Raw genomic sequence first — 71,701 nt, 5'->3', positions numbered from 1 at the left:
TTATATTTCAGCCATTTTAAGAACTGTGCATGTATGAATTAGCATAATGTATGAGGTGTTCAAAGAGAATATGATCACAGTCATATTTTTCCAATGAGAGAAATTAAAGCAAATGCCATTTAAAGCACAAATTAACCGTGTTAGGCAGGTTTCTGACCAAGGAGAAGTCCTCAGAGATGCATGTCCCAAGGAATTTGAAATGGGATACTCTCACCATAGCCTCATCATGAATGTGCATCCTGGATGAAAGTTAGTTCTTTTTGTCTTCCTGAAGTCCACTATAATCTCTTTTTTTCTTGTTGTTGAGAATGAGATTGTTGGTGGAACACCAGGCTGTCAGATTATCCACCTCCTCCCGACATGCTGATTGATTATTGTTGGTGATCAAATCCACAACTGTCGTATCACTAAACTTGATGATGGTGATTGTTGCATGAGTGGGAACAGTGGGTGTAAAGAGCATACAGGAGGGGGCTCAGCACACACCCCTTAGAACCCCAGACTCTGGCTGGTTGAGTTGAGGCCCAGGCTGTGGAGTTTGGAAACCAGTCTGCTAGGAGGGATGGTACTGAATGCCAAACTGAAATCCAGGAATAGGAACAAATGCCCTATAGCGTTCTTCCAGCTTGGTAGTAGCATTGCAACGTGCTGCCGTCTAAAGACAATAATTTGGGATGGGGGACAGCGTGACGCCAGCCGTGGAGGATATCAGGAGGATGCTGATGGCCGATAGTGTTTCGCTCTCTCGCTTTCTCTCTCTCACACCCACACACATACACACACACACACACACACACACACACTCTCCCCCTCTCTCTCTCTCTTGTGAGGCAGATTCTCTCTCCCCCAAAGGCCCTTGTCAGATCCTCCACGGCTGTGCTGCTTCGCCTCTGCTCTCTGTTTGTGCACCTGTCACCCCGCCACCACACCCCCCTTGTTGTCCTGATATGTCACCGGGTGTCTTCCCTTCTCCACTGAGCTGTCCCATGTTCATGAATAAAATGTTCCCCTTGGTGCTTGTAGCCCAGACTGACACCACTGACTGCCTAGATAGAGGCTAGCACCAGAGCAGACACCACCTCAGATCAGGGCGTCCAACGTGTTCCAGTCTTCTGAATGTCACTATTACCATTTAAGGGATAGATCTTCCTCTCAAACACTGTATGAATTTGTTCCTTCCCAACTGAAATGTGTGAATATAAATGGGAGCACTGCAATAACCAGGAAGACTCTAAAACTACACACGTATTCATCAATTACACTCAACCAATCACAGGCCTACACCTGTCGTTAAAACGACTCCTCCTTCATACTTTCAGGTGCTTTTAGACATTCTGACATTCTGCACTTTGCCCCACATTGAAATTAGGGGCCCTAGACCAAGGACAGGGCCTATGAAAAATACTTTTAAATTGTTTTCTGTATCCTTTATTATATTCTATTCAGGATTAAAATAGCTAACTTTCATTTGGTAGAACTAATTATTTGGCCATGACTATCAGAATGGTTAGAAAAAGCTTGTACAGAACGCCATCCCCATAGTTTATATCTATCTCGCATTCATTTTTTTTTTTTTTATATCAGCGTTTGTGAAATCCAAAGTGACAGCATGACCAATTTGCATATCTGATGTGGAATTACAGAAATTAATAATTAAAACCAAGACGGAAGGGAGGTGAAGCATCCACCTGCCACGTCTGCTCTCCTGCTGACCCTGCGCTAGCCTGAAAAGGACAAAATGAAAACGCCCCAACAGAGCCCCCGCAAGAGAACGATGAAAAACAAAAACGATGGGTGGCCATGTACACACTGCCTTATGCAACACGAAAATAAACATGGTGATATTCATACCAGGAAATGTCACTGTAGCGCTCGATAAATAAATCAGATTCATCATGACATGTGGTTGCCTTAGTTACACTTCCCTGCCATAAATCAATGCCCTTATCTGCATCCAACTCCACAAAATGAAAATGTATTTTTGTTTAGGTTGCAGGCAAGACAGTTGCATAGGATAGGATGACCAAATGGATACGAAAATAATGTTATATTATTGTGATATTTTATCATACCACTCTTTTACGTTTGTTGTCCATGCTAAGGTTGTAGTGCAGAACATTGCCATGTGTAATGCTTTAGGCTATTACATTGCTGAAATTATGTTTGTTTGTTTTTTCAATGCTTGTTGTATGTATGAAATGTGCTATATAACATCCCTTACTAAGTTAGCTATAGCTTGTTTGTCACCAACTTGTTTGTTTGTCTAAGCTGTCTCTGTCCCATCCGTCCTGGCTGTTTCCCTGCCTTAACAATGGCCAACAAATGATTATGTCCATCCACAGGGGTCAACAATCAAAATAAGGTCATCTTTATCATCATTTTAAAACTTACTTTACTTCCCTTCTTTTGTCATTCCTCAAACCTGCTTTTGCAGCTTGTAACCCCAGTTATAAGCCTCAATTATTTTATCAGTTGTGCCAAACACATATAACCTCAAAATACAGGTAAAACATTTGGCGGTATGAAAGTTTCATCAGTAGAGTACAAAATTACAGAGCAATCAACCATATCATCCCCTCTGGTGTTTGTGTCACTGTGTGCACCACTAGGGGGGCAAAAATATACTGTTTACTTCTGTGAATTCACTACCACCTAGTAGAGTTCAGTTCGGTTCTCAGAAGTCATGCTAGAAGTAGTGATTTAGCATTCTTTCTCTCTCCCAGAGGAAAGGGAATTGAAAGCAAGACTGAATCATAGAGGGAGAGAGACCCTACAGGTCTCATTTGGGATGATCACAGATGCTTTAGCCCTTTAAGCTCTTCCACGTGGATCAACAGTGATCACAGATGCTTTCTAATTGAATACCAAACTCTAAGTAGTGGGTATGAAAAATTGAATAAGTCTCTTTCTCTCTGTGTCTCTGCTGTGCTCTTTGAAGAGTGAGCGTGTGGGTGTTTCACACAGACTACGCAAGAGGGTTTGCTGAAGGTGCCGGTGTGTCTTAAACAGACAGCACTGAGGATGGATGGAGAGAGCCCCACACAGCTGATTCAGTCTCAGAAGCCAATAACTAGGTTTGGGTGGGTCCCGGGGGAGCAGCACAATGACAGTAGAACATATGAACAGCATTGTTCTGTAACAGTAATGTTCTGAAAAAATGAAGCCAATATTTGATTGACTATACTGGCAGTATTGGGCCAGAAACTGCATAGTACATGCTATTTGAAGCCAGTAAGCAAACAACAGTTTTAGTAAACAACACAAAATGACCTGGGGCCTCATGTACAAAGCTTGCGTACGCACAAAAATGCTGCGTACGCCACTTCTCACGCTCACGTCCGGATGTACGAAGACTGAGGCCTAGTCCACACGTACCAAACCGATCTTTTTTTCCTCCGTCTTCCCTGGAACCGTATCAAGAATATTTGCGTCTAAACGGATCCATCTCAACACGACTCAACACATTACTTCATATCACAGGCCTATAGGTGGCACTGTTTCAGATTTTTCCACTCTGGGACCAGGTTTCAAAAAAGTGCGGTTTCTGGCAGTGCGTTTACAGGATTCGTTTGGACGCTCGGCCAAGACGAAGCAAAACCTCTGCGTTTAACCCAAAAAGTGTCTACGTGTGGACGGGCCCTGACTTAAACGTGAGAATGTGCGGTTCTCCATAAATGGACATGCAACATGCTCAAATTCTACTAAGTTATGCAACAACCTATCTATAATGACAACTGTAGACTTATTAGAGGATAGCATACAAATTAAAAGGGAATGTGAAACCTATAGCCTATATAGATAGAATAGATAGGCTGACTAATAAGCGCGGATATAAGCTATAAATTTCCCTTAGTGTGAACTGCATAGGATACTTTGACTTTCCTCGAGCATTCGCATTATTGTTGTCACACTTGTGTGCAAATATAGGGATATGATCCAGAAATCGTAATGTTGTGGCGATGTGGCCTGGATCAACTTTGTTTATTCCACCTCGAGTGTGCAATGCGTGGTAGCCTTCTTGGACACGATTGATTTAATGTTTTTTTAATTAATGCAGTTGTGTTGTAATGGTTCAAATGCATCAAACCCAGTTATGCGAATCCTTAGAGGCAGAAGCATCCCCAAGCACCATCCCATAGTCTTCACCCTCTGCTTTCATCCAACTGTGCTACACCACCCAGTGCAGCCTCCATACTGAAGAGAGTGCTCATCCCAGTTCTCTAACTGTCACATGCTATGAACCTTTCACTGCATGGCTTGCATAAGCAAGCACTTTGCAGTCAGCACTCTTTCCCGAAATACCACATCCATGCTTTTTTCAACACCATATGGAACGGCCTCCTATTTTTCCATATAGAGTGATGATTTTTCAGGCTCTGCAATGAATATTTCATCTCAGTTGTTACATGCCCATCAGCAGTCTTGCATCCATCCATCCATCCCACCCATGCTCTCTGCTCTCCTGACCCACCAGACAGCTGTCTACATGACCTCCTGATCGCTCGCGTTCTGCTGGACAGCTAAAATATATACTCATAGTGTAGGAGATCTAATCAAAGGCTATGCTGCAGTATTCAAGTGCCCACGGAGACCCAGGTTTGAATCTGACCAGCGGTCATTTCTCGATCCCACCCCATCACTCTTTCACCTCTCACTTCCTGTCGATGTCCTATCTAAATAAAAAGGACCAAAATATAAACAACTATGCTGTGGTATAATGTAGATTTACTCATAGAGTATACTGTGGACATGTTTGTTCCACTTTCTGCTTTAAAATGTAGTCTGTTTTTTTTGTCAGTCAGTATTTTTGTGAGTGTTTTTTTTCACTCAGTGTTGCATTGGATTTAATTGGGCAAGTCATCGTTTGATCAATCTATTCTGGTTGTGCTTGTATTGGTGCTTTGGCAGTTAATTTGACACACAAAGCAAACAGAACAACTCTCTCTCTCTCTCTCTCTGACACACACACATACACTGTCTTTCTCCCTCCCTCTATCTCACACACATACATACAAACACACTCACATACTTATGGTATTGCTTACAGTACATTATGGGAGGATGCTTTAGCCTGTATTATTACCCAAAGTAGTAGTTCTCCACAGGGAGGCCCATTAGCAGCAGGCATTGACCTTCCATGAGCAGAGTGCTGATGCCAGTGGGAGGGCTGGGGAGGATCAAGCCAGTGTGTGTCCAAGTCATACAAGGCCGCCAGCCAGGCTCGGGAGTGAGGAAAGGGAATTAAATACTGTGGTGTGTGTTTCTTGTGCTTTTCTCTCTCCTCACAACGTCGGCACAGGCACGAAAACACACATGCATATATACACACAAACACACACATACACACACTCAGACACACACACTCAAACACACAGGGACATACACAAAAAACACACATGCACATTGGAGCTGAGTTGTATCTATGTTATGCTTGGAGTATTGAACATGCACAGAGCATCAGTGGTTACACAGTACATTCCAATTAATAAAGGTGTTTAAATATATCTTTAAATATCTGGATAGTGACATGGGAAATCAATACTCAGTGTTGAACCATTTACATCAGCTGAAAGGTTGCTCTGTAGAACCGGTACTAGCCCCATTATTTTTTAGAGTGTATGTTTTCAACCTCAATGAATGTGTCTGAATTCTGTAGCACAACATATTCAGCATGTTTTATTTTAAGACCTCATCTTAAAGTCTTAAGTTATATCAAAGTTAGGTTCCTTTAACATTGATGTTGCAATACTAAGTAGCCTACATAATGTCTACTAAGCAGTATTAAGTACTGAATGTATTAAGTACTGAATTGGGTTATCACAGCTTAAATCAATTTAGACATAAGACATTTCATTAATGTGCAACCACTGTACATAATAAAATCAAGTAAATCAAGCTATTCTTTTTTTCAGTGTACATTCAGTGTTGGGAAAGTTACTTTGGCAATGCAATTGGTTACTGTTATAAGTTGTGTGTTTGGTGCAATAATATCTGACATACTATGACGCTTCATTGTTAAACACTACTCTTAAATTATGTACATGAATTTCTTCGAATTGCATTGAATTTAAATTCTACTTCTTTTAATTGGGGGCCTAGCAGCGAAGTCACCCATTGAGTTAATAGCTTTTCCTATTATTGTTCCTCTGCCATTGGAGTCTATGGCAGCCCATAGAACGCCTGGCTAAAAAGTGCTGAAATTTGACAGAAAGTTTCGGGACACTCCACTGACCACTCACACGAATTTACAGATCTCTAAACCCAGCCGTCTAGCGCCACCAACGGGTCAACATTTGGGCCGAAAATTGAACCGCTGGGTCTAAAGTTATGAAATTCAGCGCACTGATTCAGGACCGTCCCATGATCACTCTCACCAATTTACAGAACTCTGCCCAACACTCTAGTGCCACCAATGGGTCAAAACTGGATTGCATTCACGCATGTGACCATTGAACGGTGCGCCCGATTTTCACACATTAGGCACTGTTGGAATCCCTGGACCGACCGAGTTCAATGATTCCTATTACGTCACTTTCCGCCATATTGGACCTCCGCCATATTGGATTAAATCCAAACTCTACGAAAAGTTTCAGCGGTCACAAATTTCATCCGATTTTCACAGAACTTGGCGGAGATGATCTTCTGCCCGAGCCGCACAAATGATATTTGTCAGATTTTTCAAATTCCATTTTATTGGCCCATGACAACCAATCAAATATGGCGATGAAGCCGCAAAACAGGAAGTGGGCTAACATCTCGGCTACGCTTTAAAGGTGCCATGTGTAAGAATTGAGGTAAAAATATCCAAAAAATGAGCTACACGCATCAAAAGAATGAGAAGAAATAAGGGCAATGATGTCATTAAAAAAATTACAAGGTATAGTGCTGCAGAGATATCAACCTGAATTAGCATGCTAAATTACTAGCCACAGCCCGACAGGTGTCATACCAGTTTCGGCCATGGGAGGCGGTATGCGGGCAACATAACCGCCAGCCAAACTGCAATACACGTTTCTCGGTTGTTACTCTAGGGTAGACCAACTCACTTTCTGGAGATATACTGCCCCCATCTTTTATGGAATGTGGAGTATGAATTGATTTTTTGGCGGACATTACACATGGCACCTTTAATGTATGAAGTCTAAACTGGGTACAGGGACTTGGTATCTGATTTTGAGGACGCACTAGGAAATTGGCATCATTTGGCCTTTATAGGGGGCGCTGCAATACAGGAAGTGAACTCGTATCTCAGCAACACCTTGATGTATGAAGTCCAAACTTGATACAGGGACATATTAGCTGATTGTGAGGACATGCAAGGAAAGTGGTCTCATTTGGCCTCTAGGGGTGCTGCAATAAAGAAAGTGAGCTCACATCTCAGCAACACTTTGGTGTATGAAGTCCAAACTTGGTAGAGGGACATAGTAGCTGATTGTGAGAATGCACAAGGACATTGGTGTAATTTGGCATCTTGCTGTGAGTGCTTGCTCATGCCATGGCAACGCCATTCCTGCTATAGCGCACTGCTAGGCAGTGCTATATTTCAAATTCAAATTGTAATTCTAGATCCTGTTTTTGACCTCAATTCAAATTCAATTTAAATTCAAAAATTGAATTGGAATTTGAGTGTCTTTCTCAATTCAATTCTGAATTTTGCACAAGCCTGATGGACACACACACATTTTATGTCTCTGTTGTTGTGTCGTGTCATATGAAAGTGTTGTCACACTTTCACAAATACACTCCCTTCCTTCCTCTCTCTCTCTCTCTCTCTCTCTCTCTCTCTCTCTCCTTAGATGATCCGCAAACCCCTAACCCCTCCAACTCCCAGGCTGCTGAATGCCCACATCATCATAGTGAGCAATAGGCTTTGTCATAATGACCGATAACCAGGTTCCCTGTTTCCACTTCATTTAATGGCCTCTGTTTATTCATCATTGCGTCTGGCATGGCCCCCGTCTGGCTGTATACCCACACCTCCATTTTCTGTTACATTTCTCTCTCTCTCTCTCTCCTCTCCCTCTTTCTCTTCTCAGCTCACACACTTGCATCGAATCAAGCAATCCATTATTGTCGCCTTGACTGCTGATCAATACAGGTGTGGTGCACACACAACTCCTGAAGCCATTTACTGCATCGGAACGGAACATTGCATAGCAGAGAGGGTATGTATACTGTAGATGGATGGATGTACACGGTATGTATGCATGTACGTATAGGTACATATGTAGCTTACTGCGTGTGTGGAGGTATGTACACACAACAGCACATGCTCACAGTACGAGTGCAGGTTTTCCAGCTCTGACGTGACTCTGTTACACATGATAAAAGCCTTACCGAGTTACTGAGGGAGGGAGAGAGGGAGAAGGAAGTAAAGAGAGAGAGAGAGAGTGAACAAATAGGGTGTGTTTGTGAGAGAGAGAGAGAGTGACAGAGAGAGAGAGAGGGAAGAAGGAGCAGCAAGAGCCAGGTCCAGCCACTGTGTTTGTGTGTGTGTGTGTGTGTGTGTGTGTGCGCTCAGTGCAGGAGGGAGGAGAGGAAGAACAGCACTGCCATCTACTGAGTTAAGCGCAGCGGGCAGTACTGCTGAGGAGCCCCCGTCCTGTCCCTCTGGGCCCTATTAACAACCCATGTTTTATTTCCAACCAGAAGATGGAGATGAGCTGCTCTGCTCTGCTCTAGACCTCAGCTTCCCACTTAATTATGCTTCTGCTGATTCTCCACAAAAAGAAAGAGCGAGAGAAAGAAAGACAGAAAGAGAAAGAAAAAGGGAGGCGACTTCAAACTTTTCCCTCAGTGGTTTTGCTGTATCGATTAAGCTGACGGCAAGACCTTTAAATTGACTGTGCGTTGTGGTGGGATCTTAAGGGGTCTCAATTGAGACGGCAGTGTGCACTTCTGTGTTAACTCTTGCAGATAACGGCTTAATGAATATAATGGTTGGGAGGGTTTGGGAGTGTGGCTTGGGGAGATGAATGTGTGTGTGTGTGTGTGTGTGTGCGTGTGTGTTTGAAGAAACAGACAGGATCAAAAGCCATGGCAATTCGTTGACAAAGAGATTCACAGTGTGTGTGTTAGTGTGTGTGTATATAATTATATATATATATATATATATATATATATATATATACACACACACATATATATGTGTGTGTGTGTGTGTATGTATATATATACGTATATATGTATGTATTTTAAGGAGATGCTCTTGAGCATTTCCCATGTCACCCGTCACTGAGATAAGACACTTCATCTCATAACCAGTGGGAGATGGAGCATGACAGGCGCGATAAAGACTTCATTCCAGCCCATAATTAGTGGCATGGTGGTTTCTCACTGTGGCGCCATTGATTTAAGACAAGCTTCTCCATTGTGCTGCGCGAATCACTTTCCATGAGGCCCAGCAGGAAGTGATTAAATGTGTGTATTGCAGTATTTTTAACTGGCTATTTCCTCCACCAGCCCTGATGGCTCTTATGCTGAAGCTTAACATGATAACAAAAGAAACAGAGATAAACAGCTGGCCTCTTCATTTATCATGGTTGTCCAGTAAGGAACACATAGGTTGACACATAGACAGACAGTTTATCCACTGTAAAATATAGACAAGGCCATACCTCGCTCTGGACTGTGATCCTCACACTGGTCGACGTAAAAACTCCTACACGTGACGCTAAATGTTTGATGACTTAGGCAGCCAGCTAAAGTACACAACACGACTGACTGCACAATCGTCATGGTTGAATACTGACTACATTCGCCATCCATTTTGCATTTATTCAAACTGGACAAAAAGAAAATTCGACGGGAGGGAGTCCAGAGGGCAGACAAAAAAGGCGACACGTGTTAGGAATAGCAACACCACATCTTTATTTGTGTGCATATTCGTTGTAATTGAATGGATTCAGCTAATTAAACACTGTGAAATCAGATCACTGAGAAATTTCTCCCCAAAATTTTCTGCATACTATTTGTAGGCTGTCTGACAACAGCACTGGTCACAACTAACTTGCTTTCTTTAAGATGATAGTGATGGTGGAAGTGAAGGTCCCCCACATCTTAGAGACACTCATGGGTTAAATACCCTGAAAATAACACTGAGCCCTAAACACATTCTAAATGAGTTTCAACACTGCATGCAAAATCAGAACAAATGTGTTGTTATCCTGACAGCAACAATAGGCATATCCTATCAAAACATTCTAGACTGCAGCAGTGCTGATAGTGTGTGTGTGTGTGTGTGTGTGTGTGTGTGTGTGTGTGTGTGTGCGTGCGTGTGTTAGTGCGAGTGTTAGTCCATGTAATAAATGACTGTTTATGCATAATGGGTCAGTTAACAAGATACTTAATTTTTAAAATTCAATGAAATAGTAATGTCTCAGTGGAAGGCTGTCTATGACTGTCAGTGTGGCAGCAGCACTTAATATGTGCATGAATCCAAATGATTATTTTTTTTAAAACTCATACACAGTAAAAAATGGGGTGTTAATATTTCAGAGTAAAGTTATTTAAACCCAGATGGAGTATTTCCAACATTTTGGACGGTAAAGTTGCTCTATCAGTGGAATTAAAAGTGAGAGTAAAATTCTGCAGACAAGCAGTGAACAATTCAACTCTACAGCATGATGAATAGGTTACCCGCCAATCTGCTGCTGTACTACAGAGGCTTGGTACGTTGGTGGAGGACAACTCCGAAGGAGTAGCCTACTGATATTCTCAGGTAAGTAGGCTAATGTTAACATTTCTGTGTTGTGAACAACAAACCGTGAACAAACAATTGTTTTCAAATTTACATCATTTTGTGATGTGTTGAGGTCGTATTAATTACAAGCACCCTTCTCTATCGTTATGTCGCCGATTTCCATATAGCGTTAATGGTAACGTCCCTGTCTCCACAGCTTATTTGATGTGTTTTAATGCAGAAAAAGACCCTGGGGTCAATTTTCTCTGGAGTTACACTTTAACCTGACTCCGCCAGATGGCTGCTTCGTATTTTCTCCGCATATCCATCTGGGAACTTTCCGTTGGAGAACGTTTGGGAACGTTTGCGAAAATACTGGTTAGCTGATTGGATAAACCATCTGTCTATCATCACCTATGTTGGTGATAGACGGGCCAAATCAACCAATCAGATCAATAAAGCGTTCTTCTAATGCCATCTTTTAACATACAAGTTTGGTAAGTAACGTTAACATTTTTAAACTTACCATTTGTATGTGACATGAACCTCATCAACGACAATCCCCACCAAGTTTTCATGGTACCCTTCTGAAGAAAGCATATTCCTTCTCGTTAAGTAACTAAGATTCAGGGCTACCAAACACTAACTGGACGTGGAGGATGTCTGTGTCGTTCATTCCTCCCAGCTACATTGCAGAGACTCCTAGCTTCCCCAGGAATACTCGAATATTCGGATAAAACTGCCGCGATAGCTATGCTCATCTCATCCATGGAAGTCGCCATGTTGTTTAGATTGAACAGTAGCTTCTCGTTGCGTCACACCTAAACCCGCCTCAAAACCAACGCTGATTGGACGTTCGTTTGGCGACCTGCTCCAAATTTTCTCTATCGGAGAGATGCCAGACTGATCTGCGAGTGGAAATCTGAAGCTCGCAAGATCAGGATGGTCTCACGAGGCTAAGAACTGCTTGAGGTTATTTTATATTCTTATCAAAGGCCGTCTTTTATATTTCAGAGTCATTAGTAATATTATAATATTAATATACTGACGTATTGTAATAGGGGCTATAATAGTAGAATTCCTAGTAGCAGTGGAAAATGGTAAACCTGTTTTACAGAGGAACAGCCATCTGAATCAAAATACGACAATAGAGCAATTAGGATAGGTATTTTAAAAACTGGAGAGTCATCAAGACTTACAGGCAGCATGTTATGAGGACTTGCAGGTGCATATATGAGCATGTGCACACGCACACACACACACACACCAAGCTGCTTCCCTCCATCCCCTGACTTTCTGTGGTGTCACACACTGCCACTTTTCCAGCCAGGATGTGTATGCGGTTGTGTTTTTTCTATATTTTTGACGAGGGGTAAGTGGAGACTTGCCCCGGGGGAGAGTAACAGAATTAGTTTCCGCTTGTCTGTATTTAGCCTGCACTGCCCCTCCACCCCCCACCTCCCTTGACTTTGAATCGGGCCATTGGCACATGGGGTTTTCAGCTTTCATTTTCTGGAAGCTTCGGTCAGTGTTAGGTGACCTGAATGAAATATTCATGACGGAAAAGAAACAAAAAACACGTCGGCCCAACTATGTTCCCTCCAAGAGTACCTTGTAAAGCCAAGCGTGCACTCATCTGAAAGACAAACACGGCACATGTGAGCAAAAATATACATAAAAAAGAGACAAAAAATAAACAAGATGTAGCAGAGTAGCATCACTCAAAGTTTACATCTTCATCTCGCATGGTCCCTGAAGTTACAACTTTGACCTAACTGGCACAGTTGCATACAGATACAATGCATAAACATATTTTGTCGTGTCAACATAGCATTAGCATGATAAAGCCGTTAGTATGACTTATGACTCATGGTCAGTCATGGAGACAAAGCAACATAACACATTTGCTACATGGTTAGCCTGATGATTAGCACTTCACATTAGATTAAAGCACCCCCTTTCTGCATTTTCACAGATTAGATGTCAGAAGCCCCATACAGCTGAAAACTAGATGTACCGCATAGCGGTACAAAATATGACCGCCGCTCAGTCCTGTACATCCGTTCCGCGAAAATAAATCACACTTCAATTTGTCTCCATCTTTTACTCCATCCCCCACTCTTGAAACTTTTGTGTATGCTTGTTTGGCATGTCTGAGTGTGTGTGTGTGCGGCTGCACAGAAAGTAGCCTACTGGTGCTGAAAAGGTGAATAGATTGTAGAATAGCCAAACAAGATGTAGCATTGTTATAAAACCTTTAAAATCTCTAAACAATCACAACTAGGGCAGTTCATCACAGTTCATCCATTGCAACTGGATTGATGAAAGGTCACTTACACCTGTAGGCTACATTGTATTTGGGAAAAGCAAAAGGTATCAGCATAATGTTATTTATTATGACCGCCGCTAGCGAAGCGGTCATATAGGGATTGTCAAAGTTTTTTTTTTTTTTTTTCCCCCGTCATCTACTTTTTGGTCAATGATACCCGGGACACCGAACCACCGGGGCACATGAAATTTGGTGGGTATGTAGCCCCACTAGACTTTTACGGAAAAATGTTGTTTCGTCCCTGGGGGCCACTCCCCACCGTGCTGGGCCCCCCGAACCGCAAAAAAAGCAGTTTTTCCTAAATAACTACCTGAACCGTGGCACCGAGGATGAAGAATCTTTTATGGTATGTTGGTCTCAAGGGCCCACATCAACCTGGCCCATAATCACTCATTTGTGATTTGCACCCCCCCCCCCCCCCAGGTAAAAAATGAAAATGCAATATTATTCTGCTTTAATCGCCCCTATCTTCTGTTAAGATGTTCAGAACTGCACCAAATTGTATGTGTATGATTGACCTGGCATTCTCTGGGCGTATGCCAAGTTTCGTAGAATTTCATCCATGGGGGGATCTAAAAAAAATTAGGTTATGTGTACATATAGTGACTGTACACTCATTGGCCTGTAGATGGCGGTGCACACATATACACATGCACACACACACACAGGCACCCACATATTATCAGTATTAGAACGGCCGATACATAATTACAAATTCAGTAGGATTAAAAGAAAGCCAAAATAAATATTCATCATCATCAGCATGGCTGCATTTCCAGTATTGGCGATTTGTCGAGAGACTCAGGCCTACCTTATAAGCCTTATTCATGTTCCCTTGCATTGTGTAACTGAGGTCCATGGCTAGTCTGGCTTTCACCAGACCAAGCTCAATCTTTTAAGAAATCAAAAAAAAAAATAGCAGGCAGATCAGGCTGGGTTCACCCAGCCTAGTCCATAGGCACCCGATATTGTTTAATTTTCCAATTGAGATATCCACGCTCTGGCTAGGCCTATTCTTAATGCAAAAATCCATCAGGGAGTTATGACAAAACTGTAACTAACAAACTAGATCCTAATAGAAAGCCGTTAGCTTCCCTAAGCTACAGGTAGGCTTATAAGGTAGGCCTATTTACAACATAAATTGTCTAGGCAATGCTGGCGACACAAATAAAATCTCCTTTGGAAACCAATGGCTTACAGTACGCCTTACAGTATCAAGCGGACTTAAATTGCCATATCGTGGCGAAAAGTTGTAATAAAATTCACGCTGCTCCATGAGTCAAGGAAAGCGCGAATGAAGTAGCCACTTCTAAATGGGACCCACTACACAGTAGCTTAAGGTGTGTTGCTATAGCAGTCATAATGAAATGAAGGTGTCATTGTTTGGATACTTCACACACACGTGCTTTTTAATTTCACAGACTACAACTACCAAGTTGGAATCAAAGCACATGATGATTGTTGTAGCACGTGCAACAAATGACAGTCGAAAGATACAATTACAGTGCTGCTATCAATTTGCTTGGTATAACCGCATTTATAGTTTTCTACAAATGCAATCAATCAAATTGGCCTCCATCACCACTCAATCAACGCTAACGGTAACATTACCTAGGTCCTTATTGATATTATAAGATTAACGTACCTGCAGTAAAAACCAAGCATGTCCGATAAACTTCCTCAGATTTATTTCGGCTTCAAGAAGAAATGGGAATTACATTTCATGTGAACATCGTCCTATCCTTATTAGACGTTCTCTGCGGCAAACTACAGTCCTTGTAGGAAGCGGCCATTGTTTTTCCAACCCATTTTTAACTTCCAACAAAATTACATCTCACTGCAACGATTCGCCATCTAGTGGACAAACGACTACTTATCGCCAATACTGGAAATGCAGCCATGATGATGATGATGAATATTTATTTTTGGCTTTCTTTTAATCCTACTGAATTTGCAATTATGTATCGGCCGTTCTAATAACGATAGTATGTGGGTGCCTGTGTGTGTGTGTGTGCATGTGTATATCTACAGGCCAATGAGTGTACAGTCACTAAAATTTTTTAGACCCCCCATGGATGAAATTCTACGAAACTTGGCATACCCCCAGAGAATGCCAGGTCAATCATACACATAAAATTTGGTGCAGTTCTGAACATCTTAACTGAAGATAGGGGCGATTAAAGCAGAATAATATTGCATTTTAATTTTTTATGGGCCAGGTTGATGTCGGCCCTTGAGACCAACATACCATAAAAGATTCTTCATCCTCAGTGCCACGGTTCAGGTAGTTATTTAGGAAAAACTGCTTTTTTTGCGGTTCGGGGGGCCCAGCACGGGGTGGGGGAGTGGCCCCCGGGGACGAAACGAAATTTTTCCGTAAAAGTCTAGTGGGGCTATATACCCACCAAATTTCATGTGCACCGGTGTTTCGGTGTCCCGGGGATCGTTGACCAAAAATTCAGGAAGTAGATGACGGGGGAAAAAAAAGTTTGACAATCATTATATGACCGCTTCGCTAGCTTTGCTAGCAGCGGTCATAATAATTACCTCCCATAACACATTGAATTAGCCATGGGGTGTGTTTGTGTTTTTGGGGGTGGGGGGTCACACATTGTCATTAGTGTGTGTGTGTGTGTGTGTGTGTGTGGGGGGGGGGGGGGGTCCAGTCGGCAGTCACACATTGTCATTAATTTCTATACTCCACAGCAGAAATTGGACAGCGATCTTGCTGGCCGAGGCTGTCTAAAAATTGAGAGTGTAATCAAAATAATAAGACGGAGACAGCACTCCATACACACACACAAACACACACACATATACAAACACAAACACTTCTCATTAAGTTTGAGAGAGTGAGTGCGAAATGGGGTCACCTGCCACAGATGCGCCAGTCTAATGTTTACACGCCTAAATTAAAGGAAGGTAGAGGAGAACCACAGTGTTAAAAACACCCTAACCTGCACTGTTTTCCATCCAGTGCACATGTTATGGCCGCGGCAGTCACGTCTGTGGGTGTACTAAAATTGAACTCAACCCCCAAGTCTATTGTTTTCAGTTGGACTCTGTGTAGTGCAATCTACATCTTTCTGCCATATCTTGTTAAGGAGAATAAGCCTCGGAGCAAGTCTCTTAATTTCATGGCATGTTTTATTTTTTGCAGTGCTCTGCTTAACCTCGTTGATCAGTGGACTGCATAATTTTGCTGGGATGATGTTTCACTCTAATTAGAAGCAGTCTAGATCCAGGCTTGAAAGCTCTGAATGTGAGTGTGTGTGTATGTGAGTGTGAGTGTGTGTGTGTGTGTGTGTTCAGCCAGGACTCTCAATAAAGACAATGCCGCTCAGTGTTCACGTGGAACTCAGGTCTCATACGTAGGTGATGTGTATTAATAGGATGAGGCTGCCTTTGTCGGTAGAACAGCTTACAGAAATGGATTCATCACATGCATTCATCCCCCAAGGGGACCCTGTGAGAAGAGAGAATGCGGTACACAATGTAACAGCTTTCTCTGTGATTATGGAGATTACATGCCAGAGAAAGCCAATCTGGCCTAACCAGTGACCATTTCTTTCTGGTTTTTAAATATTTGACAAGGTCGGAGTAGATAGTGTTGTAGAATGATGGGGGGGGGAGTGTCAGGGGTTAATCTTCCAGCTTGAAGCGCTTTGTCAGAGGAGCTAGCAGAAACATGGTCCTACCTTTGACAAGCTGTCACATCACATCAGACCAGTGTGCCATCTCCGTGAGTCACAAGCCTAACCTGTACACAACACGGGTCATGGTGTCACTGCAACCATTTCCAAAGTTGCAAAGTGCAAAGGAGGCACATTTTGTTTCTGCTTGTTTTTTTCTGTGTCTTTTTCGAGGGGCTGGGCAAGTGCTTAGAGCTTACTGTAGCTTCTCAAAAACATCCCCCTGGGCTGGACTAATTTCAGGAAAAGTTATGTAAATGGTGGCACCTGAAATGGCGATGAAACTTTCATGAGGTACAAATGTCCCCCTTTCTGTTTATTACTGTAAGCTTCTCGTTGCTGGCAGCAGCAAAAAACAAAGCTGAAATGGCAGACTTGCCAAAAGCTTCTCTGGCCCCTCCGTACCCACCTCAAAAATATATTCATTTTCCCTGAAATTACAGAGGGGAAATTGTACACTTGAAGATTGTACACATGAAGAAGCACTGAACAATTTGTAGGCAGCTTCCAAAGTTAGTGATTGCTTTTTGTTGTGATACTCCACTGAGACAGAGAGAGAGATGGTGAAGAAGGGGGGGCTTATTTAAAGATTTTACCACTATTGATTTCTTTTTGCAGCTTGTAATTACTAACTTATCTTTTTCTTGGCTGATGCCAGCAGTCAGCACCTGTGAACAAGCACATGGGGTGTTCCACAATAACACCTTTTTACCTGTGCCCATTACACAGATAGGGATCTGCCATTCAGTTACGGTTGAGTTGGCACCCCGGCAGGAACCCAATGAGGCTTGACCATTTATTTCTTTATATGCCATCTCTGGGCACCCTGAGCCCTGAAAAAAGTAACGCCATGTGCTGGATGACATTGATCCTCTGATCCTGTTGGACAGGAGTCACTTTTTCCACTCAACACAGCGAGAAATGAGAAATGACCCAAATAGATTTCAAAGAAGTAAACAGTGCCTTGCTAGATCCTTCAATGGTCATCCTGAACTTAAAGTTTAGTTTCAATAACTACTTTTCTGAAGAACTTTCCTGAACTACTTAAAAGCTTGATTTGCACTGAATGGATTTGCATGATCCTTCTGTAGTAGCCAGCTTGTAGCTTTACGGTAACGGTAAGTATGTGAACCATCCCGACACATTAGGAGACATGCAACTGCTTGCAACAGTTGATGGCACCCATGAGTTGTAGCTTCCTTGCAACAGTTATTACAATCAACTTTGAGCACAATGAGCTATATGATGTGAGAGTAAAATGTATGAACTTATTCATTTGTGGAGTGAAACTGGAGGTGTCCCAGAGTTAGATAATATTTAGCCTACTCTTGATTATTACACATTTCTATGGCAGAAAAAGACTCCCTCAACTGTTTCTTTGCAGTCAGCAGTTTTTCAAATTGAAAAAAGTGCCTCGGCCAACCTTTTTTGTCAAAAAAGATGGCAAGTGTGAACCTTATGTGTGCATAGGAATCTATGGTTAATGCTTTCAATGTTATGTGGCAATGTTAGAATGCTAATGCAAGGTTTAACTGTGGGATGAGTCGCCACTGGCCATGGTGAAACACCCAGATAAGATGAGTTCAGCTGTTTCAGGGCATTTTTTGTAACTGAGTCAGATAATGCTATACGCTTGCAGCATTCTGATATTTGATGAATGAACATTATTTCTCAGAGGCCACATTCTTAGAAGACATAATAACTGTTTAATCATCAGGACCTAGTCTGGAGCTTCCACGGTTTCTTACACAGCATTACAAACCCTGTAAATATTCATTATGTCCAAAAAGAGGATCTTTTCATGACTCAGTGCTTACTTTTGGGAGAGTGTCATGGTGACTGACGCTGCGGTGGGTTAGTCAACTCTAGTGGCATCTGTGGCAAACCCGGAGACAGGGACAAACATGACTGACTGACGCTGATGTAACCTGACTGCGTCTGACTGAGTTGTTTGGGGGGGGGGGGGGGGGGGGGGGGCATAACGCCAGAGGTGTTGCCACACTTCAACACACCCCCCCACACATCCCGCCTGCTCATAGTTTGAACTTGTTTGTTGTTAAAAGGTTGTTAAAAATAAAGGGGAAAAGATGTTTCCAGCCATGGTTCATTTGCGTGCCGTGCATTGCAGTCACCACTGTGACCTGAGTGGTCATATAACACCCCCAACCCCCCTACCCCCAAAAGAAACAAAAGTAATAATTGGTAAACATAAATATATATAAATATATTATAAATAAAGAATTGCTGTAAATAGGTGTTGACTTCCCACTGCTGTGTGAGGTCAGGCTTGGACAGAGACATTATTTAGCTTTTCCCTTTATTTCATAATTGATGACGTGTCTCTGAAATATGTATCCAAATGCCAACTCATGTCAGCACACACATAGTGTACATGTGCAGGGTATTTTTCAGGGGGTGTAAATGGGGGTGAGAGAGCTCTTAAAATCCAGGCGACTCTTTGTGAGCATGAGATTGCAAGGCGCCCGAACCAACCAAGGGAGGGAGGTGATTTTTGTGTCTTGCTGAGTAATGGAATGGAATCAGAGTACATCTACTCACCACCTCTAATGTTAGAAAAAAAACGTTTTTCTTGGGGATGGGGGGCAGGGGGTTTACAACCGTGGGCAGTGGTGTTTGACTTTCGCAGTGCTGTCATGATTCAGCAGTTTCTGCAAGTACAGAGGGGAAACTTTTCCTTTCTCACAAATGGTCTTTTGTGATTGAGTTTGGGGTTGTAGTTTAAATGACTTGTTTCATGACAGGGTGGAAATTGCAGATAAATGAGCTCCTCCAAGTTTGAACAGTGAGGAAGAGCTTGTTACACGGGTTTATCAATGAGGATACAGTAAATGAGGTTTTAATCACCAGAACAGGGCCATTTCTGTTCGCCGATTTGCCCAACGTCTTGCCATTTGATGTTCCGAGGAGGACAAAACACGTTCTCAAAGAGCCAAGAGGGAAGGCCTTGATGGCTGGGTTGGCGTAGGGAGGAATAAAAAACAAACTCCCACTCAGCAAGTGTGCTCATTTACCACTGCTCCTCGGTACCACCTGGGCACAATGAAAGGGAGCGGGCGCCATCATTACAGGCACACAAAGGAGGCTCCGCATCACGTCGTGCCCACGTCAACACGCCCACCCGCTGACAGAGGTAGCTTTCCATGAAGCTAGGCGGGTAATTCCACAGGGCTCCCCTTTATGATGGGTTGCATGTGTCACGGGTGCATTATTGTCTCCACAGCAGACCCTCTTCTTGTGTTTTAATCACGCCTAATTATATGGTGGATAGAAAAGTGAGAGAGACTGTTTATGTGTCTGATAGAGAGAGAGAGAGCGCACATTTGTGTGTGTGTGTGTGTTGTGTGTCTGTGTGTTATTTGTGTCAAGAATTACCACATCACGCACTAACATGACCAGAGTAGGTTTTCTCTCAGCTCTTCCCAAAGGAAATAAAGCAGAAATGAAGCCCTGGTAATATTTAAACCTCTCCGGATACAAACACAGACAGCAGAGACATAGGCTCCCATAGTCCATAATTGTTTCTAATAAAGTTATGGTTCCAGTGTAATTAAACCTGCGAATGGACTTACACCAAGCAATTTTGATTCGATTCTGCATATCCGCAGAAATGTCATCGACGTGTAAATGAAGTTGCACTCTAGCAACTACCGGATTAGGATGTCTGTAACATAATGCTTAAGTTAGTCCTGCACAAGAAGATGATGAGGCATTTAGCTTTTTTACACACATGGCCTAAGTGCTTGTCTGAAGTTTGGAGCACTGACAGCAGATAATCTTTACAGTACACATCTCGAGCACTTCTTCACTAACATAACCTCCATCACGGATAACCTACCTAAGCTAACAAGTGTGCATCTGTAATTTGATGGGTGGCTGTGACTGTTACTGTTGAAATGTCGCACACGAGGAACATGGAAAATATGGCACTGCCACAGGCGGTGTAATATGACACCACGTGCAGGGCCTCACCTGTAAAGTTGCATAATTATATTATACCATTTAAATATTATGTCAAATGTAACACGGTCATTAGTATTACCTGCAATTTACCTACGATACCATTATCCATCTTCCATTTTAACCTCTATTAGTTACACAATTATATGTTGAATTATTATATATCATAAATATGAGAAACTGTATCAGTGAAACAGTACATCGAATGCATTTCCAATTGAAAGGTGTTCTTGGATTAGCCATTTCTGAATACAGCAGAAAATGTTAACAGGCTTTTTTTGTCTGGTGTTGAGTGGAGGTGAGGGGAGCCACTAACGCACGCCCTTACCATTACATCATCCCAGTGAGCAGTGCAGGCCAATCTGCAACACAGCTTCAGTGTAAGCTTGTGATTGGGTTACGTGCTTGTGATGGGGAGATGTCTGTGTGTGTGTGTGTGTGTGTATCTGCGCGGGAGGCGTAATGTGAGGTGCATGGGAATCAAGTCTGTAGGGGGGGAGGGAGCGAATGCAGCTGGGCTTGTCCACCTACGCTGCTGAAAAATAAATGGGCAACGTCTGGGAGCAGGCTTCGACATGCATGACCAGACTGCAAACCTGGGCTTTCGCTCCGTCCCTCTAGGCTCAGTGTCCTGGGAACACTCACGTGCTCCATCTCCTCCTCCAGCGCCATCTCCATGGCCCAGCCCCGATCGTTCCATCCCTGGCCTGAGTGCACGTCGGGATGGACACGAGGACAGTAGGAAGCTGCCCTGGCATGACATGACAACCACTGCGCTGGGCTGAGCATGCTGACTGGGGAACAAACGGAATTAGTCACAAATTTCGTTATCCGTCATGTGATCCCAATGCACGCTGACAGCACCAATGTGTGGCAGCCAAATGAAAAGAGAGTGGGGTGAAGGAGGTTGTGTGTGGGGGGGGGGTGTTGTGGGGAGTTCAGGGAAATGAAGAGTGAGTGGCACGTCGTCTGAAGATGAGCAATTCCACTCCGACGGACAGCACTCCGCTCTCTCTGTGTCTGTGGGAGATCGAGAGGCTAGACAAAGCTCCAATCGTGGCCACTGTTTCTTTTTTCTTGGTCCTATTAAAAGTGACACTGTTCAAGATTGATCCATCTGGCCTCAGTCTCTGTGTGCTACCGCACCATCCAACAGATTTTTGGACTGTTCTATCTTTTTATGTCTGCAGGATTTTCCTGATCAACAAAATGGTATATTCACATTTTATTTGTACACATTTCATGCAACTATTGTTCTATTCCTTATAGAGCTAAGGTGGTAAGAAAGACCAAATAAACTACACACAAAACACAAAATAAAATTAGTTTTATTGAGTGACACAAAACTGGTCGTATGCATATAAACTTCATCCAAATATTACAAGTCTATGACTATTTACTATCCTCAACTATCAATCCCATATTAGTGTCCTTGGTCTTTTTTATAGTTAGAAAGCACTGTATTCCACCAAGTTCATGACATTCTACATAAATCATTTGGTGCTATACTGAAAAGAAAATACTACTTTGTCTGCTCTATTGACGAGACATTTAGAGGAGGCATTTATGCATCTCTTCATTTGAAACTGAGGTTACTAGGATAATGTAAACGTTACTGTTAACCCCATTTTCATGACCATGCTATACAAATCACTGTACACCAAAATGTCACACTTATGAAAGAGAACCAATAAGGCTCAACAGCTTCTCTCAGGACTTAGTTTGTCTCTAGTAAGTACCTCCTGCCTTCATCTGGGAGTGCCTTAAAAAGATTAAAAATATGGGAATGTCAATCCTCTGTAATTATTTCTCTCCCCTCCACACCCTGCAGATAACACAAACATGGTTTGGTTGTGCAGCGAAGCTTCACTAGGCCTCCATGAGAGCGCTGGTCCACTCTACCATTAATTAAGCTGACTCATTATTGGTGTTTGCTGCTCTCCTCCTGATAGGCAAAAAAAGGAATGGTCCCGCCTGGGTAATTCCTTCCACCTAATGCAGGCATTCATTATTAACTTTTCAGTTCTGCTGAACTGTCCTGTTGTCTCCCTTGGGTGGATTCGTTAGACTGTTAAGAGAGAGGCAAAACAAAGTTTGGCCCAAGTCTTTTGCTATGCTATTGCTATGTGTGACATCGCATTCCATAGGCACATTCCATAGGCACTCCTTTCCTCTAGTACTAATGGCAATTCTATAGTCTCCTTTGCACTGTAGCTTAAAACTAGCCTGATGAGCCAGATCCACATCAAGATGTAGGGTCTGGGAACTCACCATTCACAGTGCTCAATCTGAGGGGTGGGATAAACGGTTGTCTTTCAAATTCCTTCTGCACGCAATAGGATAGCGCTACAACTCATGAGTCCCATGCGTTTTCCCACCAGCAGAGCTAGTTGGCTAGTTGATCAAACTTTTAAAAAAAGCTTAACTCGAGTCACGCTGTTCGCCAGCAGCAGCATCCATCTTTGTTTTCAAGTAGTAGGGAATTCATAGCCTGGGTGTTCCCATGCTGCCTTGCGCGCGATTTGATTCACGCTGCTAAGGCAGCCTGGAGACCATGGAGCAAATTTTCGCCTGAGATAGGGAACCAATCACAGAACAGGGGGGAAAGCAAGACGATGATGAGCTATGCACAGACGCATTTGATAGACATCCGTGGCACCCAATAAACGGATCTGGGCATTTTTTTCAAATACGAGAAAATGAACGTTTGGTTCCCAGACCACGTCTCATTGAGAAGTGGTGGCGGTAGCCAGGCTAGGGAATTCACACAGAACCGTCGCAACTCTGCCATCTACCAGCCTGCCCATCGACTATACACAATGTGATTGGCCTGATCGAAGTTTAATTTTTCCAGCTCGCAAGCCAACAGAGAGTTGCTAGGCTGCACATTACATTTGCTACCGCTAACTGTACGTACACACCGCCGCCGACTTGAGCTTTTAAAGATTCAGGAAGTCATTCCATTCATTCCATTTTCAATGGAAGCCGGCTTCTCTAAGATAGAACATGATCGAACGTAGAATGCTGCCACGTCAGAGCATCCAAAGCTTCACTGTACTTTTTTGACAAGCGTCCTTGACATGGCGACCCGAGCTTCTTTGGAAGCTCAAGTCGGCGGCCGCGTGTATGTACAGTATGGTGTGTGTAGATTTCTAGGCTAGCTTAAACGTTATTCTAATGCTGTAGCCGTGCCAGCCGAACTTAGCCCCGCACACAACATTTGAGGTCGGGAAGTTCGGTCTGGCATTGCTCCGTTGTGGAGCAACTATGCTCGAACAGAGATGTTTGGACCAATCAAATTGGGCTTTACGATGATGGACAGTGCAACAGTGCCTCATCTATCACGTCATCCGAGCACGCTTAGGTTGATTTTGTTTGCACCAAAAACACTCTGGCTAGAAGGAGACAGATGGCTTCTAAGAGCCCATATGGAAAAATGCATATTATTTCAATGAGGTTGTATCACTGCAAACGATTATTTCTGAAAACTTTGGCCAAAGTTGATATGTGGGAGAACTCATGGTTTCACTTTCATCAAGGGAAAACAGCGTGTTGCATTGTGACATGTTGTTCCCTTATTCGTTTGAAATCTCTGATTGGCCACCTGTTAATTTGCTCGAGGGATTTGCAACACCCTCCCCCAGCTGTTTATAACATGTTTGTAGCATCAGTGTTCAACGGAATTATTTCTAAAAACGGAGGGGAAATATCCGTTTTTCCTAATAGCCTACCCTGCTACATTGACCCTATCTCAGATTTCGCTAACGGGTGTTGTAGGAGATATTGACGGCACAATAACTTTTACAAAAGACCAGAAAACAATGTTGGCATTTGTGGAGAAGAAGAATGGTTTGTGTGTTCTTCCTACAGCTTACGGCACGCTATTTCGTTGCTCTGATTGGTTAGGTCTATCCAGATCCATATAAAGATACAGTACAGAAACAGAATTCAGTTCACCTATTATTTTATATCACTACACCCCTGTCACATTGCAGAATATACATTGGCCTGTGGTGTGGGGAATCAACTAGACCTATTCAGTGGACCATAGTATTGCTCATACAGTATGTGGAAAACCTGAAGGCCTCTACCCAGTTATCTGTGAGGATTCTACCCACAAAAAAGAGATCATTTACAAATGTCACAGGCATTGTGTACGTACGTACATCATTCGTAATAAGTGATCATGCACTCAACAGTGGATATCAGCTGCTTCGTTATTTTAGGATTCGTTTTCTTCCTCTCCTCGCTCTCGGGAAAGAGATGTAATTGTTGAATATTTAAACACATCAAATGAGGGCTACAACCTGGGCAATCAATAATTCAGGCAAATTCTACAGCAAACATTTCCACTCTTATGAGCTCCGACAAGCCTCTACAAACTGCCCTCCATTAGGCAGAGCTGGAGTGTGGCTGCCAGCAGTACCAGCTCTTCAAGGGGTCAAGCGCCAATGGAGATATGGCAAACAAGAATGGCCTGCCTGTAAGCACAGGACGGTGGACCACACGGGTATATCATGTTCCTGTACGCTTTTTAAAAAAAGCAGTGATGCAATAGCCATCACAACACACGGTTTAGGGTTGAGTTTGTAATGTAAGACACCTTTAACACATGACTTTGTAGAAAAATACCTGTGCTCTGCATTTGTCTTACGCAGCGAATAATAATTCTCCTAAATCAATATCGCCTGGCTGGCACACTAAAAGGGCTTTCTTGCCCTCCTTTGCTGTTATGCATAGCACTTTACAAAGTGGGATCGTGGAGACAAATGAACGGTAGAGTCCAGCTCAGCACATCTGAGTGGTCGGTCAACATAATGCGCCACACCCCTCTGCACTTCTCCTGCTCCATCCCTGTAAAGCTGCCGTGCAGGGCAAGGGTCTATGCGGCCCGTTCGGACGAGCGTGTTGGCAGCCCAGAAAACAGCTCTAGTTTAGACACGTGTCTCTTTTTAAATTTCACTGGCTTATTCGAGCGCAGTCATCGTGGGACAGGTCTGATGTCTGTGAAGAGGATGGATGGGGTGGGGTGAGGGAGGGAGGACAACGAAGAAGTAGGATGACAGAACTCTCACTTTTTTTCCACTTTACTCCAAAAATGTGAGCCAGGCTTTGTGCTCAAAGACGACTTCTGAGAGAAGGCATCCATAATTGAGCAACCGCAGCGGAGGAAGTGCAGGATCTTTGGGAGCGTCGGGCATCAGTGCATCATGAGGCCCCTGCATTTTTCATCACATTAAAAAAAAAGAGACACAGACAACATGATAGAGGGATGAGAGAGAGAGGGAGATGGAAAAGAAGAGAGAGTCTAAAAGGGCCTGCAGAAATGGGAACAAAACAGAAATGATGCAGCAGCACCCTGGAAAACGTGGGCGGTCGTTGACAGGCGATGGGCCGACCGACAGACCCTGCTGCACTTTGCTGTAGTTGCACCGGCTCCTCCAGCTGTGTGCTCCTGCCTGCGCCCCTGGGCTCCTGCAGCAGCCTGCGGGCCTACAAGCACCCCCACCGCACTGCCTGTTCCCAGCTCCACCAAATCCCACCCCCCACACACACATACACATACACACACACACACCCCTCTCCCACCCGCCATCCTCTCCACATGGCTGTGAAGCAGCGTGGCGCAATGAATGATTCAGACGGATTTGGGAATAAAATGCACACACTTGGTCCCTGGCCAAGAGTAAGTCAGACAGCACAAGTAATTTTTTCCCTTCCAATGGGGAAAGAATTCTGAATCGTTAAGCATATGCTAAATTGTGAATTTTAGCCGTGTAGCGTATCATTGGCTGGTGCACTACAACAATGATATGCTGAAAATATTGATTGTGGCAGTATTCAGTGGGGGGGGGGGGGGGGTGGCATCTCTTTACAACTCGAGCATATTTGAAGCAATGACAAATAACTGTCTCAATGGCCATAACCGGATTTATCTCTGAAATTGACAAAACATTAATGGGGAAGAGGCCAAACTGAAATATTGTGTTTACTACTTCATAGCTCTTGAGACCGGCTCTTGATTAAATGGAAAACATTAAAAGTCACACCACACAAAGGCAGAAGTCATATACGAAAGTCATGAGCTCACAGGGCAAAACAAAGTATGTTGAGCAAGAATCATGTTGTCAGAGTTCTTTGTCATACAATGCGAGAGTGCTGCTGTGTTTCCCCTTGCGACTACACAGTGACGTCTGTCACGTTTGTCACCGTGTAGTTGTTACAGCACAACGTCCACGCCAGGGAGCCCATTTAATTCGGGTAGAGCTGGCAATATGGCCCCTGGATGCTCAATTTTTTTGTTGCTCCGCGCTGTCCTTGCTCTGTCAGGTCCTCATTCGTAGGCTTCGTAAATAGTTTATGGTAAGAGACTGGGAAACAAAGACGGGTGTATGGCCTAACTCAGCACAGAGATGAGGCACGCAGGACAGCTCTAGGTTGGATAGTGAAGAGTATGGGATAGAACTTTGTGGAGAGAGAGCTTTTAGGGCAGCAGTAGCAGCCATGTTGGGCCTGTGATGAAGATGTTGCCAAAGGCTGAAGGCTTCGCTCTGTGTGCGTAAGTGAGAGTGAGTGAGTGTGTGTGTGTGTGCAGTCTGATACAACATCAGAGCACCTGTCCTGTGGAGACGTGGACACACACACACACACACACACACACACAAACACTCTATCACACACACACACACTCATACTATTGAAAAGATTGCAAAGAGGAGCTACAACGACACACACAGCCATCCACACAGAGGCGCACAGCACAGTGGAGGAGTGAGTGAGTCTGACACAGCCCTCGAGACCTCAGGGAGTTGCCTCAAACTTGTGTGCTCTTGAGCCGCTGCGAAGCGAAGCCAGGCGTGAACTGCTTAAGTAAACTGAACAAAACTCCAGAGTAAGCAGTCAGAGACAGAGAGAGAGCAAGAACGAGAGGTGCCGTTCTTCTCTTCTCTCTCTCTCTCTCTCTTACTCTCTCTTGTCTCTCTCTCAGCTGACTGAGCTCCATCTGAGGCTGCATCTGAAAATGGGCTCCAGAGACAGAGCTTTTCATCATTGCCTGCTTTTATGACCTTTCACTGAAGACTTCACATCAGCAAAAAGGAGAAGAAAGAAACACACACACACACACCTGCAATCAATGAATAGACACAACTGTGGTCAAGCAATTTCCCAACAACTGTTGATTAGGCTGAGATCAATGCCCCCCCCCCCCCCCCCTCACCTATACAAACACATAGGCTAACACTCAGGTAAAGGTGATAGGTGAAAGGTGAAAAGTTCAATGACACAATCATCTAGCCTAGCTTGCATAGACTTGCATAGCAGTGATGATGAACACAAGTGAAAGACACTCACATGCTCCCATACACGTGCCCCCCTGCAATGTCATTTCTCCTGACTGACGACACAGGAGCTTTTCTTGGGCCATGTTTCTTTTGTGTCCTGTAGTTTCCACATTTTTATTTTAGTAAGTCAATCATCCACCGATTGGGGCCTTGACAGAAGCAGAGGCATGGCCATGTTCCCTGTATCAGCCGGCCTGCCTATGCCACTACCCTGCTGTGTGTGTGTGTGTGTGTGTGTGTGTGTGTGTGTGTGTGTGCTCTGTCACTCCAATGCTGGGCTCATATCGCCACCTAGTGGCGAGACTGCATATGGGAACTGAAGGAGAATTCCCATTACTGGTGACGTCTCTCTCTCACTGCTGCATCCTCTGGTCAGGAGAGAGACATGACTCGATATTGAAGATGAAAAATAAGAAATACATAAGTGCAAAATTAAAAGAGTGGGTTGCCATGGCGACACCCTCATTAGCCAAACTGTAGACGTACAGATCTCGTCAAAACACTGCAGTTTGTTGATGTTGTAGGGAAGCCTTGTGTGACGCAAATACCCCTTCTCTGCTCATCCGGCTGTGTGAAGGAATGCACCAACTTCGATGGAGTCTTCACAGAGACTCCTGCGCCATTAGACGTCACTGGTTGAACACCCAGCCATTACAGCCTAATTTGCTCTCCAACCACCATGGGTTAATTTTTAGTGTATAGCATCAACATAAAAGTAAGGATTGAATAAAAGATAAAATAATAAACCCACAAATGGAAAGCAAATAAGTGGTTTAGTGTTCAGTGTTCCTGGCATAGCATTAATAGGACTAGCATTCTACGTACAAATGTCCTTGTCTTTGGCCTAATCAGATTAGCTAGACAGCTTCTTCGTGTATTACTCAAGATGTGGATATTCTCTGCCCTACATTCCATCCAATCAAATTCTGGGTTTTAAGAATCTTGGGGAGAGCTGCTGGCCAATTATTTCAGAGTAGGCCTACACGTAGGGTCAGTTTTCCGGATGCTTTGACTGAGCTCTACCCACAGCCATAGATTTGTGTTGCCAAAACAGGGCTCTTCAGTAAGGTAATCCTGTCCTCTTTTTTTGCTTCCAAATAGCATGAACACTTCAAACCCCAGAAGGGCTAGGTCTCAACGCATACAGGGCAACTGAATCATGTACAAGAGCTCTTTAAAAAAATCTTAAGTACACCAGCATGATTAAACATTTGAGTGACATATGTCGAATTCCCCGTCATTCACACCACCCCTCGCAGTGGGCACAGAAGCATTCTTATCAGCATATTAAAGCTATTACACACTCTATAGGCAGAGTCCCAATTACCTTTCATTGTTCCACAATAGCTATATTTAGGAAATCATCAAACAGGATTGTTCAGTATTTTTTGGGCAATATATTCCACTCTCTGCCAAGCACTGCTGATCAACACTTACATTTAGCTTCAAAAACTTGCTTGAGTCTGCTCCAACCTGGTACTTGACTGCCACCTTGTGGACTAGAAAAAATGTGCTCTAGTTAAAAAACAAGTGGCTGTCCCAAAGAAATGCTGTTGCATTTTTGAGATATCATGATTAATTGTAGATACAGATCATGGCAAAATCACTCTCATTTTGGCATAATTTGATTCAGAACAGTAAACTAATCCAAGAAACAAACTGATCCATTTTTCTCCGAGAAGAGTTGGCAAAAACAATAACCGCAATACATTAGAAAAGAAAGCAATTTAAATACATGCCAAAAAAATCATTACACATACATCCAACAAAAGACAATGATTTTGCATATTTGAAAAGTCTTTAATAACTTAAGCCCATACACTACTGCTTCTTTTAAAAAGGGAAACATTTTACATGGCAACATTTCGCAATATTTATTTCTCCAACACAATGCTCATCTCAACTTTTGAAAAAGACATGAACAATGTGGCAAACTGCTGTTAACTTGACTGATTTCGTCGTTGTCTCTACAATCAGTTGTTAGCCAGCCTCTATATTTGGTTGCAGTACAACCTGTTAAATGACACTGGAAAATGATTGATACATTTAAATGTCGTCTTATTTTTTTTTTTTTAAAGATTAGTTGGTGATATTCCTTGTTTATTTATTAAAATAAAAAAGCAAGCAAAAAAAAAGAGAATAAAGTGACATTTCTACATAATTGTCCCTGGGTGTCCCCCCATTGCCTATATATGACAGTAAACAGGCTGAAACAAAGTGTGCTTAGTAATGCTAACGGTGAACCTAAGATTCTCCAAGAACTGGACTCCTTGTGTGTTTTGGCATTAATATATTTGTCTTGGACAAAAGAACAGATGCCCAAGTTTAATGCCAGCTTTAGATGGTACCTATTGACAACATTTTACCACTTGGTTCAGTTACTGAATGCACTACAATTTATTCCATGGTCACCTCTGTCTGCCTCTACATTGTGCACCAAAATACTAATACCCATGTGTTTCTGCATCAGTCAAGTTCATGCCCACGTTTATGCAAGGATTTCTCTTAGTCATCTTTTGTTTTAAGAGTTGCTTCAAGTGCATAAACGTGATTTGTATGCATGAGATTTCCTTAGGGATAGGAAGGCCCAGTACGCCACCTCTCTGCTTGCCCAACAGCTCAGAAAAAAATGGTTCTTTACGCAACGCCTCAAATCCTGAGCTGTTTATTTTTTGCCATGGCCACCTTAGCAATGACGTCTCTACGTACTGATCTAGATACACAGAGCGGCTTCCTACGGCCTTGTATAGTCATTGTCTCAATTTGATCCAGTGGCATAAAATGGTAAAGATATAAAGCCAAATGGATCTGTAGATGACTTTAGTGCAACAACATTATTGCAACTTCCTCAAGTTCCAGACAGAACAAAAGAGAAAAAAAAACAAAAACTCAGCAACAGGGGTGGGATTAGAAAAAATAAGAAAGCACTATTTCTGCTTGCAATATTGTTGATACACTGACACCAAATAACTACACATTTTTTCCAGACTCAGGACAGTGTAAAAAATAATTTATTCACATTATACCCCAAAGGCCTTTTATAGTTACTGGCTGGAGAGCACTTTTATCATTTTTTGTGCTGTGATACAGCAATATCGTAGCGAAAATATGGTGACACTAGAGTGCAATTTAACCTTGGATTAAGTTGGTTTCTGTCTCCCATATTAAAATGAACTGAACAGTGCTTCAGGTATGAGCCTTGGCGGCTGCTAAGAGGCAAGGAGCATCAGGAGTCGTCCCAGGTGGACATGAATTGTGACAGACAAGCTGAGCAAGTCTTGCAGCAGTCCACAATTTAACCCCCGAAAGACATGGGGTGGGAATCATACATTAACTCACCATCATGTTATACACTAGAGCAATAATGTGAATACAATTATACAAACAGTCCTCAGTCTAAAAAAAAAAAAAAATGTGTAGAAACTTGGTGTCAATGTATCGATAACTTATCACCAGCAAAACTACTGCCGTGTAGTGCCATCTCATTTTTTTTTCCCAACCCCTACTCAGCAGCGGCTTTAAATAAGACTAGCAAGTTGTAAAAAGCAATTGAGTTCAATAGTACTGGTGTCCTCACAAATGAACTGCCATTATATAGAAACAGAAAAAAGCAGGTTGTGAGCATATCTGGTGGGAGCCAACAGGTGTACAAAAAGGACACCAAAGCACTGAAGAAATGAACATTCAGTGGTTAACTGGTTTCACGGCTGAAGCATAAATAGCCAATACGGGTACTGCCAAGCCAGCTGGGGGCCATCAGTTACCCATACATTTCCTATATGAAGAATACCTGCAGCATTAAGAACTCAAACTTATTTCTACACTCAAATAATCAAGTACTGACAGACGTGTCCACTGAGCACTGAGAGAGGGTAACAGATATTGGTTTACAGCGAGAGGTATCTACTACAGTGGTCCAACGTATGGCAATCATTATTGAATTCACCCATATGTGATGTTCAATGGCCCTCGTTTCCTTTTATGTGTGTTGATGGGGTGGGGGGGGATTGGGGAGGGGGGGGACCAAAAGTTTTAGGGATTTAAGTGGCTTTTTTTATTTATTCATGTTTTTTTTCTGTTTTTTTTTCCAAGCAGCACAGTACGCAACTGGGAGCCGGCAGGAGCTCGGGGTGGTGGTGGGGTTTATTGGAGGGCTGGGGTGGGGAATGGTGGGAGCAGGCGAGCGGCTCAGAGCATTCGGTTACGTTTGTGGGTGGGGGAGTCTGTGATTACATCGGCACACTGGGCGGAGCTGCGTTTCCTGGTGCCGCCGTTGTCCAGGTGTAACGCCATCTCCTCCGATATGAAAGTGTTCAAGTCCACATCGTGCAGTCCGTTTCTCCGGCGGCCAGGGTTAGAGCTGCTGCTGACGTGGGTGGGGGACCCGGGGGTGCTGGAGCGCACACTAATGCTCGCCATTGCCCCACTGAGACCTGCACACAGGAACAGCCAGGTAGAGAAATTACACTTTGGGGAAAAAAAATAATTCTTTATGCAAATCCACAAGTGCACAAATGCAAAAACTGAAAAGGACATAATTATCTAAAATGTCAGCAGTCTAATTCTGCTTCACGTTTGATATGCATTTCATCAGTGCCCTATTCAACTGAAGGACCGGACACCATCTGTCTAAATCCAAATCCAAGTGATATGGCTTCATAGAGGGACTTGCTCAAACTAAACAAATGAAGTCTGGCCTCTTGTTTCATGGACAGTAAACCTCTAATGCGTTTCTGAAGCCTAAGTGCACCCATCACCAATAATTTATATCATATAATATAAATAATTGAAAAGTTTATGATATAAAATAATTTAAAAAGTATATGATAACATTCCCTGAGATGCTTTTGTTATGTAAGGCGTAGGTTACATGTACCAGAAAAATATGGGTTCATATTTTGGCTCATTTTCCTCATGATATTCGAGCACACTCTGTAGGAAAAAACAGGCAGCTATGCCTTTTAGCTCTGACTGGCCAAGATATTTAGGCATCTTCCAGGTGTATAGCTAAATTGCTGATTACTATGGCTCCATCTTATTGATTCAGATTGCTATGGGTGGTACAATGTGACAGGGCGAGGGAGCATGTGTTTTTATAATTGGCCAATGCTCTATTACCACATTTTTTTGTACGGCCATTAGAGGCAGGGAAGAGAGCAGTCCACTTTGGAAAGCCTGGTAGATTCCCGCGTTGCATTGACATCTAAACTCAACAAGAAAAACATCCTGCGGCATGACCCCTTTGAAAATTAACAATAATGGGGAAACGTGAAAAGAGAATTAGAAAATATTTCCTTGGCTGATTATTTTATCAGTCCATGGAAGTACAGTACAGTATCAATCATCCAGAAAACATGACTGAAAGGTCCATGTTAATCATGCAGTCTGCAGTACATTGCTGATGTCTGTCCTCTATAAACAGTGTTCTCTACATTAAACCAGCCATTTAACAAAAAAAATATATAAGTGTTACATGTGGCTGAAATCTTGACACATCTTGCACATTCAACATACAGACTCAGGTTATTTCCAATTCATACTAGAACCAACTGCTAATTCTGCCAAAAACATACTTTTGGGGTCATTTCAACCAGTGCTATAGGTACTTGTTTGTAGTTAAGTCCAAAGACATTTTAAAAAGTGGGTCTGTTTAACACAATACAAAGAAGAGAATATGTATAAATGTGGGATAATGAAGCAGCTCAAAAGAAAAGTGTGATATGATGGTACTTTTGGGCTGCAATAACTAATCAATTAACTGATTAGAAGGCACCTATTTAATTAATTGGCAACTATTTTTGTAACCATCAGACAACAAAAAGCTGCTAAAATAACACAGAAACAAATATTAAAAACAATAACAGGGGGAAAAGCTTGGTACAAAGACAATATCCACCAACATTAAGACTGCTTTCATATTACAGGTTTCGAGAATAAACACTCATGAGGCTGGTGCTGGCTGCACATAAACAGGAAATTCTTTCAATTGGATCCATTAGAATAAAATACATATTTTAGAGGCAAGTTGTTTCAGTGTTTTTTCCTCCCATTTCTAAACTAATTAAATCTTGGACACTTCAATGACAAACCTTCCAACTAGTCTTGATGTTAATTAAATATGTTTTTAATAGCTACTAGGCCTATGTGTTGGTGTAAGAGAGCATTCACAAGGCAAACACTACTGGAGATGCTGATAAGTATGCAGCGAGTCATTTGGGACCAGGTGAAAGGCTAAAAGGTGAAATAACTTTCAAAACTTTTTAGACTGCTTGTCAGTTAAGAAATAAAAGGAATAGATTGTATACATTTCACTATGTATGGAAGGATGTCCTGTGTGCACAGTTTTAATTTTGAACACTCCTCTTTTTTTTCCAGAACAGTATACAAAAACAAATGATCGTACACTTCTCACACATACATAGACAGGTATAAGGGACAGTGCAGTTACATACCGATTTAGTAACTCTGTTATTTTACAGGTTTAGAGGGAAAATTGTCTAAAAAAATATTACAACTGCCACTTGTTACTCACAGCTGTTTGTTTTGTTTTTTTCACTGATTTTTTTAAAAGCCATCGTTTAGGCATAGTACCACATGGTAAATCAAGGGCTCATTTCCTAGACATGGATAGCAGCTAGTCCTAAACTAAAAAAGACCTTGAATTAATATATCCACTGAAAACAAATGTCTATGACATTTATGTCTAATCCATATTCAGGAAACTTGCACTAGGTGTCTGCTTAATGCTTAAAAAAGGGGGAATATTTAAGCCGCTTCTGAAATTAGGCCTACCTCTTCAAGGCCAGGCAAGAATTACACTGAACAAGTCAGACTAGTCTCAGCCAAATTATTTTCAGAATCGCAGCCAGCTTGGGTTTTAATCAGATATCTTAATGAGTGCTTTTGACAAGCCATCAGATGTTTATCCAAATATGACATGATTGCAATTTAAAGGGTCTTATTCCACTACAGTGTGGCTTGTAAGTCTAGTCATTTTAGAGGGCAAGGTTATCCAATTTCACAGTGAAGCCAAACCTAAAGCAAGGGAAGTCTGTTGCAACTCATTGTCTCATTGTTGCAAGTCTGTTGCAACTCATAGGCTACCCGTCATCAAATTGTTCAACTCCTGAACAGGGTAACATATCAAGTCTGTTAAAAGGGTGGTTTTGAGAAGACCATGTGCCTTTTATGTACAGGGTTGGGGAGTGACTCTTAAAGATATTATAACCATACTTGCTCATGCATTCAGGTCTTCGATAGCCCACAAACTACCTGTGACTTACGGCTCCCACACACAGTTGCGTGCGTTGCAGTGGTGGACACATCCCGTTCACTTTACATGGGCTTACGTCATCCGTTGCCGAACTGAATTGTGCTCCCGTTGCACGTGTTGAGAAGTTCAACTTTTCCTGCACCGACGGAAGGCACCAGCCAATCAAATTACGAACAAGCGAACAGACGGCACCAGCCAATCAAATTACGTTTATCCCTTAAGTAATTTGCATAGCTACCGTTGGGAACACCCACTGGCATGCGTTGACTGAACACAACTGTGTGTGGAAGCCGTTAGCCTCCATAACCAGCAAAGCATGTAACTGAGCTGTTCACAAAAGTGACCACATGTCCAAAATCAAAAATAGCTGGCAGAAACAGCCTCTGACATTTCATACGTTCCATGTGAGACTGTAACTAAACAAACCTCTTTGTGGCCTGGTCTTGACCACAGAACTAGTGATAGAGAACACACACATTCAAAACAGCTAGGCTAGGGAGATTATACCCATCATTCAACGTTGCTTGCAATATTTACCGTGTAGTGCTATGGCCTCACGGAAGGGTTGTAAATCAGCCTCTACAGAAGAGACTGTGTCTGTGGAGGAAGCCCGGTTTGGGGACATGACAGTCAGTTTGGGCGCAGCTCTGGAAGTCCTTGGCGGTGGAGCTTTGCCACAAAGGAAACTTATCAAATCCTCCCGACGGATGGTTCTCCTGCGCTTTTTGACCCAGGCCAGAACATCCTTATTGCGTCGCTGATAGCCAATCTGAATTCCTAGGTCATAACTTCTTTGCCGGGCATCCACGCTTTCTGTGCATCAAGGGAACGAAACAACGATCACATACAAGGATTAAGGATGGCTCCTATTACAACAAGATTAGACATAAACTGTGGTGAAAAAGGGTTCTTTGAAACGTGACAAATAAAAAATACCTTTATATAAATTGGTGACAGCTGTTGCAGCATTTTGAAAGGGGACCCAGAGTGATATTCCCTGCTGGTGGCACACTCGATCTGCAAACATAATACAAATACCTTGAGATATCTTGGTCCATGGATATGTAGACCTTTCGCAATTGGAATTGGAAGTCTTTTCAGAAGAGTACACATCCATTTCATCAGTTCAATACACACTGCTGGCTTTTGTGACTGCCACTGTCACAGAAATAGAAGCTTGCATCTGAAATGACTCGAGGTTGCGTTAGCTTAACGTTAATGTCTCTGCGCCATTTTGTTTAACAAGTTGCCACCAGTTTCACATATTTCACATAATTATTATAACAGATCTGACAATTCACAGAGTAGTGAAACCAGACCTTATTCGTCTTTAGCTTTCGGAATGGACGAAACTGTTCAGTCATCCACGTTAAGATCCTTGATTTTAAGTGTTGAGAACGTATGGTTAACCAGCATTTAAATCAACCAAACTAACGTTAATGTTAGCTGACGTTAGCAAGATGCCAACTCGGTAGCTAGGGTAACCAGAACTTATCGTCCAATGAGTTGAAATACATTAATAATAATCATGATTACAACATTTCATAATTATTTCGCAGTTAGTTAGCAACAGTTTAGACCAAAGAAATGACTGTGCCAGCTAGTTTCATAGCCAGCAATGTAATCTTTCGTTAGTCCTTTGGTCACATGGCTATTCATTAGCTTACAATAGATATTTGATATAACCGTAAAAATTGTCTGTTAAAATTGTGTACCGCGATCTTAAACTGTTAACATATTTTATCAATAACTATGTGCATCATAGTTCAAGCTTCACCCTGATCTTCGCCATTTTGTGTAATTTAAGATAGCCATCATTAGCGAGCTAGAATATCAGTGCTAAAGACCTCAACGTTACAAAATCCAAGTTGTTTCACTGGCTCATGATTTGTCAAAAGTGAAAACGTGTGAAATTACAATTCATCTGTGCATAAGACTTATTTATGATGCCAATCCGAGATTAGTTGTTCACCCACTCTGCCATCAAGAAACAGAGACGTCTATCACGAAATGTCACAAGAGAATGTGTTGCAGTAATTATTGTTTCCATCGCCATTTTGTTTCTAGCTTGCTACCCTTGATAGTTAGCAAGAGTGGCTAAGTTACCAGCTGACATTACATTTAAGATTTCGTAGACAGGCCTTTAAGTCCGCAGACAGACAGCGTTGTATGAACACAAGGTGTTTTTACAATTTACATAAGACTTCTCAAGTAGTCACCGTATCGAGTGAACACTGGCTAACATGGACGCTAACTAAGCTAACGTTAATATCTCAATCCGGTCCTTGTCCTCAATGTAGAGGACTAACGTTTACGTTATCTCTGGCAAACTACTTAGATTAAAACTATCTTTAAAAGTGTCCTGAAACACGGTCTAGACCACGTTATCTACATAACGTTTAATATTGTACCAATTACATTAGGTAAAGACATTTAATTGGGTTCAACAACCATGGTCAACTTCTCTAGACAAACTGAGTCGGCCTCCGATATACAAGTGAGGCATACTTTAGCTTAACGTTAGCCAAAAGATACGATGTGCTATGTTACGATAGCACGTTAGCTCTCGGTAGCTAACATTTAACCAAGCTAACCAGCCAACGTCAGCTGTTGTTTTGGCGAAAATATGCTAAGTTAGCTAAGTGTTGTAACTGGGTAGTTTATCTTGCAAACAAACTAATGGCGACAAGCAATGTTCTAACTAACGTCAGCGTTACACGATATTAATATCCCCATTCAGACCTTTATAAAGTTGAGCAACTGCTGTGGCTGAATTCTGGAAAAGGTGCCACAATTTCTCTTGATTTTGATCTGCTTCTTCTTCGCTTGGCTCCCCTTGCTCAGCTTCAGCCAAGCACTGCCGCTCCCATTTTGAGAACCAATGTTCGGGTCCGTGTTCCTGAATCTCCGCTTCCCCTTCTTCTTTTTTATCCTCCATAATGGTACTCAGATTCCGAACTAGATTATATAGATGATGGTGGATTGCTAACACTTTGACGAGAAAATACAATTCCGTCGAATTTGTGTTTGTGTCAACTAACTTCGTTACGGCGTTTACAGCGAGACAAGTCTGTCTCGGTGACTTCGTCCAACTCCCAAACAAACTAGCGGTGCTGCTGAGAGATTATAAAGAAATCATACTACCGTGTTGGTGTTTAGACTACACCTACTTTCTGGAAAGAACAAGAACGATTGGCTATTGTGACCTTACGTCCTTAACAGTTGCATTTTCACTGGACAAAGAATACATCAGTCAGTGGAACGACACAAAGAAACCACGATGAAAATTCTTTAGTTGTTACGTAGTGAGCAAGGCTGGGAAGTTTTTTATCAAATGCATTTGCTGTTGTCTGTCATGCGATAAGGGCCTTGGTTGGATTTATTTCAGTGCCTACGATTAATAGAGATGAATTGAATTGGTTGCAGAATATGCAGTGTTAATACATATAACCCTTCGACTAGGCAGTCCAAACTATAATACATTCTCAATTAATTAGTTAGGTTAAAATAACTGTTCTGTACTCCATCATTAAACAGTAATAAGGCTACAGTGGGCGATTCAACTTCATTTGGGCCAATATCTCTGTTCGCAGAACTAACTGAATGGCTGAAAAAACATTTTCAGTTGACACATTGCTAATTATTTTCCTAAATTATATTTTAATGTGGGCTATTATTGGCCATAATTTGAAAGATGCATGGGCAAAATCTTCAAGTCTTACGTGTCAAAGTATCAACCAAAGACTATTCTAACTGCTAGGTAAATATAGCCTACCTATAGGCTAAATTTAAACATGAATATTAATAAACTATGTAACATATAGCCTATCAATATACTTTATAGGCCTATGCTTCCATAAATGTGTAGTTTCAGTGCTTGACATTATACCCACATAGGCCCAGATGCCTGTGTAGGCTACCTCAGGATTATGTTGGATTAGCAGCACCTATATGAAAATAAAAAGTGCACATATAGAATTCAAATTTAAAAACATAAATGCTGGGTAGCCTACTTGAAATGTAGCCTAGGCCAAATTTCCACCAACCATAGTTTTAGAAATTGCAATTGGTTGATCTTTAGAGGAAAACATCAGCATCAAACTCAGTAACCCCCGTCAACAGAATTTCTGGATACATTTCAAACCTTTCAAAACTGTTTTTCTGTTTTTGTCCACTCCAACCTAGCTATGAAAAACGTAAGGCTATACCTGATTCAAATACTTGATATTAACACAAGGATCAATAGCCTAATAAACACCATAAATATAAATATTTCACCTTCTACTGATGGTGAAAAAACTTTGTTTCAGGTCCACTCTACATCTAGGCCTAGGTTTCATGCCTTGAGTCTTTTGCTCATCTTTCCACCCTTGTGTGTATAATTTAAACTGTTTTCTCCACACCTCATGTTTCCATTTCATGAAATCCTGCCTGTATAATAATAGCTTTGATTTTATTAATATGCCAGCTTTATGCTACTGGTATTCTAATTGCTCTCAATTTAAGTGACAAAATGTAGATTAATGACATTTATAAATAAATACAAGCCAGAAGCATTTTTTTTCTATCTGAACAACTTACAGCATTAAGATAACAATAGCATAGCAATAATAGCAACTGCCAGACTAAAATGTTGTCCCCCTCTTGAGGACAGAGCACCATGATTCAGCTCTATTCTCCCTCTCGACTACTTCAGTCCTCTGATATTTGTTGTCTCAGCCTTCCCTCAGTCTAGACTGAGGTTCTTGGTGAATTGAGCTGGCCATGTATTCAAGATTCATCAAAATTTTAATCATCATGTATTTAGTCCATTTAAGAGGCATACTTAAATACTTACATACGTAAATATTTATTAGGCCTATATTATCATTATTTATAGTCATTATTATCAGTAGTATTATTATTATCATTCATTTGTTTGTCATTGTTATTATTGGTTGTTTTAGAAAAAAGCGTAACCATAACAATAAAAGTACCAATTAGAAGGACCAAATTAAAAAATAAAAGGAGTGGAGCGCTCTAGAATTTTTGCTTTCAACCTCTGCCAACATTTTCAGCATCATCAGATGTCTTCAGCACAGCCTTTTTTTAATATTTCTTCTTTGGTATAACTTTTTGTAGACGTGAGACCAACTCGACATCCCACAGATGCTATCAAATTGAGATCTTCGATTTGGAGGCCGTATATGCTAACACCTTGAATTCTTCATCATGTTCCTCTATTCCTATTCCTGAACAACATACTCTATATGGCAGGGGCGAATTATCCTGTAGCAAAAGTTGATACTGAGGGATTTCAGAGCATTAAACTGACAACATGAATGCAGTGGTGGGGGACATGATCTTATTGAGGCCACTGCTAAACTCCCATGGCACTTATTGCAAAGGGTTTCCCGGTGTCCTGGTCAAATTCCCAACCTGACTCATTCAATTTGGCCCCCTTATCATCCTCCATTGGCTCGTTCATTCATTCCCTCACTCGCAAGCTGGTGCGGTGAGCATTCTGGCACATAATGGCTGCCATGCATCACCCAGGTGGGTGCTACACATTAGGGTTAGTGAGGTGAAGCGCTTTGGGTGTCTTGAAAATATAAATGCAAGTTGTTTTTGTTGTAAAAGTAGTGCACCTGGTCCACAATGAAGTTATAGATACAGTATTAGTGGCGCTGTTGGGTTTCAGTTGGGCAACCATAAGAGACCAAGTGAAAGCTGTGGCCGAGGAGTATCTTTGACTTCCCTGCCCTAAAGGGACATGAGAAGAAAGAGATATGAGAGATATATTGTACACCAGAAAGTTTTACAGGTTCACCAACTTCCATTTCCATTTCTGGTGCACTCCAGGTACCTGTCATGCTCACTAGAAGAAGAAAAAAAACATTTATCCACGTACAGAGACCAATTGCAGGGACAGTCCCCCTGCAGCTTGGGTTAAGTGCAAAGGGACACAACCACAGAAGACAGACTTTCTGATTTCTGCTGTATTTTTGAAAATCAAATAGGGTACTAAATGATGAGAAGATGAAGGACAGGATATGTAATTTATAAGTGATTCATCACTGAGCAGTGTAAACAAATGAGCATGCAATAAAACATGAAGTAGTTCAAGAAGCCTTAATACTGCTTTCAGATCAATTGGAAACTGAATTTCTCTAGTCAATCAAAAGAGAAACCGTATGACTCCAAGTGGGAATTCTTCGATTTCTGTTAGTAGGCCTAAGTAATCAGTAGTGTCTGCTGATATTTTGCTGCATGCATACGATCATTATGTTATAGCCTGTTCCATCTCAGATCAGAGTACGGCTGCTAGCGTAGCTGTCATATAGGGATTGTCAAAGTTTCTTTTTTTTCGTCATCTACTTACTGAATATTTGGTCAACGATACCCGGGACACCGAAACACCGGGGCACATGAAACTTGGTGGGCATGTAGCCCCACTAGACTTTTACGGAAAAATTTAGTTTGGTCCCCGGGGGCCACTCAACCCCCCAGATAAATCTAGAATTAATACTGATGACTGAGCAGAGGATTTAGCTATTCTCAATGCTTCAGTCACAGACAGAAGAGCAGTTTCAGTAGAATGACCACTCTTGAAACCAGACTGCATAGGGTCTAGTAGATTATTCTGATGAAGAAAGTCACATACTTGCTTGAAGACCACTTTTTCCAAAACCTTTGACAAGAAAGGAAGAAGAGAGACAGCTCTAGTTCTTCACTTCAGTTGGATTAAGTGACATACAAGCATAAGAGTAGGGAATGATAGGAGATGGAGACAAATTGACGAGCAAGATTTATTTTCGCGGAGAGGATGTACAGCACTGAGCGCCGCGGTCATATTTTGTACCGCAATGGCAATTTGTCTCCAATAGGCTTCACGGTACATCTAGCCTAGTTCTAAATATCATACTCAATATAGCCTGGCTAACACAAGACATATTTTCAACTCTCTATTGAGATTGAGAATGGTGGGGACCTTTCCTTCTATTCCAATTTACAAGGGGCGTAACCAGCAGTAAAATTAAACTTAAACCGGTACATTAAACTCTTACCAAATCTTTTTGGTACAAACACATCTTTCTTGTAAACAAAGGTTTTAAATGCATTGTTTACGCAATTACAAAAAAAATACATTTCCATGTCATTTAACAAAAACGCCATCAGCATGGCTGTTTAATGTTACTGTATTGTTTTTATTTTGTAAGTCACTTTGGACAAAAGCATTTGCTAAATTCCATAACCATAACCATCTGTATACCTCTGTCTGTCATCACATAAACTCGCCCCATTTAGGAGAAACGGTTGTGATTGGTTCCTGGGTTTTTGGTGCTTTGGAAATCGGTTTCAATAATTGTGCGCTCATGACACATCGGATATTTGGAAACCCAACCTCTGACTCAGGCAAAATGACTGAATGCAAAGTTGGGTTGGATTTTATGCTCGGAGACTCGTGGAAATCTTGTACCCCGAGTTACCCTACTTGACATCACAATCATGCTCCAGGAAGGTCATGATGTCATGAACACACTTTTTTTTGGAAATCAGGGCTTCCGAGTTTACGTTTTTCATGAACGCATTGGAGGCATCATAGACCTGGAGAGAGTGAGGAAGTATCACCTTTATTTGAAACTATTATTTTTAACTAATGTAGTGTTCATACTGTGGGTCGCTTTGGACAAAAGCGTCTGCCAAATAGCATAACCATAACCGTACCATATATCTATCTATTTCCTATCAGAAAACCATAACTGCAGGTCACCAGCAGACCACCCTTATAGACTAAGTGGTAGCTTACTCATTCTAATCCTTTAGCTCTTCATAGGCTTTCTCAGACCCTTGTAACGTGAAAAACATTTTAGCCTGAATTTTAAAGATAGAGGTAGGCTGTCTTAGCCATTTTGCAGAAGCCTTCAATGACAGCTTGAGAATTTAACCAAACATGGGTCTAAGACTATGGAATAATATATATACTGCTCAAAAAAATTAAGGGACCACTTCAATCATACACTGGATCGGTACTCTGACACTCCTTGGTTCTGAGCACAAGTAAAACTGTTGATGCGAGTGTTTTATTTTGCAAGAACTGTCAGACATTCTGTGAATGTAGTTTGAGAATGGAGAAAGGGGTGGAAGGTTTCAAAAAATGTGTTTTAACAATTGTGGAAAACTGTAAGTGTTTTGAGCAGTATATATAACCAAAGCCACATTGCTGTGTAATTTTCCATTGGCTGAATAAGTTCGAAACATCGTCATGAAAGGATATTTAATCTGATTAAGAACTCTGAGGGATATTCAAAATAGATTTGTTGATATATTACTTTTCCCGTCAATGTTCCAAAAGCACCCTTCATCAAACAAGAGTTTTTCAAAGAGTTATTTTTTTGTTTATATTGGTCAAATTTTAACAGAAAGCTTCAATAGGTCTCCATCATGTTGTTTATCTGACAGCAGAGGGCAGTATTTGTTTACCTGCTTTTCCATGAAATGTACATGTGGCCCTTTGTAGGCCTACTCAGTAGCCTAAGCTGATCATAAAATGAATAGTGATTGCTGTAGTCTATACATGTTCCCTGAATTATTTGAGCAGCTAATGGACATTGAATTTATCCAAGTTTTATTTGTATGCCATTTACCAATATAGCGCATCATGATGTTAAAACTCTGACACCATTATTGTAACAAAATTGATGCAACTATAAATAGCCTAATCGTTTCTACTGTGGAAGAACAACCTCAAATACTTTGCTACTGAACCAACTCTACAGTGATGGTGGCTATGGTTACCCAAATAGCCTAACAGCTAGGCCATAGGCTCACCTCTCAATTTATTAAGAGAAAGTCGAGGTTCTTGCTCCACACAAACCACAGTGACATTTCTTTATAGAATAATACTTAGGTAGAAGAGGCTACTGATTTTTACCTCATAGTGAGCTCTGTGTTAAGATTAAAATGAGAAATCAACAGATTCCCTTCAGAATAAGCCTAAACCGGACGCACAGACGCATATTATCAATAGATTTCATTGTGGGTAAGCTCTGTCTCAGTCCACATCCAAATTGTGGCTTACAACTTTCCGTCTTAGTTGTTACATGTGTGACGTTCAAAAGGTCGATTAAAAATTAAACTTGCTTTAATTGGTTGATAGACCGTTCCAATGCAGTGCCGCCGTAGCCAGCCTAATATGTGGGACTACTTGTGTCCGCCTAATGTTTAGATCTCCATGCGGATGTGACATTTCAGAGAGGAGCGCGACCGCCATTTTGAGTTTTACCTCAACTGAGCATCACAAACCACGGGAGCGGGTGAGAAAGGCTCTGGCCGTGACCGGGCAAAATATTCTACTTAGAATACACATATGAAATGCGACTGCTTAATGCATTTAGCTATTCGATTCGCTAATAGTTCTACTGGAGGTAACATCGAGACAAAACGTATGCTTGCCTGCTTGAACTTCTAAATTAGTGCGATTTCAAATTAGAATCTGGTTTGAATGGATAGCTTTTTTCTACGCTCTCCCCCAGAAGAGGGACAATCGGAGGAGCAGACGGACTGGGCATATTGCAGTGAAAGTTCTATTTAGAATTGTTTAGAGAGATTATTGGTTGTATTTTCTATCCTTTGTCACTCTCGCTAGCTTACCGATTTAGCATCAGCTAGCTATAAACAGGGTATTTGTTTTCTCCAGCGGCAGGTTGTGGTGTGAGTTCAATTTCACTCACTTCGTGTTCTGCCCCATATCATAGGGGCAAAGGCGGATTTAATTCATCGGGCCTTCCTGCACAGGAGCCCAAATTATCCATCCCAGTTAGCGTTAGTATCCCCATCAAAGCGCCGAGATTGGGCGAATAGCGAGCAAATACGTCCGCGTTTCTCTGCCTACTCCCCCACCGACCTCCTTCCCTCAGTCCCCGGCGCTGACTGCAGAAAAGGCCGAGGTCGTTGTAGAACAGGCCCAGCCGCCTAGGCTCGACCTGTTTACCCCTCCTCCGCATCCTCAAACACCCCATCAACTTCCCCGGACCCCTTTCTCCACGGAACCGACACCAGACAAGGTCGAGGGGAACAAAGACAACAAACATCACAACATCACAACAGTTGCCAACATGAACCACCATCATCACACGCAGCAACAGCAGCAGAAAGCCGGCGAGCAACAGCTTAGCGAACCCGAGGATATGGAGATGGAAGGTAGGACAAGGCCTCATGCAGCTTAAATATTTTTGCAGCCTAAAGGGCTTTAATGCTTTACTAGGTATAGGCAATGCACATAGTTAACTTCAAGACGACAATGAATTACATGGTGATGTGATGTTGCTCCCCTCATGGCTAACATCAGTGTGAATGTTTTGACCTCGTTTTGCCTAGCCAGCTAACGTTAACTCTAAACAATTATCGCAAGGCTAACGGCATGCTAGCAACCACTGGCTAGTTAGCTAGTGAACTGGTCAGTCATCTAACTGCAGTAGCTCATGACGTTAGCGGGCTAAATAATCTAGCCAGTGTTTTTGGTGACAGATGATGAACCCAGTGTCCCATCATCTCTGTCCAACTCACACACGTTACCTTATAGATTACAATATGGTGATGTTGCAGAGACATGTGGCGAATTATTTATTAGCCAACTTTAACATTGCTCTAGCAAACTGCTGTTTAGCTAACGTTAACCTCAGGGAATTGACTGCAATAAACGTGGCGCAGATAACTAGGCTAGCACATAGGCCAGGCCGGTTACTGAGCCGTTTAAGTATGTTGCATTTTTAATTAACGTGGGGAAGCGTAGAAACGATTTAGGTGGACAATTTGGCCATTCTAAGTAAATTGGATCACCGTAAGTTATTAAACTAATGTGCTGGGTTGTGCGGCTATTTAGCCTGGTAACGCTAACGTTAGTTGACATGTTATCGTTAGCTGAGCAACAGAAGTTATAACGTTAACATTACATACACGGTCTAATTTATTTACTATTGATAAGCGCTTGGTAATTGCCCAGATAACTTTACATCGTTGTCTGTAGAGACACTGGACGTTAGCAACCCATCACTTGGGATTAACTATGGCTAACGTTTGCCCAAGTCGATATCAAATGACGTTACTAACCGCACTACTAAACGCGAACTAGCCTGAACGTTATCAGCTAGCGATAGCCAGCTAGTAACGTAAGCTAAAGGTAATGTTTTCAACGTGAAGCACTGCCGTCGCCTTTCCGAGTGTCGCAGACCGTGGGTTCGTCTATGCTTCCATTTTCATTCATTTATTTTAAGACTAACATTACTATTCTCACTGTTCTCACATTTTAATTGAGACTGCGGCCCATGCTTATATCTAGAGTAGTAACAGTTAAAATTAACATCAGCATCGCTCTTCTTGTAATTTTGCATAGTGTATATAAGATGGCCAGTTACGTTAACGTAACAAGCTTCGACTGGTAACGTTATACAAACTAATTCCTAGAATATTCCGACAAATAACGATGCAATTTAGGTCTTAGAAATGTATGCAGTTGAATTAACGGATATATATATTTAATCCATGGCCAGAAATGCTATTTCAGTTAGCGTTCTGCTAGCTTAATTTGGAGGGCCACAGTTCTATCCAAAAGTTGCAGCAAGGGGGAGTGTATGGCAGTTTTATTCCAAGATGGAGGACGTTATTTTGCAATGATCAATTTTGTGTCAGGCCTGCTTGCGTATGTATTTGTTTACTTGGCCAGAAAGCCTTGACAGTTTCAACTACATTGCAGTAATGACTCGCCTGTGAGCTATGTCGATGTTTTTAAAACAGAAATGTCACTTTCGTTTAACCAGTAAGCGACTCTGTTAGTTTGCTAGCCCGCTAGCTAACGTTAGCTACCTTCACATTTTGCGGTTTAAAGTCAGTTAACCGGATTGCTAAGTAAACTAATGTTACCCCACTCCATAGCATGACAAACTAATGCAGGCGATTAGTGTTTTTTATTCGCCAGTAGCAGTATTAACGTTATGTGTTAAACCGAACCGTCGTTTGTCTTTTATATGGGCAGGAGGCCTGTTTATTTCTGATGCCCTAGTTTGTTGTTGGCTTAGGTAGCTCCATTATGGTGATGCGAAAATACTGAGCGGAGCTTAGGAGGCTGCGGCAAGGCCTCCATGTGCAGACATCGACACAGCGCGGGGATTTGCTCCCTCGATCCATGAAACTTCGCCATATTTAATGATAACGTTATAATCAACCTCTCATAGCAAGTCGCATCAGCAGTAAATTACGGTTAAATCGTTAATTTTTATTCTCAGTGAAATGCACAATTATTTTCAATGCCAGTCATACGGGGGCGTAACGTTAAGTAGTTTTAACTTAATACGTTATTCCTTCAGCTGGTCAGTTTTCAGGCCTAGTCCGAAATAACAGGCCAGCCTGCAGATGATGTAGTAGGTCTTTATGAACATAACTCGCCAGATTGATCTTTAGGCATTTTAGATTGTAATTTTTAGATATTAAATTCACTTAATTTCACGTCACTTATTGATATTAATGCAGTAATATATATATATATATATATATATATATATATTGAATAGGTTATATTGAATAGGTTATTTACCAACATTACATTACAATGTTGTTAATCTGATGGTGCCCGTTTTCTATGTAGAAAATGTTGTTTGTCTGTCAGCAAATGAACAAAACATAAATTAGACCAATTACACATTTTTATAAGACAAACTGTGATTGATCAATAATGCTGTTTACATGTGTGGGTAGATTATGAAATCTATCTGTATTATCATTCTATTCTGGATGGGTCTTATAGACAAAACAGACAGACAAAATATATTTAAAAATGACTAGGTCCTACAAGTATGCCTTGCAATTGTGGGTCTTGTTGGTGTTTAGTGAAAGGGAGATGGGCACGTTAGATCATTGGCACCTGCCATAGCTAGTATAATCCACTAGACAAAATGAGGTCAGATTGCAAAGCATATCAGAGTACTCTTCCTGGAACTTTGATGGATTCTTGTATGGTTATTGCTTCATCCTTAAATTGGCTTCTGTCAGACTTGGTTGCATTTAATAGTGAGCCTACTTTATGGTGGGTTGCTGAGACACCCACCTTTTGGTTTATTTTTATTTTTTTTGTGTAATGTACAATTATTTCTATTGTGTTTTGTTCTCATATGACCACCACACCAAGACATGAAGTTCTGATAGGGAATTATTGAACTATCTGCATGTCCCAGTTATATGAAATGCAGGGAATGTCCGTTGTTTTCTGTACATGTCAATCTAATATTTTGTTTTTGTGTGATACACTCCCTCCCTCTCCCTCTCCCTCTCTCTCTCTCTCTCTCTCTCTCTCCCCCCCCCCCCCCCACACCCCTTCTGTTTTGGCCTCTGTTAGCTGGGGACACAGATGATCCCCCTAGAATCCCCCAGAACCCTGTCATCAACGGGAACATGGCCATGGCAGACGGGCATAACAACACAGAGGAAGACATGGAGGATGGTGAGGCACTATTACAAGCAGATATCATGCCACTTTGTGGCCAGCAGTTAAATCACTTAACATGTTATGGCCCTGAGGGGCTTTATTTGGTATTCGGTGGGTAATGTCAATCCTTCCTCGGTTTGAACCTTGTTACTTTTTTGTGATTTTAGACACCAGTTGGCGTTCGGAGGCCACCTTCCGTTTTGTGGTGGAGCGCTTCAGCCGGCTGAGCGAGTCTGTTCTCAGCCCTTCCTGCTTCGTGAGGAATCTGCCCTGGAAGATCATGGTGATGCCACGCTTCTACCCAGACAGGCCTCACCAGAAAAGTGTGGGCTTCTTCCTGCAGTGCAATGCAGAGTCTGATTCCACGTGAGTGCAACCAAAGCTTCTGGTTTTGGTAGATTAGAACAGTGGTTCTTAAACTGTTTGTCTGGCGACCCCCAAAACATTTTTTGCCAAGTCTCATGACCACTTTCTCTCCAACTGGCAAAAAAATAGTTTAACTTTGGAAAATGTAGCGAGATGGGCATTGGTGGCGGAGGCAGAAAAATGTCTTCTCTCAGAGCTAGGCTGTCAACACCAAAGGCATTAATGTCAATGGCAGCCTTTGACAATCTGATGTATTATTTTCCAATGGATAATCACTCATCCAATGTCTAACTGGTGCTCCTGCGGCAAAAGAAGGCTGCATAGTGTTCTGTCACTGGTAAACTCGCGCACAGCACCTTCGAGCTCATCATCGTAAGAGGGCAGGTAGAGATTTGAGTTTGCGTAAACGGAGCATTCACTTTCAGAGGATCATTATGGAAACACTTTGAATTGTAAGCCTACTTCTAGTTCTGCTGAATATCCCAGTTTTTAAACTTGCAAATCAATTCGTGACACCTCATATTCTTGGCGACCCCCAGTTTAAGCCATTTTGCCATTGGTAATCATTGAAGTTTATGTAATGCTTTGTAATTATTAAATGATGGGTCTTTATTCTTTAGTCAGTGATGCCAGTAAGCAAGTAAATTAAGATAGAAATGTCAGATTTCATCACTTGGAGTGAAAGTGAATGGCAGATTGACTAATTGTGATTGATTGTTTTGAATTTGAAGGTCATGGTCGTGTCACGCTCAGGCAATGCTGAAGATCATCAACTATAAAGATGACGAGAAGTCTTTCAGTCGCCGCATTAGCCACCTGTTTTTCCACAAGGAGAACGACTGGGGCTTCTCCAACTTCATGTCCTGGAGTGTAAGTGCTGCTTCGGAGTCCTAAACCTGACCCCCTGTCAACCCCTTCATGTTTAGGTGGTTGTAGAAGCAGAACAGGAGGACCACCCAGACATTTAATATACCCGTAGAACCTTCACTGAAATTATGCAGTTAACTAATGGCCTTTGTTGTGAGACATGCACAAATTATGAATGAAGCATCTTCTAGTTCTATTTTGGGTGACATTGGTTTGTTGTCTGTATGTTTGTACTGTTAAAGTGAACAGCAGTTGACATTTTGGTTTAGACTCTCGGCTCAGTACAGTGTCTCATACTTGTTTTCCCATTCTTCTACGTTTCTAGGACGTGACTGATCCAGAGAGGGGATTTGTAGAGGATGACAAAGTCACCTTTGAAGTCTTTGTGCAGGCAGATGCTCCGCACGGGGTGGCGTAAGTATTCCTTTCACACCGCTGGCGTTTTCTCAGTGCTCCTGTCAAAATCTCACAAACGGTGAAGCTCCAGTGAACAGCTCCTTGACGATGTGTCATTCTCCCCTGCAGGTGGGACTCAAAGAAGCACACCGGCTACGTGGGGCTCAAGAACCAGGGAGCCACGTGTTACATGAACAGTCTGCTGCAGACGCTTTTCTTCACCAACCAGCTGCGGAGGGTGAGGTTACAGGCAGTACTCTCTCAAATGTGACCTGGGTGTCTGGTGCTCTGGACCTGCACATCAGATTACCCCGTAGAGGAAATCGCATCCCTACTGGGAGTAGTACACTACTTTGGCTTCCTAAAGGTCCCCCCATGGGGGATACACAAAACGTAGCATGATCTTAAGGCTAACATGCCATTTAACTCAAGAAGGACTTTGAGATGATTGAATTAGACTTCACAGTTTATAGGTCTGTGTACATTGGGTCGGATTTGGAAAGAATAATTATTTACCCTTGCTCTCTTCATAAGTAGAGTCCTGGACTTTGGTCCTCAGTTTGTGTCTGCCGGTTTCTGAAGGTGCCCATCTTTATCCCCTTCCCTCCACCCCTTTCCCCACTGCTTTCAGGCTGTGTACATGATGCCGACCGAAGGCGATGACTCCTCCAAAAGTGTCCCACTTGCCCTACAAAGGGTTTTCTATGAACTTCAACACAGTGACAAACCAGTAGGGACAAAGAAGCTCACCAAGTCTTTTGGGTAAGTGTGCTTGTGAATTAGGAGGAGGTTAACTGTATGTACATGAGTGTGTGTGTTTTTAGTGGGTTTTACTCTACAAGTACACGTTTTGCACTTGTTAATCAGTCACTTGGACTCTGGTCATTCCTGCTTTTTTGTTGTTTCTACCCTTATACTGTAGCTATTGTCTTTTTGGCTTGCTTCCTGAGCATCTTCCCTGTTTTTCATAGGTGGGAGACCCTTGACAGTTTCATGCAGCATGATGTGCAGGAGTTGTGCAGAGTGGTAAGTGATTTTGAGACCGTATTTGATATATTTCCCAATTCCTTCCACTTGGCTCAATCTCAAGGTTATCGAATATCTAAACAGGGTGGCTATTGAGAGCATTGAACACTCGGCATTGTTTTGACCTTGACGTTGTGTCTTGTTTAGCTGCTGGACAATGTTGAGAACAAAATGAAAGGCACTTGTGTGGAGGGCACCATCCCAAAGCTCTTCAGAGGAAAGATGGTGGTAAGTGGTCCAGCTCCGCATCAGCACTCGCTGTTAACAACGGCACATCTGCAGTCTTCCCCTACAGTGCCGATATTCTCTAACCTCCTCTCCTCTTCCAGTCCTATATCCAGTGTAAGCACGTCGATTACCGGTCTGAGCGGATAGAGGACTACTACGACATTCAGCTCAGCATAAAAGGAAAAAAGAACAGTGAGTATTTTTGATGGTCTGTGTGCGGTTTGCTGTGAAAGCAAATGCTCTGCTGCTGCTTTTGCTGACACTCAAAAATCTAGCGGTGAGTGTCTTGTCAAGTCGCCCCGGCCTGATTTTCATTGATCTTAAAGTCGATGACTCAAGCCTCAATGCAAAGTACTACTTCTGGCAGTAGGATGGGTTAGCCGAAGAGAGGAAAAGCCCCCCTCGAGAATAGGAGGTGGCTGGGGTGTTTGGGATGAGGTGCTGGGTGGTTTGGAGGGAGGGACTACCTCTTTTATGGCGCTTATGACTGACATGGCCTTTCCTCTGCCCTGCAGTTTTTGAGTCATTCAAAGACTATGTGGCTGTTGAGCAGCTGGACGGAGATAACAAGTATGATGCCGGAGAGCATGGACTCCAGGTGGGCAAAACACACACGCGGACAGATTCTCTCACTCACTCACACACACACACACAGACACACACAAATATGAACCAACTCGACTAAGGGCTGTCACTGTTTAACTGATATTCAACTATAAATAACCCATTCAGATTTTAATGTGTCACTATTTTATGCACATTAGACTATGTTGTAAGTTCAAATTGTGACATTTGAAAGCGACAGCCCTACTTCTGGCCTTATCACCATGTCCATTTTTTACATGGCAATTTTCACTCACCATCCTGTTTTCCTGTCCCAGTAAATTTGCTCTTTTCTCTGTCCCACTCGTCTTTCAGGAGGCCGAAAAAGGCGTCAAGTTCCTGACCTTTCCCCCAATTCTGCACTTGCAACTGATGAGGTTCATGTACGACCCCCAGACCGACCAAAACATCAAGATCAACGACAGGTAGCCATCGACATCACCACCACTCACACTCAATACCAGCACTCAGTACTTTAGATGGGCCCACTGGGCCCACAAGTCTGCGGGGTAGCCATTAGAACTTGTATATGTCTGACCATCATGTCCTGCTGAGAGCCAGTGCCCATTCTGATGCGGTTTCTAAAAGTGCCCAGAGCCCATTTATATCATGAAACTGTACTGAAGAGCAGTAGAGAGTTGCTGCTGCTTCCACTGCTGGTGCAGTGCTTTAAATACCTGCCTCAAAGAGAGTGAGGGAGAATGACTCATGGATGGGCATGGATCAGCGGAAGACCGGTTTCTCTCACTCTCCACTGCGGCCCCACAGGCTTTTTGCATTAAGACGCAAGGAGCCACGGTTGTCACTCGTCACTCCCCTCCCCTGCATGCTTTCTGTGCTCTGCACAGTGTGCTCAGACCTCCAACTTCCTGGTAAAGAACAGCCCTGGCCAGTAAATTCCCGTGAATGCGGATTGTTCAGGAGCGCGTTTCTCCAAAACCATAGTTGCCAACTAATTTAGTAACTTTGTTGGTTGCAATGCAATTTCCCATTGCCAACCAACTAACTTGTCAACAGCAACTATGGTTTTGGGAAACACACCCCAGTAGTGCAGGCCATGGACCAGGACTACTTGATGACCTACTTAACGTGACGGGCTGATTGAAGGGAGCCAGCAGTACCCTATGGCGGACATGCAGGCAGGTTCAGTAAAAAAAATCCCCTATAGACTGAGGAGATAGTGGTGTGTTTATGCGGCTAATGGCTGAAAAGGGCGCACGTTGCACCTTTTCCCATCTCTAGCCCATAGTGTTCCCTCCCTACAGATGTCCAAGTCCTTGATGCTGGCCTTCAGAGCAAAACTGAACGCATTCTCCTGAACGCTGTGCTGTGAGGGGAAGTTGCCTGTTGTACTTCCATAGTGGTGGCATGCATTGCACAACTCTTATCTGCTCTCCTAGATCTAACATCTTTGTCTGCAGACCCAGCTTTTCTGTTTTCACTTTGAAGCCCTTACACATACAAGGGTGGGTTTTCGTGGTTATGTGAGCTCAATTTGTTTTTTTATTCTATTTTTTTTTTTTACTAGTGGTTTTAGTTCACGATTTAAGTGTGCACCTGCCTATAATCAATCTTGGAGGAGATGAAATGTGGTTGTGCTTTTACTTCTAGCTTTGCCTCTAAATTGGATTCTACATTGTAGATGTTTGTTTTTGCTGTCTCTCAGTTCGACTAGATTACCATGTGAATGATGATGACTTTGATTAAACAATTCTAGATCTTGTCTCTGATTTTTATTTATTATTATTATTATTATTATTATTATTATTATTATTATGCTCAGATACAAGTACTCAGATTTGAACTTTCCCCATTAGATCTATTGTTTAAAAGCTCTGAAATCATAGCTGTGTGATATGTGTTAATTTCTCTGACGCGATGACCAGTTGTGGTGAAATGTGTTTAAAACCTGAACAGAATCATTAATATCTTTGACTGTTGTGGAATGATTTGTTTCCAAGGCTATTGATTGTACTGGGCTAGCATCACAAGACCATAAGATGGCAGGTTGCACATGTGCTAGTGTTGGTGTGAAATAGCTTTGAGTTGGTTGTTGAAATTCATTATGCTGACCAAAGAATTTTCCTGTATCAGTGCACTCTTGTTAGGTTTAGTATTGCAATGCTATGGTCATTTTCTCCAGCCCTTTATTCTACACCTTGATCACTTTTGAAACATTTTGTGATGCCCTTAAAATGTAAATTTAGTTTAACATTTAATTGAATAAGTTATTTTATTTGCCAGTATGGTCTAAAACCGATGAACATGTCGCACCACAGGCTGAATTTTTAAATGTCTATGTGACTGATTAATTGTGTTGCGTCTTTGGAAAGAGCAATGCTAAGGGTCTCTTTTGAGCCAAACAAAGAACTAATACTAAGCATCTGATGCTGGTTAACTTTTTCCTCCTCAAAGAAAGAGGATCTGAATCTTATGTGACTAAAGATAAACGATGCTTGATGGCTCTGACTCCTTGTTTACGTGTCTGCCTCCAGGTTCGAGTTCCCCGAGCAGCTACCACTGGACGAGTTCCTCCAGAAGACAGACGCCAAGGACCCAGCTAACTACATCCTGCACGCAGTGCTTGTGCACAGCGGGGACAACCACGGCGGCCACTACGTCGTCTATCTCAACCCAAAAGGAGACGGCAAAGTGAGTGTCACCGAGCCAATAGTGAGGAGCTTTACTTACTTTCACTGGGGGTGGGGATGGATTTGCTGTGCATTGATTCTGTGGGGACTGTAGATTCGTTTTGAGACTGCATCATGGGCATGGTATTTTAAAAAACCTGTATTTGTGTTTAATTAGATCAATTACCATTTACAGCGGGAGACCTCATTAAAGAGTCGGTCACAGATATGCGTAATATCTGTATGTCTACATGAAATATTTAAATGATACATTTTTTTGCTGTTCTCAAACACAACCACAAGAAATTACTTCTAAATTATCCGTGTGTTTTTAAAAATGACATGATTAGGAACAGTCTGTGATTAACAAGTGACAATTTGTTTTCATGATAATGGCTTCCACCTGCCATTTAACTGTGTTATTCTAATTCAGAGGATGTAGCTTCTTTGCAGCAGCTGTCACAACTGACGTAATGGAATTATGATGGCTCTTCTCATATGTACCATAAAGCAATGGTAGAGAATGGGCCAGATTCAGATTATAGCTTTGCTGACTAGTTGTTGGTTTCTGTCACTGGATTTTAGTTAAAAAAAAAAAAGAGAATGGAGAATGTGTAGCCCACTGCCTAATTTAGATGTGAAGCTAGTTGTGTGAATAGGTTTAATTAAGACATAAGAACAATCTAAATCTGATGTTTCTAACCAAAGTTATTGGTGTCTTATTTCATTGGCCTGTGCTTAGATAACATGGCTACTTTACTGGTGTTGACTAATAGAAGGCACTTTGTCTTGCATGCATTATCTATTGCATTGTTTATTGGCATCTTAAAACAAAATGTGAAGAATCTGAACTGACGCCTCTTGGGACGCTTGTTCCCCACCTTCATGTGTCCCTCCTCAGTGGTGTAAGTTCGATGACGACGTGGTGTCGCGGTGCACCAAGGAGGAGGCCATCGAGCACAACTACGGCGGCCACGACGACGACCTGTCCGTCCGTCACTGCACCAATGCCTACATGCTGGTGTATATCCGGGAGTCCAAACTCAGTGAGTGTCTCTCTCTCTCTCTCTCTCTCTCGCTCGCTCGCCCTTGACACATTCTAGCAGCGGTGCAGAGGCCCGAGATTCTCGTGACACAAATGATATTTTAGTTTCCCGTTACTCCCAGCTGAGTCATCGCAAATAGGTTAGGCAGATTTTCTGGAGTGTATTTGGGCTTCTCTGTAATGCACTCGGTGCTTGTGGTATGTGTTGCTTTTGAACCACAACTGTGCTAGGCAAGCAGCATTACATCGGTGCATTACACCATAATGTCTGTTAGATGTTGTCTTCAAAGTGTGAGTGTGTGTGAGAGTAAAGCTACTGTTGCAAATGAGCTGCTGGGACTGTGTGTGTAAGAAAGAGTAAGGCTGTTGCTGCTGTTTTGTGTGATTTCTATTGTTTGCCTAGTGACTCTTGAAACCGTGTCTAGTAGATGTGAGCTGCCTATGTACAGTATTTGAGATTGTATTTGTTGAATGCCCTTACCTGACTGTTCATTAGCCATCACATTGAATTTTGAAAACTAGTAATGTTGACCTTCAGATTTCCCTGGGATTTTGTGTCGTCACAAGACGGTGCAGTCAATCCATTGTTTATTCAGGGGAAGTGACTGAGCATTAAGCTTTTTTTTACAGCAATGTCTTGAGCGTCCACACTGGTATACAATCAGAATGAGATGGGCATGTGAAACTTAATCGCAAAGGGTAGAATGTAATCATGGTAAAAAAGGAAAGAAGAAATGGACTGTTGCTGGTTGCCCTCCATGTTATGTTTGAGTGATGCACTGCTGTGTATATTTTTTTTTGAAGAGTAAACAAGATTGGTGTTTTGTGTAGTCTGAGCAGATCTGTGCGTGTGAGTGAGGGAGTGAGTGCAAGGCTGGAATGTTTTCTGGAGGGTAAACATGGTGTCTTGTGTAGTCCCCTTGCTCTGTGTGTCTGTGAAAGATGCCTGGTTCCAAGCTGGTGTCTTGTGCTCTGTGTATGTGTGTGAGAGAAAGTTAGCGGAGTAGCCTATATTTTAGCCTGTCTGTCTGTGAAAATGGCTGATACCATGCTGGTGTGTTGTGCTCTTTGTATGTATGTGAATGAGAGAAAGATAGCAGAGTATATTTTATTCTTTGGAGAATAAGCAGACTGATGTGTGTGTGTGTGTGTGTGTGTGTGTGTGTGTGTGTGTGATGTCCCTTTTGACTCTTTGGTTTTGTGCGTGTCCCAGGTGAGGTGCTGATGCCGGTGACTGACGTGGACATCCCTCAGCAGCTGGTGGAACGTCTGCAGGAGGAGAAGCGGGTCGAGGCCCAGAAGAGGAAAGAGAGACAGGAGGCCCACCTCTACATGCAAGTGCAGGTCAGTGAACTGGTAAAGCACGCATGCTAACGACTGATTGCTTTTTTTGCTGGGTGTTTTTTTTTTTTTTTTTTTTTTTTTTTTCTTCTTCTTTTAAGCCGATCTCGTATTCTTTTAAGCTGTTTGGTTACAAAAGATTTGTGGGCACCTGATGTTGATCAGAAATGATCCCTAAAAGCTTACTTACTGGGCTATGGAAGTGCCAACCTAGCCAGCTGAGTTATTTATGCTGTTGATGTGTATGGGTCATGGTGCTTTTTGTGCTGTGAGCTTATTGGGATAAATGAACGCTTGCACGTGTATAGAATTATAAACAGGAAAGGAAGACAGGGAATTTGAGCTCTGAAGGTCACCGTGACCTTGTCTCTGGCCCAGTGGCGAGAGTCTCTAGTCATGCTGCTGCTTTGAAAGGCTGCGGGTTAGATAAGCAGAATGTGGAGATTTTTTGACCGTGGCCCTGAAGAACAAAGGAACATCTAAAGCAGTAGGTCAGTGACTTATCCCTGCCCTTGGCTCAGGTCAGCGCTGGAGTTTCTGGGTTAAGCTCATTTGGATCACATCGATTTACTGACTCTTTTTTTTTTTTTTTTTTTTTTGGATCTTCTCAGATGGTAACAGAGGACCAGTTCTGCGGTCACCAGGGCAATGACATGTATGACGAGGAGAAGGTCAAGTACACAGTGTTCAAGGTGCTTAAGAGCTCCACGCTGGCTGAGTTTGTCCAGAACTTGTCACAGACCATGGTAAGTACTTCTACTCATGACGTCTAAATGCTTTGTCCTAGTGTCATAGATTAGGTGCACAAATAATGCGTATGTGTGCATTTAAATCGTGCTTGAGTGTCTGTTGTATTGATCTGCTGCAGGGCTTCCCACAGGACCAGATGAGGTTGTGGCCCATGCAGGCCCGGAGCAACGGCACCAAGAGGCCCGCTATGCTCGACTACGAGGCCGACTGCAACAAGTCTGTGAGTGTAGCGGCAGCAGCCGCAGCATCTGCTCACCCCTGTGTTCACTCGGTGTTTAAAATAGCCCTGTGTGTCGACTAGCGAGAGTGTCGTGTTTGATGAAAGAATGCATCGCTCGTTCGTTCACCCTACCTGTTCACCTGACCCTGTGTGTATATCCTACAAAAAGCATGGACAAATTCTAGCATCTTATAAATAAACCTCTTCAGCCATTAGTTCCCTTACTGACTAGGGTAATAAAGCCCTTCCTATTGACGGTTTTGTGTTGTATGTTTCCCTTTGTTAAAGGGGAAGAAAATGGTTGCTAATACTTGCTACTTGATCACGCAGATGATTGACTTGAGTGACAATGAAAACCCGTGGACAATATTTCTGGAAACGGTAGACCCAGAGATGGCTGCCAGTGGAGCCACGTTACCCAAGTTCGACAAAGACCGTAAGTGTTACAGGGGATTGTCTGACTTTGCACTGTCCGTGGTTTGTATCCATGATCAGTCGTAACCTGTTCTTATTTTACATCTAATGTACGAGAGTAAATAGAATGTGCTGTTCTAGAAGGAATGGGCCGTATTCGAGTGCCTTCCACTGTTGTGGTGGACATAAGGTGCTTGTTCACTTAGATCATGTAAATGTGCCAGCTTGTACACCTTTTGCATTGACTCCCTAGGATTTGATATTTGATCTGCTCTTTTACAATGCCAACTGTGTGTGCGTTGTTCTTCTTTCCACTCGTCAACCTGACATATGTTGATCGGTACACACCCTGATTTTAACTTGGCACACCTCATATTTTAGCGCTTAGCTGTTTGTCACTGTTTTTCCCCTTCAGATGATGTCATGTTGTTCTTGAAGATGTACGATCCAAAAACCAGAAGCTTAAATTATTGCGGACATATCTACACGCCTATATCCTGTAAAATACGTAAGTCAATCAGCCCTAACCCAAGATGAATACACTGGTTTCACATACAACCAGCCTTAAAGCTGTTAATTTTTCTAACATGAACTTTTGTTTGGCCTGTGAACAGGAGACTTGCTGCCCGTCATGTGTGAAAGAGCAGGGTTCCAGCAGGGAACTAGTCTTATCCTCTATGAGGTATGCATCCATGGATTCCCCCAAACCTCACTTAGTGTTCAAAGGTTCATTTCTGGGATATTGCATATGTGGTTTACCTTATGGAAGTTACTTGAATAAAACTATGTTTTGGAGAAAAATAATGTAGTAAAAGTAATGACAATGTTGTCTCCATGTTTGGCTACATTTTAGTGAACGTTGTTCATGTGTGAGCTATGATCATTGTGACTAATGTGTACGTGTGTTGTGTGAATCCATTACAGGAAGTTAAACCGAATTTAACAGAACGTATACAAGACTATGACGTCTCCTTGGACAAGGCTCTGGATGAGTTGATGGATGGAGACATTATTGTGTTCCAGAAGTAAGGATGGCCTGTTTCCTCTGTTGCAAGAACAAGTCAGACAGCACTTCCTTTGGGCATGCATACACTTACAGCTGTCACTTTGGCTTTGCAGGGACGACCCCGAGAATGACACCAGTGAGCTGCCCACAGCCAAGGACTACTTCAGAGACCTGTATCACCGCGTCGACGTCATCTTCTGCGACAAAACCATCCACAATGACCCCGGCTTTGTCGTCACACTGTCAAACAGAATGAACTACTTCCAGGTAGAGTGAAGGGGTCAACTGTCCTTTAGAGAGGTTATGTTTGGTTGTTTGTTTTATCGTGTCCCATATGACAGTTGATATTTTCTACGCGTGTGATCTTACTGGCTTGTTTTGGTATTGCAGGTGGCTAAGACTGTAGCACAGAGGTTAAACACTGACCCCATGCTCCTGCAGTTCTTCAAGTCCCAGGGGTGCGTTTGTCACACGTCTCTCTGCCTCTTTCTTTCCTGTGTACTCACCTTGCCGCTCTGTCTGTAGATCGACCCCCCCCCCCCCCCCCCCCCCCCGGATCTCTCTCTCTCTCTCTCTCTCTCTCTCTCTCTCTCTCTCTCTCTCTCTGCCAATGCAGTCTGTTTATCTGTCTCCAGGGTTCCCACGGGTCATGGAAATTTAAAATGTCTATTCAGGGATAGTGGTCAGGGAATTTGCTCATTGTTTGTGAGAAGTCATGGAATAGCAGGGAATTTTGAGCGTAGCAAGTTTAAATTTACCAAGGCATCTGTCAAAAAGCAATATTTTCCTTGCAGTATTATTTTTTTATTGGATTATTTCACACATTCCAGTTATTGTTGGACCTATGATGAGCAGCATCAGGGAATTTGACATGTGACTTACAGTGGGAACCCTGCTGTCTCCTTCTGCCCTCCATATTGGCTGTACTGATCAATTGCCCTCGTATCTGGCAGGTACAGAGATGGCCCAGGAAACCCTCTCAGGCACAACTATGAAGGCACTCTCCGAGACCTGCTGCAGTTCTTTAAGCCCCGGCAGCCCAAGAAGCTCTACTACCAGCAGGTGGGTGACTGCTCTATAGAAAGAGTTTGCGTGAATCCAAGGTTTGTTTGTTTGTTTGTTTGTTTTGTTTGTTTGTGTACCATTCACTGACTGAGTGTGTGTTCCGCTCTCTGCCCTCAGCTGAAGATGAAGATCACAGACTTTGAGAACAGGCGGAGTTTCAAATCCATATGGCTCAACAGTCAGTTTCGTGAAGAGGTAAAAACAGCACCTCAATACCTATGCCTGTGTTACTTTAAAGGTGTGTATATGTCTGTAAATACAGCCTTTCCTTCCACAACCTTGCATTGATGCCCCTGTTCTCCCCATCCTTCTCTGCATCCCTGCCTGGTCTTTCTCCCCTAGGAGATAACACTATACCCTGACAAGCATGGATGCGTGAGGGACCTGTTGGAGGAATGTAAAAAGGCCGTGGAGCTCTCTGACAAAGGCTCGGAGAAGCTGAGGTAGGTACCGGCCGCCCACGCACCTCCTCTCCACAGCACAGTCCTGCCTGCCTCTGAATCGTTTCGTCATTACAGGGTTTGCTCAAGGACTCGCTCAGACGCCACAGAAAGGCATCCTATTCTAGTCCCCCCCGGCTTTCATTTCCTGTACAAGTGTCTGACCTCTCTTCTTTCTTTCTTTCTTTCTTTCTTTCTTTCTTTCTTTCTTTCTTTCTTTCTTTCTTTTTCTCTTTTCTTTCTTTTTCTCTTTCTCTCTCTCTCTTTTTTTCCTTCTCAGGCTCTTAGAAATTGTTAGCTACAAAATTATCGGGGTTCACCAAGAGGACGAACTGCTAGAATGTTTATCTCCAGCGGCCAGCCGGACATTCAGAATAGAGGTGAGTGCGTGCTGGGCCATTGTTTGCCTTATGTGCTATTGTTAAAACGAGCTCTTGTTCATAGAGTGTCTTTGTGTTGCATTTGTGATTGTGTGTATGTGTGCGGGCGATCATGGGGTGATGACCCATTTGTTGCTGTTGTCACTGGCTACCATTAACATGCATGGTGTCTGGCTGCCTGTCTGTTTGTAGGAGATCCCTCTGGACCAGGTGGACCTGGACAAAGAGAGCGAGATGCTGATTCCTGTTGCACATTTCCACAAAGAAGTCTTTGGGACCTTTGGTATTCCCTTCTTGCTGAAGATCCGACAGGTGGGTTTGTGTGGAAGACAAGGATGCTCCGATATATCAGCCTACTATCGCTATCAAACAATATCTCCCTTGTTGACTGGTATTGGCATATCTGCAATTATATCTCCATTTACTGATGACCGTGGATGGTGTTAATCTGTTATGTCGCATCTGCTTTAGACTGGCACATTCAGAAATAGTGCTGTGAAGGGCTAAAATACTTGAAAATTGTTGATTGATTATTGTTGTTGTTGATTCTCAAAAACACAATATATGTTAATAGTATATGTGCTATGAGACAGTGGTGCATTTTGTGCTGTTTAAGCCCTCAACCAGTAGAGCGCAGTGTTGTAATCTATTTAACTATCTGTCTCTTCTGGTCCAAAGTAACAATGTAACCTGAGACAGGAAGTAGTATTTAAATAAATTGCATTATTTACAGCATTCCAGTATACCATGATACTGGGGATACATATTGCAATATTCATCATAATTCCCACAATACTCAATGTGTGAATTAATCTGAACTTGTGTGTATGCATTCTATTATAGGGCGAGTCCTTCAGAGAGGTCATGAGGAGGATTCAGACCATGCTCGACATCCAGGAGAAGGAGTTCGAGAAGGTAAGATACAGTGGATAATCTGACATTTTTCCTTGTCCCAGATAGTGTCTGAGGATGCAGTATGCCCTTGGCAGATAAAAAAATCTTTGAATCTTGTGTGTGTGTTGTTTTTTTTTAAATTTTATTTATTATTATTTTTATATATATATATATATATATATATATATATATATATATATATATATATATATATATATATATATATATATATATATATATATATATATAAAATATATATTTATTTATTTCAGGGTACCCGTGGGGTTTCAAACATATTGAAAAAGTCTTTTTCAAAAGTCTTTAATGTCAGAAGTATTGAATTTTGCCTTAAAAGTATGAATTTCCTTTATAAAGTCTTGAATTTCATTTGCAAGATATTATTCCTTTGGTAGAATTAAGGAGAGACACAGCAGGTGAAAACATTGTTTTTTTCATGCCCTGGTCAATTTCGAGATTTTGAGTTAGTCTGTTACCTTAGCATGTATTCTATCACTCTACTACAACAAAAAAGTCTGATTTACACATTTAGGTGTTTTTCATTATATTGTCGTCTCGCACATGTATATTTACCCTAAATTCAGCAAAAGTTAGCATTCTAACCTTGCATGCACTCCCGCGACCGTGGTCCAAAACATATCATGTGTAGTACCGTTGGAAAGCTCTGTTTTTCCTGTATCACGCTATGTGAATCTAGGCTGAGAACGGAATCTCATTGGCTGTCTTTCAAGGCTGTTTTCTCAAAATGAGTTTCCTCCCACTCTGAGCACGAAATCTCCACTTCACAAGCACTTACATAACCAAACTTTCTAGACTTATGCCTAACTATATTTAGAAGATTTTTACAGAGGGGTTTGTTGATAATTCCTAGCCTGACTTGCATAACATTATATGCCTAAAAACATGGCAAAAATCTTTTATTTATTTATTTAATAATTTAAGGTTATTGACAACATATTCTGATTTACAGGATAACAAAAGTAGATATCCATAAATCCCTCTAATTTTCCCCCCATCTAATATCTGAACACAATGAAAACATAATTTTGAACCTGGCTGTATCCAATGCTCAGATTTTGTGTTTTAAAATGTATGTAAATTAGTGCATATTTAATTAGATTTTGCCTAATTTCCCCCCCCCCCACACACACACACACACACACACACACACAGACAGACAGACAGACAGACAGTGCTACCGAAGTAGGCTACCCTGGTTGTAGCCTGTTCACCAAAAACTGTGCAAATGCGAAGTTGGTATTTCATTTCAGTCGAAGTGGTTTTAAGTTGGAGGGTCCTGGGGCTACCCTGTATTTATTTATTTTCACTGGTGCCCTCTTCCCTACAGTTTAAATTTGCGATTGTCATGATGGGCCGGCATCAGTACATTAACGAAGACGACTATGAGGTCAACCTGAAAGACTTCGAGCCGCAGCCAGGTACTGTTTTCTCTCAGTTCTCCCTCGGTCAAATTCAGTGCCGCTGTGTTTTCAAAGGGATAACAAACCCAAGCCATAGAGTGGCCTCAGGTTGAATCTGTAGTTGGACAGACAGTTTACAACTAATGGTGGTTGTTTTATCCACGCTGTTTCCTTCCCCCCCCCCCAGGAAACATGTCACACCCAAGGCCTTGGTTAGGACTAGACCATTTCAACAAAGCTCCAAAGAGAGGCCGCTACACATACCTGGAAAAAGCCATCAAGATCCACAACTGAGCAGATTCTACGCTAACGCCACAGCTCCACCCATACTAAAGACTTTAACCAAACCTCTCTTGTGTGCACCACATTTTAACACCTGCTGAAGGGGTACACAGGCACCATGTATGAAGTCTTCAGCAAATGGATTTACTGCTGATGCGTTTTGTTTTGTTTTGTTTTTCTCCCCCTCCCTGCCCCCATGCCCTCCTTTTTTCCCCTCCTTCTGAGGCTGTTAAATTTGGCTTCTCTAACTATTGACTGCCTACTGTCAGGAAGAATGAATTGGATTTTAGCAAAATGGGAGGACAGTTTGAACTTGTAGATTTTTTTTTTTTTTTGGTTTTGTTTTACTTTTTTTCTTTTTCTTTTTTTTTTTTAAAAAAGAATTGTTACAGCGAGAAGGCTGCTGCATAGTGTTGGAGGGAGGCGACGGAAAGATGATTTGCCATTTGCGGAAACAAGGACACTGGTCCTTCAAAAACAAATTCACTGCGAATGGTCCAAGCTTGCTAGTTGCCCTGAAGTGGTTGTCATTTTTTTTTCTTGGTCCCTTAGTGCAACTAGTCAATTTTCATGTTTACACAATTCTTTCTCACTTAGTTTGGTTGGAGGAATTCAGTTTAGTCTTTTTTTTTTCCTGCAAATCTTGTATAATAAATAAAACAAAAATAACAATAAAGATCCACAGCATCTGTTTTAAATAAATGAAAGAAAAAAAAGAAATAAATTGTCTGTACTTCATCTTGCACGTTGGCACTTATTATCAAAGGGTTTACATTTTTCAAAATGTAAACTTTGGTTGTAGTATGATTTGCATATCCCCTTTGGGTTGCTCCCCTCTCGGTCTTAAGCTTTTTTCACTCCTTCCCGCTGTCTCCTTCCTGCCCTCCACCCTCACTCTGCCTGTCCAGACTCCTCTGTCTGCCTCTGACTCTGCTGTGTTTTGCTGTATCAGAGGGTGACCCCCCCCCCCCCCCCCCCATACGCTCCACATTCACTGTAATTTGCATTGGCAGGGATGCTGCAGGCGCATAGGACTGGTGGTGGAGTGTGTAGAAAATAAAACCAGCACCAATAACCAATACAGACTTTTTTTTTTAAGTGCAGAAGGAATGCTCCCTAGTGAATAGTTGGCTTTGTAAAGACAACAATGAAATTGTATATTTAAAGAAATCCTGTAAAGTAAAAAACAAACAAAACGAAAAAAAAAAAAAAAAAACAATTTTGTTGGGTACAGATTGATTCAGATGTTCATATTCATTGTGTGTAGTTTTATTTTGGATCCTGACTTTTCCGTTTTATTTTTTATTTTGTTTTCTTTAACCAATTGCAACAGTTTTGTCTTGTTTAAGTGCAGTACGAAGATGACCTGCAGATCACATCTTGGAGTTTTTCCAGTTTAATTCCTCCATGTAGCAGCAGTGTACAACAACTATTCCTGTATATTGCCTTTTTGCTGGAAAATGTATGTTGAATAAAATTTTCTATAAAAATGAGTGCATTAATTGGCATACGCTTAAGTGTAGTGGTTTCTAAGTAGAAGGTAAAGCTTTGTTATTCAATATGAAGTGAGTATGCAAACTTTGGGCATCCAGAGAAAAAAAGAGTCAAAAAATAGACCTTTCAGTAAAGCCATGCATGTAATGACAAGACTTACAGGAAACATTTATATACATATGACATGCCAATCAAGTTAACATCCTTCAGAGTTCATACATTACCAAATGCACATTGATCTTTTAATGTAAATATATAAGACATCTTAAAAATACAGTTTTGCTATTGCACAGTCTGCAGTCTAAACAGTGCTTCTACTTTGTCAGTATAAGCAAGGTCTTTGGCATTGTCACATCAGAGGTCATTAAGTGTATGTGTTGACATCCATGCCCAGTGAGAGACATGGCAAGCCTGCCCTAGACAAGGTTAACCAGAGGCACTGATGCAGTGGACTACTCAAGAATGAGTCACAGTCCTTCATAACCCATAACCAACTTCAGTTTACCTATTATTAAAGAATGTCTCTAGCTGCAGCAGGAGGTCTCTTTTGACCCTCAGTAAACTAAAGGACTCGATGACACCATGCTGCTGCTGCCAAGAGGCCCAGAGCCAACATGGAGGTCAAGAACAGCATTTCTTCTTGTCCACATAGAGAACGCGTTTGCACCTGGGGCAGGTGTGGTAGGCGTCTTTGAAGTGCTTCATGAAGAAGGGGATCAGACAGCAGCAGAGCACGAGCCTGGCAACAAAACACACACAAGTGGTCAGTCGCTTGCTTCTTCAAAAAGGAATGAGCCGTGCAGGCTGACACTTTGTTTTGTTTGCATCTTATAGTAGCTCTTACCCGCACAGAATGAAGACAAAGCACATGATCCAAGCGTACGTTCCGACTTTGTACGAGACCTCAGTGAGCACCTGCTGCTGACAGCTTGTGCAGGTCGTCATCCCTGGGTTGTGGCCTAGTTGGTGATCCTCACTCACAAACCTCTTCACTCCCTTGTCTGTTGGTGCTGCAGCATGACTTGAGCTGACTGTAAATGATGACCAGAGTGGATACATCAGCAGAGGTCACTGTTTTTGTTTTATTTTCCCAATATGTTTTCCGATATTCCAGTTTTCTAATATTTTTTTTCCAATTTTATTGTAGATTTTGGTTAATTGAAGTGGCATCCTCAATAAGTTTCACTTAAGTCACACAGACTTAGGTTGATAATGTATTCGTATGAATACAAATGTGTATTTTAGTGTCTATTTCAGGATTTTAACATGGGGAAGAAAAGCCTACTGCTGGACTTCCATGGGGAAAAGATGAGCACACTCCTAGACTTACCATTTTGTGCCTGGACGGCAGATGTGTAGGGGCTTTCATTAACATCAGATTGTCCGAAAGGCTGGATTGTACTTGATCCAGGTGTGAAAGGTGTGTGCACGTGGTAGACCCTCACACCATCCCCTTCTTCTCCAGCACCTCCCGACACTTAAAAGACAACCAACCATGGCTTTAGACAAGATACAGTTGACTTGTTTTCTCTAAGCTAAGTATGTATGTGTATGCCATTAACAGCCTTTTAAAGATGTTTCTCATAATTGTGTATATTATATAGCATAATATATTGCTTTGAATAAGAATGCATTCGTTTAAATGGACTAAATTAAGATTAGGTGGGTTCTCTGAACTGAACTGCACTATCATGTTGGTTGTTTAGTTCCATGATGAAGACATAGGCCTTTACCTGGTATGACATAGGGAGGAGGGTCCTTTTTTCTGTCTGTGCTCATTGTTTATAACTAAAACTGGAAAGACAAGAGACATGTATTAAATCACATTCACAATGAAACAGCTGTGAAACAAGGCGGAATCTCCCTAACAGTCTCCACCTGCATCTGATGAGCATGTGTCTTTAATGAAGCATGAGTGCCAGGTGGGAGAAGTCCTGGGTATCACTATGCCTTTCTTCCTTGCTATGCAGTTCAGTGTGGGCAATGTTGCTTGAAGGTGTTCCTAAATGTTGATTTACAATTGGCAGCCTACTCTGAATAAGTGCAGAGTTATCAGAAGCAAAAAAAGAGCACTGGGTAGGTCTGATAAATGACCACTAGAGGGCAGCGGTGTTATAAAATGGCTTCTATTCATTAAGTCAAAAATATCCATAATTAGGCTATTCCCAAATTAATCAGGACACAACATTTTCTTTTGAACTGGTTTTAAAACACTACATTTGTTTGATTGATGATTTGTTCATCATGTTGCCATTATTGTTCTTGTTTTGTAATTCAAAGGTGAATTAAAACTTTTCCACAATCTGTCAATCATATTCCTTTCCTAGACGGCAAATGACACATCAGAAGACAATAGCAGCATGGGCCTTGCCCTTGGCAGAAACAGGCGTTTTCCCTCATGGAGTGAAAGTGGAATGTGACAGTGCCATATGTTTCACTTATCTACCTCCATTAGTTTAATTCAGCCTCATTAGTCCCGACTCTACTTCCCATGTCGTACTGAAATGGCGAAGATATCCCCGTGCTGTGAGTGACAGAGCCCTGAGGGACAGAGGATTTCTCCAGACTCGAGGGCCTGGGTCCGTGCTAATACAGGCCTGCTGTGAACTCAACCACACCCTCAGTAATTTATCCTTTCCCATCCCAAACTTCCTGATATGTATACACTATATAGTACACACACACACACACACACATATATTAACATGTATTCTAAAAATATATACAATGTACAATCTACCTAATACCATGAGAAAATTATACATGACAAACAAACGGCAGACTGAATACCAGGGCATAAAATACTGTGGTTACCTGAATTATTAGGAGCACATTTTTAAGGCATAAGAGGCATGTCTATGTTATCTTGTGCCAGGGGAGAATGAAATGTCTACAATCTGACAAAAAAAGAGTCAGAGGAATTCAGAGACTAGCCCTTAACAAAGACGTGGTCCTGAGGCAGCATCAAAGCCATTGTAGCTGAATGCTGTTTCTGTTGAGTGTTGCACAATCCTCACTCAACACCTGCTTCAACACTATTTTCTTTGACATTTGATAAAAGACCAATAAGCATTTGTTGATTAATATTTCTCTCAGATGCTGACCTCATATCAACCAATTTCTCTCATTTCCAGAAGTTATTATTATTTCAAGAAGTCTCTTGTGTGTAATATCTACAATGAATACTGTAAATGAAAAAAATCTTGACTCAGTCAGTCTCGGAGACTACAAGAAAAATCAAAGATTTTCTTAACCTAACCTAACCATCTTCACAATTTACTTAATGAAACCTGACAAAATGTCTCAAAATCATACGAGGCCCAGTTATGTCAAGTGTTATGGAACAAGCGCCTGTATTAGCTCTTAAACCATTTTTAAACCATTTTGATGAGTAAACTTCTTATTAACAAATTGAAGGCCTGGAATAATCACATTAAAGAATCCATTTGTCTTACCTGTAGGCTACTCTGTGTCTGTGTCTGAGTTTGATCCAAATGATCACACTGAATCCAGACTAAGCCAGGTGAGCCTGTGCACCTAGGCTACTCTCTATCCCCACCCACACTTGTTCTCATGAATATTCAACATGGAGTAGATCAGGAAAGCGCAGATCTTGCCAGTAAGACTAGGCTCAGCCTCACGCATTACACTGGGTCCTGCCTCTCACTCTCTGCTGAACCTGTTTCTCCCTCAGTGGCGCATACTTGTCAGGTTGCTCATAATCATAGGCCTAAACCTGCTCCACAGAGCAAAGGACTGTGACATTCCAATTCTAGACTACACACAATCCTACACAACATGGTATGTTATATTTCTCACAAAATTGTGCTACCATATATAAAACTCCTGTGAAATCTGTCATTCAGAGGAAGAAGTGTACTTATCAGCTGGAAAATATGATGCTGTAAGGTAGATTCTGAGCTGACAACAGCAGGGACTGAAGCAATACTACCTTTTCTTATCTTACCTGTTATCTGACACTGTTATATCCAGAAAAAGATATAATCAGATATCACTGATATAATCAGATATCATGGTATGTGAGCAGTCCTCACATGCCATGCCCTTCAGCTTTGGCCCCAAGCTAGTCATAACACAACAACACTGACAATTAAGTAACTCAGTGCCACTCAAACTACATCAGACGGAAATGTCAGATAGTGCCATGTGCCTTCACTGTGCCTCCACCACATAGATTATCAATTAGTACTTTTGAATGGACATGCGGTGGAGATGAGGCTGCACTCTTAAAACGAATGTGTTGTCCCTATCTAGACACAGAGATGTGTTAAAAAACAATGCAAGTTTCATTGTTTTCAACGCAAGTTGTGTTATTTTCAACACATATTGTGTAACAAATAAAAAAGGAAACAACACAAACTGTGTTGTCCCTATCTGGACACAGAGATGTGTTAAAAACAACGCTAAGAGTGTGGGTGGTGGGATAGTCAGTGGTCGGTCTGTGGTCGCAGGGCTGGGCCCAGTCCTGAGGAGGGTGTGTCTGGGAGTGGCGGCATCGATGTCATGTCTGTCACCGCTGTCAAGCCATGTCAGCTGTGGTGGTAGGCTTGGCGCGCTCAGGCTCCGCTGCTGCGCCTGCCGAACCGGCTCCGTGGCATTCCTTTACTCGGACCAAACCCTTCTCGTTCTTCCTTTTCTTAGCCCAGCATTCTCTCACGCGGTTGCTGGGTTTCTGACCGCCCAGCGAGCGCAGCCCCTTTCTGGTCACTTTCGTGACAGAGATGAGATGAGAGACAATGGCTGATGGCTGAGATGACTCATCTCTTCTCTGATGTATATATAGTCATGTTTGCGCAGGCCAAACTAAATGAAAACAAAACAACAATACCCAGTACATACAAGCCTGTGGGACTGGCCTGTTCCAACAATGCCAGGTTTTGTTGTTTCATAGCCTACTTTATATTTTGTTTCGGCTTGTTGTCAGGTGAATACCGTTGTCAATATCAATGACTATTATGGGGTGGGTCACACTATCCCAACCATTTTTTTTTTAATTTACAGTGAATTCTTTCTTTTTTCATTCTCCACAGGTCATTGATTTGCCTTGACATACATGGCAACCATCCAAGATCATAGCATTTCCGAAAGTCCTTATCACTGATTTCTTCCCGAAGTCTGGTATTAAAAGAATACAAATCATGAAACCCACAATGTTTGACTACTCTTAAACAGACATTGCGTTGTCAGTGCTACTGTGTCAGGAGACTAACCTCTGCACACTGTACTCACTGTAAAGGATTTCCTTTTATGTCTGATGTCATGACCACTCATCATCACTCTATTCTTTTTTCGGACAAATGTTAGTCCTATTGTTTGTAAATAACTAGACTAACATGCTCAACACCTGAAATATCCATGGGGCAATTAAAAAAGTTAAGAAAAAAGAACTGTGAGTGCTATCTTTTATTTCTAAAGTCCTATTGTTTGTGCAATTGCTTGTGTTGCTTCTTAAAAAAGGTATAATGTATAATATAAGGTATAACTATACAGGGGTCTTGATAGTGGTCTTCGTAAGAAAGACCGCCTGTTTAAGCTGTGAAAGGGAGGAGGAGACCAGACCAAATGAAAAGAATCAAAGATGAGGAGAACATGCCAAGCCTCGAGAGGAGATACAGTCATGATGATAGACATGCACTACAACAACACTACAGCTCCCATGTAATTAGCTGCTGTGAACGAAGCCACCCTCCTCTTTTGTGCATGAGGTCTACAGAATCATGTCTGCAGAACATTTGTATGTGATTTGCAGGGGTGAAAGTAAGCCGGTACTGGCCGGTACGGAGTACCACTAAAATATCTGGAGGGTACGCCGTACCGGAAAGAAAACTATACTGTCTCTGAAAAATATAGCACTTTCAGCATGACAACACAACTGCTAACGTCAAATTACCAGAAGCAACACGTTTCCCCCAACATATATTTCATATACATCGTTCTGAACTGTATCTGAATTGTGTCTAAACCTCCCGTGCAGCTGGACAGACAACGAGCAAGCTATAGCGCGCGTACAGTAGCCTACAGTAATTGCGCCAACGTGCA

The 71,701-nt window shown here is 42.1% G+C and overlaps 3 protein-coding genes across 14 annotated transcripts; 1 reads left to right on the top strand and 2 right to left on the bottom strand.

Annotated features, from left to right (window-relative positions):
- Positions 1–29,802: 29,802 nt before the first annotated feature.
- Positions 29,803–38,504, bottom strand: c3h16orf72 (chromosome 3 C16orf72 homolog). The gene is made up of 4 exons (XM_042086176.1): positions 38,039–38,504; positions 36,233–36,313; positions 35,834–36,109; positions 29,803–32,456 (listed from the first exon to the last, which is right to left on the bottom strand). Exons 1-4 carry the CDS (start codon positions 38,232–38,234, stop codon positions 32,212–32,214), a joined length of 798 nt encoding a protein of 265 aa, XP_041942110.1. The 5' UTR covers positions 38,235–38,504; the 3' UTR covers positions 29,803–32,211.
- A 6,020-nt stretch (positions 38,505–44,524) lies between these two features.
- On the top strand, positions 44,525–65,637 carry usp7 (ubiquitin specific peptidase 7 (herpes virus-associated)). Of its 11 annotated transcripts, none has more exons than XM_042085485.1 (31): positions 44,525–45,478; positions 48,666–48,770; positions 48,923–49,121; positions 49,853–49,991; positions 50,314–50,402; positions 50,514–50,622; positions 51,016–51,146; positions 51,356–51,410; positions 51,558–51,638; positions 51,740–51,830; positions 52,154–52,236; positions 52,557–52,666; positions 54,737–54,914; positions 55,773–55,917; positions 57,130–57,260; positions 57,869–58,003; positions 58,138–58,227; positions 58,516–58,663; positions 59,057–59,149; positions 59,256–59,323; positions 59,566–59,666; positions 59,761–59,914; positions 60,038–60,105; positions 60,601–60,709; positions 60,830–60,907; positions 61,055–61,155; positions 61,433–61,532; positions 61,725–61,844; positions 62,376–62,447; positions 63,793–63,883; positions 64,053–65,637. In XM_042085485.1, the coding sequence occupies exons 1-31, from the start codon at positions 45,394–45,396 to the stop codon at positions 64,157–64,159; spliced, it is 3,366 nt and encodes a 1,121-aa protein (XP_041941419.1). In that variant the 5' UTR covers positions 44,525–45,393; the 3' UTR covers positions 64,160–65,637. The 11 variants fall into 11 exon arrangements, with proteins under 11 accessions (XP_041941419.1, XP_041941416.1, XP_041941423.1 ...); XM_042085482.1 differs by having other exon boundaries at positions 58,126–58,227; positions 59,060–59,149; XM_042085489.1 differs by having other exon boundaries at positions 44,526–45,478; positions 58,558–58,663.
- A 160-nt stretch (positions 65,638–65,797) lies between these two features.
- si:ch211-157c3.4 (uncharacterized protein LOC561592 homolog) lies at positions 65,798–69,201 on the bottom strand. Of its 2 annotated transcripts, none has more exons than XM_042085493.1 (5): positions 69,105–69,201; positions 67,375–67,438; positions 66,972–67,118; positions 66,486–66,672; positions 65,798–66,380 (listed from the first exon to the last, which is right to left on the bottom strand). In XM_042085493.1, exons 2-5 carry the CDS (start codon positions 67,418–67,420, stop codon positions 66,263–66,265), a joined length of 498 nt encoding a protein of 165 aa, XP_041941427.1. In that variant the 5' UTR covers positions 67,421–67,438; positions 69,105–69,201; the 3' UTR covers positions 65,798–66,262. The 2 variants fall into 2 exon arrangements, with proteins under 2 accessions (XP_041941427.1, XP_041941429.1); XM_042085495.1 differs by having other exon boundaries at positions 67,375–67,435; positions 69,097–69,164.
- Positions 69,202–71,701: the final 2,500 nt, after the last annotated feature.

Source organism: Alosa sapidissima, chromosome 3 (genome assembly GCF_018492685.1).
Source record: "Alosa sapidissima isolate fAloSap1 chromosome 3, fAloSap1.pri, whole genome shotgun sequence".
Lineage (NCBI taxonomy): Eukaryota > Metazoa > Chordata > Actinopteri > Clupeiformes > Clupeidae > Alosa > Alosa sapidissima.
This window is presented reverse-complemented; position numbering and strand designations above follow the sequence as displayed.

Excerpts from the sequence above, each read along its gene's own strand:
- si:ch211-157c3.4 (XM_042085493.1), bottom strand. The coding sequence starts at position 67,420 with ATGAGCACAGACAGAAAAAAGGACCCTCCTCCCTATGTCATACCAG. Across the intron at positions 67,119-67,374 it reads TCCTCCCTATGTCATACCAG|TGTCGGGAGGTGCTGGAGAA; the intron begins GTAAAGGCCTAT and ends TTGTCTTTTAAG. Across the intron at positions 66,673-66,971 it reads TGCCGTCCAGGCACAAAATG|TCAGCTCAAGTCATGCTGCA; the intron begins GTAAGTCTAGGA and ends CATCATTTACAG.
- c3h16orf72 (XM_042086176.1), bottom strand. The coding sequence starts at position 38,234 with ATGGAGGATAAAAAAGAAGAAGGGGAAGCGGAGATTCAGGAACACGGA. Across the intron at positions 36,110-36,232 it reads TGTCACCAATTTATATAAAG|AAAGCGTGGATGCCCGGCAA; the intron begins GTATTTTTTATT and ends CTTGATGCACAG. Across the intron at positions 32,457-35,833 it reads TGAGGCCATAGCACTACACG|GTCTCAGTGGGGCAATGGCG; the intron begins GTAAATATTGCA and ends TCCTGTGTGCAG.
- usp7 (XM_042085481.1), top strand. The coding sequence starts at position 45,394 with ATGAACCACCATCATCACACGCAGCAACAGCAGCAGAAAGCCGGCGAG. Across the intron at positions 61,156-61,432 it reads AAAGGCTCGGAGAAGCTGAG|GCTCTTAGAAATTGTTAGCT; the intron begins GTAGGTACCGGC and ends TTTCCTTCTCAG. Across the intron at positions 61,533-61,724 it reads GCCGGACATTCAGAATAGAG|GAGATCCCTCTGGACCAGGT; the intron begins GTGAGTGCGTGC and ends GTCTGTTTGTAG.